This window comes from Polypterus senegalus, chromosome 5 (assembly GCF_016835505.1).
Source record: "Polypterus senegalus isolate Bchr_013 chromosome 5, ASM1683550v1, whole genome shotgun sequence".
In the NCBI taxonomy this organism is placed as follows: domain Eukaryota; kingdom Metazoa; phylum Chordata; class Cladistia; order Polypteriformes; family Polypteridae; genus Polypterus; species Polypterus senegalus.
This window is the reverse complement of record NC_053158.1, coordinates 31,205,475-31,270,359: the sequence shown is the minus strand read 5'-3', so window position 1 is coordinate 31,270,359 and position 64,885 is coordinate 31,205,475. Positions and strand designations below refer to the sequence as shown.

Sequence of the window (64,885 nt, the reverse complement as noted above, 5' to 3'; positions counted from 1 at the left end):
TCTTCACCTCTTCATGAACTATTTTGCCTTGATAGAAAATTGCAGTTTTTCCTAATACACCAGTACATCAATTTATGGTGGTACAAGAAAGAAAATATATAAATAATGTCAGTGAAAGTGTAAAGAGGCCACTCTACTCTTTACAAAGACCTTCTCAACAACAAGCAGTGACAGGGGGACTCTGGGGGGCAACACTTGTCTTACGAGTGCTCAGATGGAAGTAAGCGGTTCAAAGTAACACTAGAACTGTGACTACTGTGAAGAAAAGCAGCAATGGTGTTAAGGCAGCAGAAAACAGAAGATTACAGGCGCTTCTGGTCTTCTTATATTTGAACTGCCAAACAGCGTTGTTTAAAAAAACATTTTTCTCTCACAGCCTCACACTTCCCGCTTTGGCTCTTTTAATTCCCTGGACTGGCTAGTTGCTGGAATTACTTAGCCACTTGTTGGATCTCCAGTTTGTTGCCTTTGTTCTATTCTTGATACAATGGCTACAGATAAACAAGAACCGCATTTTGAGTTGGTTTTTTAATGAGAACTGACACACTGAGCTTTGGTCTCCTGTGCCATGATTTTCATTTCATGAATGGAGAACTGAAGAGGCATGCAGTCCTTTGGTGGTGACTTTCGGGCGTGCATTCGTGATTTTCAAGGGTGATTCTTTTAACTGAGCTTTGCCCAGTAGGGACAATTTTGTTGGTATAAATGTCATAATAAGAACATAGAATAAGAGTAAGGTCCAATGGCCAGGGTGGACAGAAAAAACAAAAAAAATAAAATCTGCAGGGATTCCAGACCATGAGACTGTCCAGTCCCCTAAATGATATATTAACATAAATGAAACAGTCCTCTTTGGATTTCGGGTTCTCACGGAAGGACTTGATGATGATGGTCATGTAGACTTCTGCCTTTTAATCCATCAAATTTGGAGCATCATGATGCTTTGAGTAGGTGGTGGTGGTGCAGGCCGGAAAAAGAAACAGAAGAGAGAGTTGGGGTCAGTACGGATTTTAGAGCCACCATGAATAGTTATTATGATGAATTGAACATACAGAGTATCAGGATTAAGTTAAAGTGAAGTTATAAAAAGGCCATGTTAAAGTAATGTGTTTTCAGCAGTGTTTTAAAGTGCTCTACTGTATCAGCCTGGCGAATTCCTATTGGCAGGCTATTCCAGATTTTAGGTGCATAACAGCAGAAGGCCGCCTCACCACTTCTTTTAAGTTTTGTTCTTGGAATTCTAAGGAGACACTCATTTGAGGATCTGAGCTTACGATTTGGAATATAAGGTGTCAGACATTCCGATATATAAGATGGAGCGAGATTATTTAAGGCTTTATAAACCATAAGCAGTATTTTAAAGTCAATCCTGAATGACACAGGTAACCAGTGTAGTGACATCAAAACTGGAGAAATGTGTTCGGATTTTCTTTTCCTAGTTAAGATTCTAGCAGCTGCATTCTGCACTCGTTGCAAACGATTTATGTCTTTTATGTTTTATGTTGAGCCAGCTGATTAACGCTAATTAACTCAACAGGAGTGGCTTCCCGTCCACGGTGGGACTGTGCCTTGTCCCCACTATTGCCAGGGCTGGTTCAAGCCCTCGATACTGTAACTGATAAGAGCCTTCAGAGAAACAGTACCTTTTAATGAAATGTGACTCCTTCACCTTATTTTTCAGCTTTATGCTAAAATCATTTAAACTTGTTTCATCACTCATCAAGCAACACTCAATTGGATTTTAGGATTTGTTTGCAAATTTTTAGAAATAATAAAAACTCTTGGTTGGATTAAGCTGGCTTCAGAATGGTATTGTAAAATTGTTAATAGTGCTTTTCCAATTTAGGATTTCTTATTTCTTCTTCCTCTACACTTTATAATATGCATTCCCCAATAGGACCTTAGTCATCTACCCTGAAACACAACTGAAATTATAAAGTTCAAACCTTTATTAAAACATCTGGCCTTACATTGTTATTATCAGACCTTCAAATAAAGTCTAATATTAGATGAACAGAGACTAGCAAACAAGTAATATAACATGTTTAAAAGTACAGTAGTTGTATATTAGGGAAAACTACAGGCAATAAACAAAGAAAACTGTGAAAAAAATTACGTACTTAGGAACAACAGCTGAAAGCAGACACTTTAAGCCATTATGGTGCAAATCCTGCCCACCTCTGTTTGGTGGTCCGCTTCAGCTCAATGCTGTCTGTTGCACTGCTCCGCTCATGTCCAGCCATGTGTTCAGAGTTTGTCTAGGCCGGGGTGTCCAACTCCGCTCCTGGTGGGCCGCAGTGGCTGCAGGTTGTCATTCTAACCATTTTCTTAATTAGTGAGACGTTTTTTCTGCTGATTAACTCGTTTTGCCTTTGTTTTAATTGACGTGACTCAGGCCCCTTAGTTGTTTCTTTTTTCTTAATGAGAAGCCAAACAATAATGAGACACAAAACAAGCCGCACCATGACCAGCTGACGTGAAAATAAAAAAAGGTCTCGGTCATGTTGGTCCGCTCGGGTCACCAAAACATCCTGATGGTGGTCTTAGAAAAAACAGAAAATCAAAAGTCTGCTGTGGCAAAACGAGAGCAGCAACAAGTCATGATCTTCAATAAACTGCTTTAATTAACAACAAGAATTGGCTTCTCATTAAGAAACTGGTTGAAGTGAAACTGGTGGGAGTTTGAAGCCACAGTTTTTCTGCTCATCTGTTGGCTCGTTTCACATCTCATTTCTGTTTTGCTGCCATTTAATGAAGAACCGAATCAATTCAGAGGACTGAATCCTTAAAAACAGGGCTATTAAAATGAAGGGAAGAGGAGTTAATTAGCAGTGAAAAATGGACAGTAATTAAAAAAAAGGGTTAGAATGAAAACCTGCAGCTACTGCAGCCCTCCAGGATCAGAGTTGGACACCCCGCATTCCTGCATTTTTTTCCCTTCATCCACCCTGAATGTCCACTTGTTTGGGTGTTTTAGATCACTTTCTCACTTCACTATCCTAGTTGATCTTCACCTTCATCTGGCAGATAACTTAATGGACATTCTCCTAAAAAGCCTCTGATTCTCAGTTCTTTCCATGCTAGTCAGGCCTCCAGATTGCGATGGAGAAATGTACCTCCAAGCTGTGAGGTCACCACATCAAAGCATGATTGCTGTATGTTACTGCAAAATGGCAGGATTGCCATAACGGGTCTTACAGGACAGTAAAGTTCCACTGGATGTCTTGGAACTCTTAAGGATAATTCATTTAGGCAAACATTCCAGTCAATACTTGCCACTCTGCTATATATTCCTTATTTTTCCTGTGGAGACACCAATATTGACATTGAGAGACAGATCTCTGCATGGACACTCTAGCTCCAGCATAATCCATAATATAACTGTATACTAAATGAAACACAGTGCCTCATATTATAAAACGATGGCATGATCCTCACCTGACCTCTCGGATGGCCTGCTTGTATAGCCAGTCCTTGCTCGGCCACTGCACCATGGCTTCTACTCTGTGTTGTGTTAAAATAAAACTGACTGACCACTCTGAAGTCTCATTGCTATTTGAAAATTTATTGTATTCATTGATGTGGCCAAAATGCACTAATCAGATTACAAAAGCCCTTTGGTACTTATAAAAGCCTTCCTCGGCTGAACTTACTGCTGCTCTAAGAATATGCTATATATATATATATTAATAAAACACTATTTATATTAATATTCCATACAAAATACAACCAAACATTGTTATATCAAACATAATATAAGACGGTAACATAATTAAAAGAATAATTTAAAGCTGCCACTCTCCTGCTATTTGTAACTGCCACATGCACAGGATGGACAAGTTACAACTGTAGAGCTAAACAGGCATATTTCAAACAATACACCATCTGATTCGTTTGTTAGAACTATATAAAAGGTTCTTTCTAAAATCAAGAAAAGAAGTTTCAAAGGTCAGTTACTCAAACGCGGGCAAGAGCTCCTGCTTTACTTACCTCAACTCTGAGCAAAAGGCGCGCAAAACTCGCAGCGAACGCAGCGGCTGGGTCAAAGGTCAAAAACAAAAATATAATACAGAATAAAAAAGGTTCTATATGATTTTGTCAAAAGTTAAATTAAATACAACTAACCACAAGATAGGTTTTGGACAAAATTAACAATGTGAAATAAAACCATGGTACGCTTGAAAGGAATCTCAATTGGGCCTCCGAGATCCACGGCTCCGCTGCAGGAAGGTGGGCGGCACTTCGGGCCCGAATTGTTCTCCTTCATACGTGCCAGGTAAGACGAGTCTCCACCTAAGGTGTCTGGGCTGTGGGTAGAAATCGATGCTTCCGTGAGGCGATAAAATTTAAGTTGTACATGAGAAGCTGGAGTGCAATCGAGATACTGTGACACAAAATATACGACAGAAAGCAAGATATAACCAAGTAAAAGGATTGTTGGACGTTTTTTCTCCACCTGAAATCCTCATTCTCATGCAATCGAAAGAACATTGGGAACAGGGCAGGGACCTAACCGTGACGAAACGTCGGCCCATCTCGGGACATATTCACTCATACAGGGATGAGAAACGAGACTGGAATACGTGAGCAAAATGAGGCGGTGGAAAACTCAGAGTCCACTGCCAGGTCTGGACTTAAAAGCGTATGTGTTAAAAGGCTGTCGCACTAACGCCACTAAGCCTCATGCAGGTCGGTCACGCAGAATAATAACTAAGTAACATGATACCTTATGACTTCCAACATGATCAAACACATAAGTGACTTTTACTACCACGTACTGTTACAACATATAAATAAACAGGAGCGTCAGAAACCGAAGAGCGAAGATGACGCCGGGCGACTGGGGGCGGGAGGGAGGCTGTTGTGCTCTTCGAGACCTCAACAACGAATAAGAAACATCCGTTCACCGAACGTCACATCCACAACTCGCTTCTACTGCATCCTTGAATGGTAAAGATGCGGGATTATGTTTTCTTAAATTAAAGATCGGCGTATTTAAGCAAAAGGTGCAAAAGACCACGCGTAGGCAGAAAGAACAAAACGCCCGTAGCACGCGATGCGCCGATCCTGCAGAAGTTACTGAAGAAAGTTTCCCCTGTAAAGTCACCACAGTAAGATGCAAGTGAATGTTAGGGGAGATTAAGGCAACTATCTATCAATCCATCCATTATCCAGCCCGCAATATCCTAACTACAGGGTCACGGGGGTCCGCTGGAGCAATCCAAGCCAACACAGGGCGCCAACCCACCGCAGCTATCTATCTGTCTATCGTGGCTTTTCATATCCGTGTATATATCACAAAGCGCATTTTCATAGTATCTACTGTATATATCTCTTATACAGTGCCCTGCATGTCTATCGCGCGGCTCGAAAGGAACGTTCAAGACTTTAAAGTTATTCATTCCAGGCAGCCTAAAGACCTATTAGTAAGTCGAGCCGATGGAATTCTCTTTTGGTTCGACTGGTTAAGGTGTTTTCCTTAAGTACTCCACACGGAGAATTGACCTGAGATCATTTCCAGGGAACCCAGCGTGGACGACCTGAGAAAACAGCAAGTTCTGAGAGAATAGAGTCCGGCTACACATCTGTCTCTCTTGGACAACTCAATCTTATATAGTACCTACAGTGCATCCAGAAAGTATTCACAGCACATCACTTTTTCCACATTTTGTTATGTTACAGCCTTATTTCAAAATGGATTAAATTCATTTTTTTCCTACACACAACACCCCATAATGACAACGTGAAAAAAGTTTATTTGAGATTTTTGCAAATTTATTAAAAATAAAAAATTGAAAAATCACATGTACATAAGTATTCACAGCCTTTGCCATGAAACTCAAAATTGAGCTCAAGTGTATCCTGTTTACCCTGATCATCCTTGAGATGTTTCTGCAGCTTCATTGGAGTCCACCTGTGGTAAATTCAGCTGATTGGACATGATTTGGAAAGGCACACACCTGTCTATATAAGGTCCCACAGTTGACAGTTCATGTTAGAGCACAAACCAAGCATGAAGTCAAAGGAATTGTCTGTAGACCTCAGGGACAGGATTGTCTCCAGGCACAAATCTTGGGAAGGTTACAGAAAAATTTCTGCTGCTTTGAAGGTCCCAATGAGCACAGTGGCCTCCATCATCCGTAAGTGGAAGAAGTTCAAAACCACCAGGACTCTTCCTAGAGCTGGCCGGCCATCTAAACTGAGTAATCAGGGGAGAAGGGCCTTAGTCAGGGAGGTGACCAAGAACCCGATGGTCACTCTATCAGAGCTCCAGAGGTCCTCTGTGGAGAGGAGAACCTTCCAGAAGGAAAACCATCTCTGCAGCAATCCACCAATCAGGCCTGTATGGTAGAGTGGCCAGGCGGAAGCCACTCCTTAGTAAAAGGCACATGGCAGCCCACCTGGAGTTTGCCAAAAGGCACCTGAAGGACTCTCAGACCATGAGAAACAAAATTCTCTGGTCTGATGAGACAAAGATTGAACTCTTTGGTGTGAATGCCAGGTGTCACATTTGGAGGAAACCAGGCACCGCTCATCACCAGGCCAATACCATCCCTACAGTGAAGCATGGTGGTGGCAGCATCATGCTGTGGGGATGTTTTTCAGCAGCAGGAACTGGGAGACTAGTCAGGATAAAGGGAAAGATGACTGCAGCAATGTACAGAGACATCCTGGATGAAAACCTGCTCCAGAGCACTCTTGACCTCAGACTGGGGCGAAGGTTCATCTTTCAGCAGGACAACGACCCTAAGCACACAGCCAAGATATCAAAGCAGTGGCTTCAGGACAACTCTGTGAATGTCCTTGAGTGGCCCAGCCAGAGCCCAGACTTGAATCCAATTGAACATCTCTGGAGAGATCTTAAAATGGCTGTGCACCGACGCTTCCCATCCAACCTGATGGAGCTTGAGAGGTGCTGCAAAGAGGAATGGGTGAAACTGGCCAAGGATAGGTGTGCCAAGCTTGTGGCATCATATTCAAAAAGACTTGAGGCTGGAATTGCTGCCAAAGGTGCAGAGACAAAGTATTGAGCAAAGGCTGTGAATACTTATGTACATGTGATTTCTTAGTTTTTTAATTTTTAATAAATTTGCAAAAACCTCAAGTAAACTTTTGCACGTTGTCATTATGGGGTGTTGTGTGTAGAATTCTGAGGAAAAAATGAATTTAATCAATTTTGGAATAAGGCTGTAACATAACAAAATGTGGAAAAGTGATGCGCTGTGAATACTTTCCGGATGCACTGTATATTTATTTAAATGTAAAGTTAATACAGTACAAAAACAATGTTTACACCTTCGGCTGTCTACTACAAAAGATAGAATTTTCAAAACTTTAAAGCAACTTGCAACAGAAGACAAACTAGAAACACAAAATCTACTTTGCTGATGAAAATAAACCACTTTGTGTCCACAATACTCCACAATAAGAAAAGTCAAATACAGGTTAATAAAGTGAATCCTGTTATGAATTACCTAAGACGGGAAGTCTAAAAATATAAAAAGGCTCCCACACTCAAAATCCATAAAAAGGACTGATAAAGGAGAATGTGACAGGATGCATCGACCAGAGGATCTTTAATTGTCTGTGCTTTGTTGGGTGTTCACATATAATGCACAAAGCACCTGTTGCAGTAGACATGTCTGTCTGTCTGTCTGCGTGAAACAACTCAGCCCCCCTCAGAACAATTTTATTAAAATATAGCACGCTTATTCTTCAAGGAAATTTATTGAGACAGTTGAATTTGCAGAGGTATCCTGAATTTTTGACATATCCTGAAGAGATTGCGCAGAACACAGTAAATATTATTTCAAAATATCCCATTGAAAAGCATTGGCAAATTTGCAAACTAATCAAACTTATAATGGAGAAACCTTCTCTGCCACTTCAGCTGTGAATTAGTTCACTTGTTTTACCCACAGTTTTACCTTGAGAGCGGTGACAGCAGCTTGTATATTTTCCTCTTTTTCACCTTAGATAGATATAACTGATGGCAAACAAATCCCCACAAATTAGTAAAAATACAGTAGACTGCATGCCCAGGGTAGAAAGTTGTGTTCACTGGCTGCTTATGCATGTGCCAGACTGCAGTCTTCATATCAGCAAGTCCCGTTTGGCACACAAAGAAACCACTGAATGCTTCTTTCTCCAGCTGATGATTTTAATTAGTAACAGTTAAGTTAAAAGATCTTACTAACCATAAAAGTACAAAATGCAAACAAAGGGTTATCTACAGTATAAATGAATGAAATACCCTGTAGTGTGTATGCCGTTGTGCAAACAGCAAGTAAACACAGAGTCAGTACTGTATGCTGTACAGTAAAACAAGCTCACAGCTCCATTATCTGCACATTATAATGATTCATTATTTCACTGTCACTATAATTTACTGGCCTAACCAGACATCCAGGTGACAGGGACAGTCTCAATTGCAGACTATGTGCCCTGATAAATAATGAAGAATATCAAATTTTAACAGACTGTTCATCTAATAAAACAATATATTTAGTCACAATCTGTTTAGAACGGTGCATACAAAACATCAAAGGGGATCCCCATACTCAAGATCAATATTATATATATATACTCACCTAAAGGATTATTAGGAACACCTGTTCAATTTCTCGTTAATGCAATTATCTAATCAACCGATCACATGGCAGTTGCTTCAATGCATTTAGGGGTGTGGTCCTGGTCAAGACAATCTCCTGAACTCCAAACTGAATGTCAGAATGGGAAAGAAAGGTGAGTTAAGCAATTTTGAGCGTGGCATGGTTGTTGGTGCCAGACGGGCCGGTCTGAGTATTTCACAATCTGCTCAGTTACTGGGATTTTCACGCACAACCATTTCTAGGGTTTACAAAGAATGGTGTGAAAAGGGAAAAACATCCAGTATGTGGCAGTCCTGTGGGCGAAAATGCCTTGTTGATGCTGGAGGTCAGAGGAGAATGGGCCGACTGATTCAAGCTGATAGAAGAGCAACTTTGACTGAAATAACCACTCGTTACAACCGAGGTATGCAGCAAAGCATTTGTGAAGCCACAACACGCACAACCTTGAGGCGGATGGGCTACAACAGCAGAAGACCCCACCGGGTACCACTCATTTCCACTACAAATAGGAAAAGAGGCTACAATTTGCACGAGCTCACCAAAATTGGACAGTTGAAGACTGGAAAAATGTTGCCTGGTCTGATGAGTCTCGATTTCTGTTGAGACATTCAAATTGTAGAGTCAGAATTTGGCGTAAACAGAATGAGAACATGGATCCATCATGCCTTGTTACCACTGTGCAGGCTGGTGGTGGTGGTGTAATGGTGTGGGGATGTTTTCTTGGCACACTTTAGGCCCCTTAGTGTCAATTGGGCATTGTTTAAATGCCACGGGCTACCTGAGCATTGTTTCTGACCATGTCTATCCCTTCATGCCCACCATGTACCCATCCTCTGATGGCTACTTCCAGCAGGATAATGCACCATGTCACAAAGCTCGAATCATTTCAAATTGGTTTCTTGAACGTGACAATGAGTTCACTGTACTAAAATGGCCCCCACAGTCACCAGATCTCAACCCAATAGAGCATCTTTGGGATGTGGTGGAACGGGAGCTTCGTGCCCTGGATGTGCATCCCACAAATCTCCATCAACTGCAAGATGCTATCCTATCAATATGGGCCAACATTTCTAAAGAATGCTTTCAGCACCTTGTTGAATCAATGCCACGTAGAATTAAGGCAGTTCTGAAGGCGAAAGGGGGTCAAACACCGTATTAGTATGGAGTTCCTAATAATCCTTTAGGTGAGTGTATAGTATAGTAGTGCAGTCCAAATTCCGACTTGGAAAGCTTGATTAAGAAGTTGTGTTAAATTTCAATAGCATTGCTAATACTGTATAACCAAGAAGCAGACAAAAACAAACAGTACTGCCATTTATTTGTTTCCACCTCAAGCACTGTGTGGAATCAGACTGTATGTGTTCATTTCTGATTTGCATGTCCCCTAAACCCTCACAGCTGATGATGAGATAAGGCAGGCATGGAAAAAAAAAGAGGATGAGCTTTATGTGTGGGCAAGTGTCTCACTTTGGGACTTTGAAAATCTGGTCACCCTATAATTTACCATCAGAGTGCCACATTGACCTGATATCCATGATGGTCACTTGTTGTAATAAAGTTAGCTTTTCAAGCCCCATTTCTTGAAAATGACTAGCCCAGGTACATCACTGAAGATGTGTCCAGAAGTACCAGTAGATGTACAGTTAGGTCTCTAAATATTTGGACAGAGACAACTTTTTTCTCATTTTGGTTCAGATGCAGTTGAAGTGCAGACTTTCAGCTTTAATTCAGTGGGGTGAATAAAACGATTGCATAAAAATGTGAGGCAACTAAAGCATTTTTTTAACACAATCCCTTCATTTCAGGGCCTCAAAAGTAATTGGACAATTGACTCAAAGGCTATTTCATGGGCAGGTGTGTTCAAGTCCGTCGTTATGTCTTATCAATTAAGCAGATAAAAGGCCTGGAGTTGATTTGAGGTGTGGTGCTTGCATGTGGAAGATTTTTCTGTGAACAGACAACATGCAGTCAAAGGAGCTCTCCATGCAGGTGAAAGAAGCCATCCTTAAGCTACAAAAACAGAAAAAACCCATCCGAGAAATTGCTACAATATTACGAGTGGCAAAATCTACAGTTTGGTACATCCTGAGAAGAAAGCAAGCACTGGTGAACTCAGCAACGCAAAAGACCTGGGCGTCCACGGAAGACAACAGTGGTGGATGATCGCAGAATCATTTCCATGGTGAAGAGAAACCCCTTCACAACAGCCAACCAAGTGAACAACACTCTCCAGGGGGTAGGCGTATCGATATCCAAGTCTACCATAAAGAGAAGACTGCATGAAAGTAAATACAGAGGGTGCACTGCAAGGTGCAAGCCACTCATAAGCCTCAAGAATAGAAAGGCTAGATTGGACTTTGCTAAAGAACATCTAAAAAGCCAGCACAGTTCTGGAAAACATTCTTTGGACAGATGAAACCAAGATGAACCTCTACCAGAATGATGGCAAGAAAAAGTATGGAGAAGGCGTGGAACAGCTCATTATCCAAAGCATACACATCATCTGTAAAACACGGTGGAGTCAGGCAGTGTGATGGCTTGGGTGCATGGCTGCCAGTGGCACTGGGACACTAGTGTTTATTGATGATGTGACACAGGACAGAAGCAGCCGAATGAATTCTGAGGTGTTCAGAGACATACTGTCTGCTCAAATCCAGCTAAATGCAGTCAAATTGATTGGGTGGCGTTTCATGATACAGATGGACAATGACCCAAAACATACAGCCAAAGCAACCCAGGAGTTTATTAAAGCAAAGAAGTGGAAAATTCTTGAATGGCCAAGTCAGTCACCTGATCTTAACCCAATTGAGCAGGCATTTCACTTGTTGAAGACTAAACTTCAGACAGAAAGGCCCACAAACAAACAGCAACTGAAAGCCGCTGCAGTAAAGGCCTGGCAGAGCATTAAAAAGGAGGAAACCCAGCATCTGGTGATGTCCATGAGTTCAAGACTTCAGGCTGTCATTGCCAGCAAAGGGTTTTCAACCAAGTATTAGAAATGAACATTTTATTTCCAGTTATTTAATTTATCCAATTACTTTTGAGCCCTTGAAATAAAGGTATTGTGTTAAAAAATGCTTTAGTTGCCTCACATTTTTATGCAATCTTTTTGTTCACCCCACTGAATTAAAGCTGAAAGTCTGCACTTCAACTGCATCTGAGTTGTTACATTTAAAATTCATTGTGGTAATGTACAGAACCAAAATTAGAAAAAAGTTGTCTCTGTCCAAATTTTTAGGGACCTAACTGTATTTGCATAGTTAATTAAAATCAAAGGATAAACTAAAGATACTAAACAAGAAATTCTTCAAAAAACAAATTTATTATAGAAACCAAATTAAAGAACTTTGCATTACAGAAAAAAGGACACAAAGTAAAGCTGTTTAAACAACTTGTGGATTCCTGTGACTATTCAGATAAATGGAAAGAAAAATACAAGATTAGAAAGGCTATAGTAAAATATGAAAAATGAAAGAAGACATTTAAATATCATAGAGTATAGGAAAAGCTGAAGAAAAACACTTTTGAATGAGCAGTCATTTGCAGAGTAATGGAGTACCCCTGCATGTTGAATTTTCATGAGCCTTAAATCATTTTTCATGACTCTTATTCAATAATGTTTGCTGTTACGCTGAGGATGTAGAGTAGCACTCATTCGTGACTCGCAGCTGGTCTTTCTGGGCCAATCTGAGGCTTTATTAACTACCCCCGTTTTCACTTAATGGGGTTTATTGAAATTTTTTTTGGTTTGTTTTCAATATAATTTGTTTTAAGTTGTTTTGATAGACTTCTGTGTCATTTTATTGAATATACATGAAGTGTGTGTGTGTCACACATACTCACACTTACTGTGTGTACCATCTGTCATTTGTTTTTCTTTCTGTTAATTATTTTTTTTGCTAAATATTTTTTTTCTTTTGTATCCATTTTTTTAAACTATACAGTACTTGTTAGTTATATGGAAATTAGACATTGGCATATGCATTTTGTAGTTTTGCTGTAGGACTGTGCCAAAAAAGATTAGAATTACCTATACAAAGTTTATTGTATATAGAAAATTGGATTAAATTAATGCTCTAAGGAAGAATGAATGAGCAATAACATTTCCATCTGGAGTCTTCTTTACAAAAAAAAGCTTAAAATAAAATTGAATTTTGAAGTATTGCTCAGTTTTATATAAATTGAATTTCACAATCAAAATGCCATCCCTAGAGCCGTCATTAGACTGTATAAGCCCCGTGTCATTGATGTGTGGCAGAACTCAATTGTTTTTTTGTTTTTTTTGCGTACACCAATTTAAAATATGGAATATCTTAACTGGTAGTTTCTCCATGCACATTACACAGAATAGCTGCAGCTGACAGAGAAAACATACATTGAAAAATATTAGTAGTAATAGTAGTAGTAGTAGTATGCACTGTATTCCCTGGGAGATTCTGATTAGTGGGTAGCATTGGTTTCTGGCTGGGGACAGTTGGGTAGGCGTCCCTCTTAGAGGACAATGATAGTAGAAATAAATATCAAAATAATGTTAAGAGTGTGTTTTTACAACAAAAAGGACTACATCAAAATGTTATACTTTAATTAAAATAAAACAATACTCACAAAACAGGCATATGTACAAATTTTAAAATTAATCTCATTGACAATCTCATGCCTGAAAAAAGAGCACCCACATTTTTAATTATAATCAAAACAGGCATATCTAAAATAAAAGATATACATAACAAATTGTTATTTGAATCACACTACATAAAGGTACACTCACAAAAAAGACATACATTGTAAACGATAAGGCATGACACAGATAAACGTTTGGGACACCAGCCGATGATCCTTATGTATTGGCAGAAAAACGATTGAAAGAAACATTGGAACGTCAGTCCAGACAAAAGTCCATAAATGAGACTGCTACTCTATGCTCGCCGTGGCCTTTACTAAGGTTCCAGTCAAGATGGGGCGGGGCTTTAAGGGTCATTGGGTCTCAGGTGTGAATGACGGCGCCACCCTCGACTTGAGGTGGAATTGCAATTGGTACACAAGGCCTGAAAATGCCCCCTACTAAGGGTTCAAGGGTTGGGATACCTCCAATTAAACCCCATTTAATTCTAAAATGAAAACAAAACAAACTGCTGCTGCCGTGGTATAAGGAGTCTGGAAGGTGTCCCCTAAGCACACATGTGTGACAGTACATATTTTTAAAACAGAATCATTTCAATCGCATTCATTGGGATCCTGCAGGGGGTGGAAAAAAGTGTCACTACTTGTACATTACGCATTTCTGATCTGAGCATTTTATCCTTCTTGGGGTGGAAAAATTTTTTTCCATGGCTTCATTGCATGGCAAGTGCATTTATTGATACTCTGAGACAAGCTACAAGATGTTCCATTTTCTGCTGGTCAGTTCTAGTGAATAGCAATACATGACTGATTACAAGATTTTTTAAACTGATTTCAAGATATACTATACTAGCAAAATACCGTAGTGTGTTAAAGAAGTAATGAGAAAGAAAAGGAAACATTTTGAAAATAACGTAACATGATTGTCAATATACAGTATTTGTTTTGTGAGTGTTACTGAGTGTTGCTGTCATCAAGGATTTGATTATCATTATTTCTTTCAATCAGGTTCGTATGTGTATGATGTGTTGTGTTCAAGTTACATTCCGTGTTTGTCAATCGTTGTAAAGATGACAGGTTTCATTCATCGATTTGTTTCTTACTGCATCAATAAACAGCTCGTCTTCCTCTTTATCTGAGACCTGACACACTGCATGCACGGGTTTTTTTTTACACTGTCTTCGTTTAGCGGGACATTGACTTTTTCCACCGTGTGCTTTGTTTCTGCAGTAGCTGCACTTATGAATATGCTTGTATGCGTCACTCGCTTCATATTCTTTTGCTGCCTTCTTTTTCGAATTGTGTAATGTGTTTTTTGTTCAGCACTCTTTGGTGCTCTTGCTTGTTCTCTGCATACTGCGTTCACGGTCAGTTCATGTGAGCTGCTCGGAGTACATGCATCGAAGGTTCTCAGCTGTGCTTGTGCTATCTCGTGCGATGTCCACGGCTGTATTTAATGTTAGCTAAGACCCGGCACTTAAACATTTCTCTCGCAGTTTTGCTGAGTTTGTGCCAAACACCACCCTGACCATCTCATCTTCCTCAGCATAAGCACAGTCCTTCACCTGTGAATATTTAGCGCCAAAGTGTTTCTATTGGATTGCCGCTGACGGACGGCCTTATATGGGCAGGCACTCAATTACGTGGGAGGCGTGACGATGAGGGACGCAACTCCACCTCACACGGCGACTGAGCTGCTGGCTATGGCCAGTATATATGTACATAAGTAGGTTCAAGTTATGACCGTTACGTGTAGAATTTCAAAATGAAACCTGCTTAACTTTTGTAAGCAAGCTGTTAGGAATGAGCCGGCCAAATTTCAGCCTTATACCTACACAGGAAGTTAGAGAATTAGTGATGAGTGAGTTAGTCAGTGAGTGAGTCAGTGAGGGCTTTGCCTTTTATTAGTATAGATTTAGCGCAGCACAAGTGGCAAAATGTTAGGTTTGTTTTTGCAGACAATTAACATGAAGAAGCAACACAGGAAAGTAAACAAACAAACAAACAAACATCATGGACACCTCGGCCATATTGTGTCCCCTTCAAAAATTCACAATAATTCAAAATTGGATGCTGCAATGCATTTCAGTAAGTCCGCCTTACCTACAGAGTTAGTGTTTAAAAAACAGAATGTTAGGCACTCGTTTATTCTCCTTTCGTATTATGCAAAAAGTGTTAATGTAATAAATTGATGGCTGCTTTCTGCCAGTTTCAAAGATAAACTGAATCGCGTCTTGCAGACAGTGCAGAGTCAAAGCTGCATTCCCACCTGAAAACCAACAAGCCTTCTGGCTGCTTCCTGTGAAAGTAAATGAGAGTAAAATGTTTTTGCGAGTATAAGATAAGATAAATGACTGATTCTAACATAAGGTTGTTTATTAAAGAAATTCTCCATACAAAAAAAGATGATTTTTTATGTTACTTACCCCTTTCATTTTGTAGTAATGGCTGAAAAAATTGATTTAATTTTCTCATTCAGCATAGAAATGTCTGATAGAATGGGTGTGTATGGAGACCAGCACTGACAACAATTGTAACAAAACAAGCAGTTAGAAAGAGTTGTGTATTTGTTGGCCAAAGGAAAAATAAGAAGCAAGACAAAAAGTAACAAGGCACGTATGAATGTCTTTCCAGATGATTGGTTTGACTGATTCAAAGATGGCGGCATTGACCCCTTATGAGGAAACCAGACCGGAAGGGGTGGGGCCAGAAAATGACAACCTGGAAGTGGCATCAGGCAGACTGGTGGTCATCCAATCTGTAGGAAGAAAAGGAGGAGAAGCATTAGGTGACAGCGCCAGCCCATGGTTCAGGGTGGAATTACAACTAGATGAGCCCTCAAGTTGCCTCCCAAGCGCATGTGTATGACACAATAAACATTATTAAAAATGGAAAAAAATCTTGCATTACTTGTGTCATTTAATACTCGCCATCCAGATGTTTGTCCACAACATCCCCAATCATATGTAATTTTACTAAACGTTGCTAATTAAAAAATACTTTCATAAACAAACATAGAATGCGCTCAGATGGTGATGATGTTGTGAGAATATGAATAGAGAGTTGATGGCTGGATTATAGGGCACTAGGAGTAATCTGAGATTTTTTCATAGACATTTTAATTTTCTTTGCTGTTGCAACTATTCAAAATGAATTTAGTAATTTCTTTCCTCTTGTATGGGAAGGATGACAGTCATATCTACAAATATATGGTCAGGATTGGTTTCTGCTCAAAAAATAAAACCACAGTTTCTCATGAATGTAGAAAAAATGAAATGAAGCCTGGTCTGCAGCCCATCCACTTTCTCATGTGAAATAGTAGCAGGCCTCCATCAGTCAAGGCTGACCATGGGTTGATACGTCTTCGTTCATTCATGCTGATAACATTATTATTATTTGTCTTGGCTGTCTACACCTGGCTGTAGATGACATGAGCATATTAATAAAGATGTGCAGAGCAACCTGACAACCCCAGATCTGGGTAGAAATAACAATACGCAGTAACAGAATAGAAATAAGTAAATACTAACATTGGGTTATGGCTCGTAAGTTAATGCCATATCAGTTTTCCCCTGAATTACCCCAGACTGGCTAGGCACAGCTCATGGCATGTAGCTGTTGATGTTTGTGTATTTATGTAAACGTTGTAGATGCCACAAGGGCTGGACGGGCATCCCAGCCAGAAGAGGGGGTGGTTCCTTACCCGGACGGGAGCCCGCTAATAACAGGCAGATAGGCAGGTGCCTCTTCTAATCTTATATCACAGCTCCAGCTAATTCAAAACTTGACTGCAAGAGTCCTTACTCGAACCAGCAGCAGTAAGCACATCACACCCATCCTGCTCCGTTTTCACTGGCTCCCTGTGTCTTACAGAATCGAATAAAAAATCCTACTAATAACCTACAAAGCCTTAAATAACCTTGCACCAAACTACATCAGTGACCTTCTCCATCACTATGTGCCTGCTTACCCACTAAGGTCCTCTGATTCTGACAATCTTGTTGTGCCTCACACTAATCTACACTCCATGGGTGACAGGGCCTTCAGCTGTATAGCGCCCAGACTCTGGAATGACCTACCAAAATTAATCAGGTCAGCTGACTCCATGAATTCTTTTAAAAAACAACTTAAAACTCATCCGTTCAGGAAGGCTTTTAGCTCTACTTGACTTAATTACCCTTCTCTCAGTTTACATCTCTGTCAAGATGCTCATATAACCTGTATGTGTGTGTGCTAGACCATCAATTATGTTGTCTGTTAGACTCTCTCTGTATTCACTGTCTTAATCTTCCATCCTCTTCCGCTTATCCGAGGTTGGGTCGAGGGGGTAGCAGCTTAAGCAGAGAGGCCCAGACTTCCCTCTCCCCGGCCACTTCTTCCAGCTCTTCCAGGAGAATCCCAAGGCGTTCCCAGGCCAGCGTGTCCTGGGTCTTCCCCGGGGCCTCCTCCCGGTTGGACGTGCCCGGAACACCTCACCAGGGAGGCGTCCAGGAGGCATCCTGATCAGATGCCCGAGCCACCTCATCTGACTCCTCTCGATGCGGAGGAGCAGCGGCTCTACTCTGAGCCCCTCCCAGATGACTGAGCTTCTCACCCTATCCTTAAGGGAAAGCCCAGACACCCTGCGGAGGAAACTCATTTCAGCCGCTTGTATTCGCGATCTCGTTCTTTCGGTCACTACCCATAGCTCATGACCATAGGTGAGGGTAGGAACGTAGATCGACTGGTAAATTGAGAGCTTTGCCTTACGGCTCAGCACCTTTTTCACCACGACAGACCGATGCCGAGCCCGCATCACTGCGGATGCCGCACCGATCCGCCTGTCGATCTCACGCTCAATTCTTCCCTCACTCGTAAACAAGACCCCGAGATACTTGAACTCCTCCACTTGGGGCAGGATCTCTTCCCCAACCCTGAGAGGGCACTCCACCCTTTTCCGGCTCAGGACCATGCTCTCGGATTTGGAGGTGCTGATTCTCATCCCAGCCGCTTCACACTCAGCTGCGAACCGCTCCAGAGAGAGCTGAAGATCACGGCCTGATGAAGCAAACAGGACAACATCATCTGCAAAAGCAGTGACCCAATCCTGAGTCCACCAAACCGGACCCCTTCAACACCCTGGCTGCGCCTAGAAATTCTGTCCATAAAAGTTATGAACAGAATTGGTGACAAAGGGCAGCCCTGGCGGAGTCCAACTCTCACTGGAAATGGGCTCGACTTACTGCCGGCAATGCGGACCAAGCTCTGACACCGGTTGTACAGAGACCGAACAGCTCTTATCAGGGGTCCGGTACCCCATACTCCCGAGCACCCCCACAGGATTCCCCGAGGGACACGGTCGAATGCCTTATTCAAGTCCACAAAACACATGTAGACCGGTCGGGCAAACTCCCATGCATTCTCCAGGATTCAGCTAAGGGTGTAGAGCTGGTCCACTGTTTCGCGACCAGTTATGAATGAACCATTCCTCTCAATCACGCCCTTCCAGGTCTCACTGTCATTGCCCACGTGGGCATTGAAGTCTCCCAGCAAAACGAGGGAATCCCCAGAAGGTATGCCCTCTAGTAAACCCTCCAGAGACTCCAAAAAGGGTGGATACTCCAAACTGCTGTCCGGCGCATACACACAAACAACAGTCAGGACCCTTCCCCACCCGAAGGCGGAGGGAGGCCACCCTCTCGTCCACCGGGGTAAACCCCAATGCACAGGCTCCGAGTCGGGGGGCAATAAGTATGCCCACACCTGCTTAATCTTCTTAATTTATTTATTTGGTTTGTACAATGCTATATACTGTATACCCTGCCGTTCTCTCTTAAACTCTGTGAAGTGCCTTGAGCATGGGAAAGGTGCTATATAAATAAAATGTATCATTATTATTATTATCCCGGCTGGAGAGGACAAAGGGATCAGTCCCTGAAGGAAGGACCAAAAGGGATGGATGGACAGCCCACTGAAGAGAGAAGATGTCACTGTTTTTTTTGTTTTTTTTTTATTATTCCCCCAGCATGCTAGATGACAGCAGTCCTGGATATCGGTTTCCCATTGGGAAGCCAGCAGGGCATGCTAGGAGATGTAGTCTGGCAGAGCAGCCATGCTGTGGTCACTGGGTGCCACAAGAGGGCATTGCAGAGAGACAAGCTCCCTGTTATAATGGACTTTTACATGACCCGGAAGTGCTTCCATTGGGCAATCACCATGGCACCGGAAGTACTCCAGGGTCCATCATAAAAATGGCCGCACTCCCTTTTCCAGGCGAGTCGGAGCTGGGATGGCATGAAGCAACACTCAGTTGGAGGAGGACAATGCAGTAGAGGTGGTGAGAGAAAAGTATTGTGGAGAGAGAAAACTTGTGTCTTTGTGCTTTTTCAAACTTTGTGGAAGAATAGGTTTATTAAACCTTCCATTATTTGAACTGGGGTCTCACTGTGTGTTCGTGTTTGGGGGTTTGGGGCTCGCTGATATCCCTGGTTCCATCACAACAGTATTGGTAAACAGCCTAAAAGCTGAAATCAGACAGCGGTTTTGTTACTTGTCAGTTACTTGTCGGCAAGTTAAATACAATAACATGTTACCTGACGGGTCCCAAGCACTTATTTCAATCCTTCTTACAAGAACTCACAAGCTTTCTACGCTCGTATTTTATCTGACCTTAAAACCTGTCCAATATAATCATCAGTCTGTAGGCATGCCATCCTATTAACCCTCAGAGTGCTTTTCCTCTGGAGAACTCTTAGTCATCCTAGCCATGTTAACTTCTTTATCTTTTCCATATAAAATCTACATTTGTAGGGTCTGTAGTGGCTGCAGGTTTATGCTTTAACCAATTGTTTAATTACAACTTTTTTATTTACTACTAAAGCAATATGCATTTTTTTTGGCTTAGTTTTAATGAACTGATTTGTTATGATTCAGAACCCATAATTGCCTAATTTAATTTTAAACAGCTGCATTAAGTTTTTACTGGATGTTTAACCAGCCCACAGTGAGCAAGGCCCTTAACCTGCAATTGCTCCGTCCTGGGCATGACGTTAATCTTCATCCAGCCCTGCATGTTGGCCCTCAAACCTGCAGTATAAAACCTGGGGGTTGGTGACAGAATTGGCACTCCTGCCACCATAAAAAAACCTCATACTGTTCCACTCCATCTGAACCAGTGTGGTGCTGAGGTGTCACCCGCTGCATGGCTGCACTCGGGTCCTAATCTGGGATCCTGAGTTGGTTTGTCATGTGGTGGGTGCAGCAATGTGCTGAATCAGTGTGTGCTGCTGGTTCACCAACAAAAGCACGATAGACATATGAGCGCCGACAAAATCGCCACGACAAAATCGCGAGAGAGGCCAAGAGAGTGGGGCGCGTACGTGCGCATTATGTACACATTATGTGCTAGGTTATAACTGTATTCAAAGATGCTAATTGCACTGAGTTTTGTTCCTCCGGAAAATTTTGGGTCCGCTTTCGATGAACTGAGCGAGAGTAGACCCGACAATCTCCAGAATGTTTATGATTACTGGGAGGACAATTACGTTGGTCGATTGAGACGCAATCGACGAGCCAACCCGTTGTTTCCTATCACCATGTGGAACATGCGAGAATGTGTTGCTGATGGCAGGCCGCGAAACAAATAACTCAGTCGAAGGTTGGCATAACGCGTCGTATACAAAGCGGAATTACCAGCAGTCAGGCAGCCAGCAAGTCTAAATACGCTCAACTATCAAGACGTCTTGCTGCAATTCTTCCTACATATGCAGGGCGCGATCTTAAGGACTATCTGCCGTGCTGTGTCTCATAATATTGACTTCTAAAATAAACATTATTATATATGCTTTAAACTAGTAATTCATATTTAATGAAACTTTCGCGATTTTGACGCCGCATTTTAATGGGCGCTATTTTGTCGACACTCATGTCGGGTCACTGCTGGCTGCTAACTTCCTCCTCCTCCTCCATCAGTTAATAATGAAGTGCAAATGACAAAGAAGCCAGCAGCTGTCTAGATAACATGCTTCTATGTAAACTTGTGTACATACATCATGAAGTACCTGAGACAGAAGGGAAGGACCAAAAGGTGCAAATCTGATCTGGACCACAAAACATATGGATAATGAAAAGTCTACATTGTGATAAAGATGGTCTTGGTAGAATGAAAGTGCTAACAAGCCATTTAATAAATGCTAAGTTTCAGTATCTACTAGGCCGGCTACTCATTACAAAACTGGATGGAATGAAAACCTGCACCCATTTTGGACCTCCAGGACCAGAGTTGAGTACCCAGAGTTCTATTCACTTACTGTAAACATTGCATGTTATCTAAAGAATCCTGTATTACCACATTAACAGATTGCAGAAATTAAATATTACAAGTCTTATTTACCAAACTGTAAAAAAGCACAATCTTTCCATTCAGCCATCACTCAACATCCCAAACACATTGCACCTTTAAAGAGACAGACGTCCATATACAGTTAGGTCCATAAAAACACCGTTTTTCCAATTTTGGTTCTGTACATACCACAATGAATTTGAAATGAAACAACTCAGATGCAGTTGAAGTGCAGACTTTCAGCTTTAATTCAGTGGGGTGAATAAAACGATTGCATAAAAATGTGAGGCAACTAAATCATTTTTTGAACACAATCCCTTCATTTCAGGGCCTCAACAGTAATTGGACAATTGACTCAAAGGCTATTTCGTGGGCAGGTGAGTTCAAGTCCGTCGCTATGTCTTATCAGTTAAGCAGATAAAAGACCTGGGGTGCTGGTGTGGTGCTTGCATGTGGAAGATTTTTCTGTGAACAGACAACATGCGGTCAAAGGAGCTCTCCATGCAGGTGAAAGAAGCCATCCTTAAGCTGCGAAAACAGAAAAAACCCATCCGAGAAATTGCTACAATATTACGAGTGGCAAAATCTACAGTTTGGTACATCCTGAGAAAGAAAGTAAGCACTGGTGAACTCAGCAACGCAAAAAGACCTGGCCGTCCACGGAAGACAACAGTGGTGGATGATCGCAGAATCATTTCCATGGTGAAGAGAAACCCCTTCACAACAGCCAACCAAGTGAACAACACTCTCCAGGGCTTGGTAGGCGTATCGATATCCAAGTCTACCATAAAGAGAAGACTGCATGAAAGTAAATACAGAGGGTGCACTGCAAGGTGCAAGCCACTCATAAGCCTCAAGAATAGAAAGGCTAGATTGGACTTTGCTAAAGAACATCTAAAAAGCCAGCACAGTTCTGGAAAAACATTCTTTGGACAGATGAAACCAAGATCAACCTCTACCAGAATGATGGCAAGAAAAAAGTATGGAGAAGGCGTGGAACAGCTCATTATCCAAAGCATACCACATCATCTGTAAAACACGGTGGAGGCAGTGATGGCTTGGCGTGCATGGCTGCCAGTGGCACTGGGACACTAGTGTTTATTGATGATGTGACACAGGACAGAAGCAGCCAAATGAATTCTGAGGTGTTCAGAGACATACTGTCTGCTCAAATCCAGCTAAATGCAGTCAAATTGATTGGGCGGCGTTTCATGATACAGATGGACAATGACCCAAAACATACAGCCAAAGCAACCCAGGAGTTTATTAAAGCAAAGAAGTGGAAAATTCTTGAATGGCCAAGTCAGTCACCTGATCTTAACCCAATTGAGCAGGCATTTCACTTGTTGAAGACTAAACTTCAGACAGAAAGGCCCACAAACAAACAGCAACTAAAAGTAAAGCCCGTGCAGTAAAGGCCTGGCAGAGCATTAAAAAGGAGGAAACCCAGCATCTGGTGATGTCCAGGAGTTCAAGACTTCAGGCTGGCATTGCCAGCAAAGGGTTTTCAACCAAGTATTAGAAATGAACATTTTATTTCCAGTTATTTAATTTGTCCAATTACTGTTGAGCCCTGAAATGAAGGGATTGTGTTAAAAAATGCTTTAGTTGCCTCACATTTTTATGCAATCGTTTTGTTCAACCCACTGAATTAAAGCTGAAAGTCTGCACTTCAACTGCATCTGAGTTGTTTCATTTCAAATTCATTGTGGTAATGTACAGAACCAAAATTAGAAAAAAGTTGTCTCTGTCCAAATATTTAGGGACCTAACTGTAAGTCCCCATTGAAATCCTGTCCCAGGTATTAAGAAGGTAATCATGACTGTGACGGTGTCTCTCAGCACACTTTTCAGACTCCGGGTCCGCTATAAACCCATGTCACAGTACATAAATAAGATATAATTACTAGAACCATACATTTTGCCAAAACATCCAATGCCTAATGACAGCCATTTTGGCCGCAGGTATCACTTCTCAAACTGGCTGCCATTCACAGTAATTAACAATAGTCGGTGATGTCATATTAATACTATCAGAAGAAAAGAAATGAACCGGACATTTCCACATCTGTCTTTTTTTGATCATGTTGGGATGGTCCATTATGCAGTGCCTGTTTGCTGTAATACTTTTATGGGACCAAAATTCACTCAATTTGTATACTAACACACTATAATTAATCTCCCAAACTTTTATTTTTTACAAACTAATCTCAATGATCTGAGTTTGATCTCGACATTTGCTTGTGTTATATGCTCATGTCTTACATGATTTGTGTTAATGTGTGCCCCAGCCAACAGTTAATACATGAGAGGTAATGTGTGACAGATTACCGCGTATTTAATGTGTGTTTTTACTTCTGTTTCAGGTGGCTCTTTGGTAAAGCAGTGTGCCAGTTTTATGCTTTCTGTGGGTGGCTATTTGGAATCTGCAGTTTATCCTCATTAACATTACTTAGCGTGGTGTGCTATCCCTTATACGCTAAGTGCTTGGGGCTTCCAAAAACCCTTGAAACAACGATAGCTCCTTTAACACTTATATATGGGATGTAGCACACAATGAGAAAATAAATAAATTCAAGCCCCTTAACTTGCACCATCCTGTGGAAGTGAAACAAAAAAAAAAAACAATAATTGTGTAATCTATATATCTCTATATATAATCTTCATTTGGATCTTGATCTTTGTTTGTCCGCGAATGAATTAGAAGAAGCACTAGATGGCAGTAGAGAGACAGCTAAAACATAGGCATTGCATTAAGAATCTCCTCCAGGCTTACACTACTGAAGACTGTAGTACTCCAGTCACACCTCAAAACACAGACATTCAAACTAAACAAATTGCTGTCCTCTAAATTAACTAAAGAGATCTTCATTTAGATCTTGATCTTTGCTTGTCCACGAATTCCACGCATGCGTAGACCACCTTCCAGATTAGTACGTTGTTGTTACTCATGGATGTCAACAATGTGCCGGAATAATGAAAGGGGTGGTGGACAGTGTTACACTGGTTAGCTCCTGAGGCCTGGTTAGAGAATGCGATAAAAGGTATGTGCCTATGTAACATATGAATGAAAGAAATACAGTGGGTACAATGAATGACAATGTAATAGCATGTTCCGGAAATTATTATTGTTACGTTGTAGCCGGCGAGTGCTGCGTGTCTCACATTTGTACCGTGGCTTTCTCACATGTCAGTGAAGTGATCCCTATTTGTGCTTTAAAGAGCCTGGATACCTATGTGTCCCCCTTTTATAACCACTGCTCCGTGTATATTGCCTTACTCTTTGGATTGCCACAAAGCAACCTGTGAGATTGGAGAAAGGTTGAGAAGACATCGTGAGAGAAAACGACAGCGTCGTGAAAATGAGACGGACTGTGAACGGACAGAAGCAGAAATGCTCCCACACCACCACATAATTACGATTCGGACAGTGATTCCGAGTAGGCCATTCCTATCGAATCAATGTCCATGGGTTTTTTTTTGTAATTTTGTTTCCCTTATAAAAAATTATAATGCTGTGCACCGAAGGGCCCAGTTCATGACTGGCAGCCGCGTTTAAACAGGGAGCCCTTTACAGACAACTTTAACACACACAACGTAGTTGGGCGCACATGGCTAGTATATATATAAAAGTCAATGTATGTGTGTATGTATGTATGTTCCAGCATCACGTCCGAATGGCTGGAGCGATTTTCATGAAACTGGTACACATGTTTCTCACTGGCTGACTAAAAATACCGTAGGGTGAAATCAACCCTAACCCACCCCCTTCTGGGTAAGGTGGGGTGATCTTATGGTCTTGTATGCATGTTATCATCCAGTTGACACTCAGAACGACCACCAGAGGGCGAACTGGAGGTGACTGCTGCCATTCTTTATGTTTGAGCGCCATGGCGCCCCTGTTGCTTTTGAAATTAAATAGAGTTGGTTGGTTCCGAGCGTCAACTAGATGATAACATGCATACAAGACCACAAGACAAGCACATTACGGAGTCTTCATTGTTTATTAATTTATTTTTATTTTTAAAGTTGTGTTTTTTTTTTTATTATATTTTTCTCAAATAATTAGAAAAAAAAAATACTTTATTTTCCTCCCAGGCAACGCTGGGTATTTCAGCTAGTTTCACAATAATTATTTTGTTATTTTATAAAACTTTGCTCCTTCTTTCCACTAGTTATGTAGAGTGTGCCCTTCAATTAAATATTAGAATAAGTAGATTTGGAAAATCAATCAATAAATGAAAAAAAGTCTGTAATAGACTGGCACCATAGTCGGTTTCCTTTTTGTGCCTCCCACTACTTGGCAGGCTTAGCCCCCGGTGACCCCAAATTGTCTTAAGCAGGTGTGAGAGTGATATTTTACTGTACATATAAAAAGACATGATGATTTAACTGAATTCTCTGCTTATTCGTCAGTTTTCTAATTAAAGTAATATGTATATTAATAAATACATGTAAAGGAAATATATACGCCCTTTCAGGTTTTATTCTACTAAACTTTACTGATATTATTTTAGTTTTTTATTTTGAACCATGAACGACAAATTGCCACAATCGCCATACTTTCTCCTTTGACCAAGACATACACGCTGAGGTCCTGTTCATAAAGGTGCAGTACGTAGTAACAGATGTTCAGTTTCCTCCTGTAGTCCTTGGACCACCAATGGTTAACATTTGTATCTTTTGTTGTAAAACGCCAGTATGCTTCTGTGCAAATAGCCGAGAATCTTACAAACTAAATGCTTATAATACTTTAATTCCAAGTGATTCTGGACTCAGTGCACTTCTGTTTTTCTTTCCCTTCTCTCTGTTTCCTTTATCTTTAGGGAACTGAGTTAATTATGATCATGGACGCTTACTTATTGTTTGTACTTGGGTGTATCCAATGATATTTGCTTGTTCTCCTTTGGTTCAATGGGGTAAATATGGACCTGAACCATATGGAACCGCGTGTTGTATTGACTGGCAGTCTTACAACACAGGATTGGCGGGCATGTCTTACACCATGGTGCTCTTGGTCCCTTGTGGGATAATCATAATGTCCTACACACAAATCTTAATAACTGTGAAAGAATCAAGGAAGGCAGTGGAAAAGCATTTGAATTCCTAATCAAGGATGAGCAACATCCAGATTGTCATTGTTAAGGTCAGTGCAATCTTTATAATAACATATACACTCACCTAAAGGATTATTAGGACCACCATACTAATACGGTGTTTGACCCCCTTTCGCCTTCAGAACTGCCTTAATTCTACGTGGCATTGATTCAACAAGGTGCTGAAAACATTCTTTAGAAATGTTGGCCCATATTGATAGGATAGCATCTTGCAGTTGATGGAGATTTGTGGGATGAACATCCAGGGCACGAAGCTCCCGTTCCACCACATCCCAAAGATGCTCTACTGGGTTGAGATCTGGTGACTGTGGGGGCCATTTTAGTACAGTGAACTCATTGTCATGTTCAAGAAACCAATTTGAAATGATTCGAGCTTTGTGACATGGTGCATTATCCTGCTGGAAGTAGCCATCAGAGGATGGACACATCGTGGTCATGAAGGGATGGACATAGTCAGAAACAATGCTCAGGTAGCCCATGGCATTTAAACGATGCCCAATTGGCACTAAGGGGCCTAAAGTGTGCCAAGAAAACATCCCCCACACCATGACACCACCACCACCAGCCTGCACAGTGGTAACAAGGCATGATGGATCCATGTTCTCATTCTGTTTACGCCAAATTCTGACTCTACAATTTGAATGTCTCAACAGAAATCGAGACTCATCAGACCAGGCAACATTTTTCCAGTCTTCAACTGTCCAATTTTGGTGAGCTCGTGCAAATTGTAGCCTCTTTTTCCTATTTGTAGTGGAGATGAGTGGTACCCAGTGGGGTCTTCTGCTGTTGTAGCCCATCCGCCTCAAGGTTGTGTGTGTTGTGGCTTCACAAATGCTTTGCTGCATACCTCGGTTGTAAGGAGTGGTTATTTCAGTCAAAGTTGCTCTTCTATCAGCTTGAATCAGGCGGCCCGTTCTCCTCTGACCTCTAACATCAACAAGGCATTTTCACCCACAGGACTGCCGCATACTGGATGTTTTTCCCTTTTCACACCATTCTTTGTAAACCCTAGAAATGGTTGTGCGTGAAAATCCCAGTAACTGAGCAGATTGTGAAATACTCAGACCGGCCCGTCTGGCACCAACAACCATGCCACGCTCAAAATTGCTTAAATCACCTTTTTTTCCCATTCTGACATTCAGTTTGGAGTTCAGGAGATTGCCTTGCCCAGGACCACACCCCTAAATGCATTGAAGCAACTGCCATGTGATCGGTTGATTAGTTATTGCATTCATGAGAAATTGAACAGGTGTTCCTAATAATCCTTTAGGTGAGTGTATTTGCTGTTACATGATCATATACCACTATGTGTTGTGAAATAACATATTTTACACAGCTCCTCACTGTACATATTTCTTCTTTTGTTAATCTTATTTAAATGATGTATCACGGTCCACTATTTACTCCCCGAAAAGCCTAAATTTGTCAAAGCATGGATTGAGCCAAGTGTCACAATGGCTCATGCAGTAGTTGTATCATCTCCAGCGTGTCACACAACTGTTGTACATTTTCAAGAACTCTGATTGGCTTGTTTCAACTTATCTCTTAGATATTTGATTGGACTGAAGTCTTATAACGGAGGAGACTGTGGTGAATTCACTTCTGTGAAACTTCTTCATGATATTCTTAGTCTTGTATTACGGATTGTTATCTTGCATAAAGAAGACTCTTTACCGAAGTGTACGCTGCTTCCATAACAGAATGTACTTGATCAACACAGAGGTTCAAATATCTGTGACATTCCAACAATCTGCCCCATAATATGAGGAGAATAATACGTGTCATGGAAACCCAGTACACAGCTGACTGCAATCACACCGTTTTGTTTTTCATAGGCTGAACTGGAATAGTGTTTGAATCACTGGCCGCCATACTACATCCATTAACGTCTGCCTTCTGGTACACCTCTTTTGACATCAGCATTGTACTTAGTAGATTTTGTTTTCCAGTTTAATGGATAATTGACAGGCTGTGACCCATTTTTATTTTGTACAGATTGTGGCGTATTTGCCTCCTTCCTCAGTGGTCTTTTCCAAAATATTAGATTGTCCAAAACACATGCAACACCGTCATATATGAACACCGTCTTTAGCTGGGATACTGTTCCTGATTCTAGATTTATCTAGTGTGCTTTGTTACCTTATAGCTAATATATCTTATTAAGTTATGACTTGAGGTCATCCTGTCAAATGGGGGGAGACGAGATGTTTCCTCCATGGAATTTTACACCTACTTTAAACATACATATATACATTCTCAAACCCTCTATATCTGATTTAAGGTGAAAAACAGTAAAGAACCCTGGACAAGGCAGCCACTCCATCTCAGGACACACACACTTTCACACTGGCGCCAATAAACCAAATCTCCATGTCTCCATCCCCTCCGTCCCTGGGATCCTCTATAAAAAATAAATAAATCACCGTCATCGTGACGGTGTGAATCTTAGCGGCACCGGACCACTACAGACTCACCACAAGTTGGACCCTTCAGATAAGGAGCATTTAGATTACAGTCAACTGAAACTTCTTTAGTACAGAGAGGTGGTCTCCATTGAACTGATTCAGTGATCTCTGTAACCAGCGGGCAACACCAAAGATGATTTGAGTGTGTCATACTGTATTAAGAGTGTGAACAGTTGAGTATTCAATTATTTTGGGTTTTATATTTCTAATTAATTTAGACCACGTTGCAGAGATCTGTCTTCACTTTGACACTACAGAGCCTTTTTCTACCGATCAGCGTCAAAAAGCCAAGTTCCTTCTTCTGAGATTGATTGAAGTAAAATGTGTGCTGCCAGAGGCCGAGAGACTGAACGGCTCAGCTCACCAACAGCACCTCTGGCGTCTCAGGAAGCAAAGTGCTTTTACTATGAATCTGGACATTAGGGCTAAAAGTCTTGTGTTGAGTTGTATTGGTGTGGAAATCTTTGTGTTAGCAACAAAAGCAGGATGAAACAATGAATGAAACTGGAAAAGACAACAAGGTCAGAACAATCTCGTCGGATAGAGCCTGTTCAATAAGTAATTGTCCTTTTAGAAATTCATATTTCCTGTCTTTGTCATCAGGTCACAGGTACAAGTGTCAGAGGCGCTCCTTCATCCTAACATCCATGGGGGCTCAGCAGCTTCTCATTCTTGACCTGGATGGCCTCTGAATGCTGGTTTCATTTTATACAGTACATACGATGTATGATTTAATGTTACATTCTAATGTGTCGTTGACTACTATATATTATTTATTTGTACAGTTATATTGTCATGGCTGGGTGCTTATTTGCTGTTTTATTGTGATGTCCTGGTCTTCCTGTAAAAATTCTCCTCACAAACAAAACTTCCCTCTTGGTACAATAAATTTGAATTGAGCCTCTCCTTTAATCTTTAAACGTTTCACAAAGGAAACCACTCGCATTAAGTGTTATGTTAAAAAAAAAAAGCCAAGTGTTTCCCAGTCATCATTTATTTAATATATGCGTTTATTCACAGCAGCTTACAAAAAGATCACTATGAATAAAACGCACTTCAGTACTGACCAGAAAATGATGAAGTCAATGAAACCTGAAAGTATTTCCTTTTTGGAAAGAGGACAGCCAAGTCAGGATGTATTCAATAAGATAAACACGCGACGGAATTTACTATTTAAAGACATGACCAAAAAGAAGAAACAGGAGGATAAAACCAAAAAGTTTGTATAAAAGTACTAGGAAATGTAAACCCAGCTTTAAAATAAGAAGCAGCCAAGGCGATCCCCCGACATATCACTGCTGAGCAGCCTGTGCACAAACTTACACCGATGGCGGCCCCCCAGCAGCCCAGTGCAGCGGGCCCACGAGGCGACAGAGAGAGAATACACATTGGAAACGGGCTCACTGCTGGGGTTAAGGATGTAAAACGTAGTTAAGGACATCCTTAGTTCGGACCACCCATTCAGCAGTAGTTAGTGCTGATAGTCAAGCTGGTGGATGATCCAACTTCAGCCGTAAAATATCTAAAATTCTTAGTAGCCGGCGTGGTAGAAGGGAAACTAAGGATTGACAGGAATTGTTTGAAGGTATAAAGGCAGATGTACAGCAGCCCAAATCATGTTCACTTTTCACTGCTGTTGATGTGAATAACATCCATAATCACAGTGCCTGGAGGCAGCATTTGAACATAAGACCATTTGACAAGAGCAGGACATTCAGTCCAACAGTCTTATTCACTTCATTGTTGTAAGATGACATCAAGTCAAGTTTTGAAGGTCTGACTGCGTACCACAGTACTTGGTAGTTTATTAGTTTAATTTTACTTTCACAGTGTCCCAGTTAAACACAGTTTACAGCCCTCCATGCAGTGCATGTCCAGCTGTATACATGGGACAAACATCTAAAAGACTCGCAGCATGTATACAGGAACACTGCAGTGCCATCAGACGGAAAGACCTGCAGTCACAGATTTACATACATTTAAGTTCCACTGGACACACGTTTAACTGGGACACCGTGAAAGTAAAATTCAGGGTCAAGACTAAGAGTGCCGGAGAGCTGACTGAATCGTGGCTCTCTAATGAAAACACCATTAACAGACACATGGACTTGAACCCAGCATATGCAGGCTTAAAAAGAAGAACATCTAAATAAATAAAAAAAAATCTTTTTGACCAACACCTTCTGAACCCCACCTTACTAATCCACCCATCATCACTCACTTGCTAGATATTCCCTTTGATTCCTGCAAGTCTATCATTTTCCGCTGATGATGACACCTGGTAGCGGCTGAAAGCTTAGGAATAAAAAACTCTTTTAAGAGACGCGACTCATCTTCTCCCTTTGTGAATCTCTAGCTACAAATAAGCAAACAGACCTTCACTTCCATATATATGTGTGTGAGTCCGTTTAGAGCAGGGGTGCCCGATGCGTTGATCGCGATCGACCGGTAGATCGCCAAGGTAGTGCAGGTAGATCGCGTTGCTGTCAAAAAAAAATTTTTTTTAATGTTAGTCTATCATATATCCTCGCCTTGGCATTTGCCACTTGATTGACATCCAGGGCGGCCAGTCTGAGATCTCTCTCTTCTTCTAACACGCTGGTCACCCCACACGAACGATCAAACATGCGAGCTACTGCGAAACTCCAGCTGTGATCTAGTTAGCCTTCCAATTTATATCGACTAAAGAAGGGACTGTAAAAAAAATGTGTTGGTTATGGGCTGGATGTGGAATTGGAAGAGGATTTTTTTCTCACAATGTCACAATCGAAGTGCGTTTGTCTGATCTGTCAATCTATCATTGCCATTCCAAAGAAAGAAAATGTGGAAAGGCCCTTTCGAACTGCTCATAAAAACTACAAAACTGACGTCCTTCCGAAAAGCGATCCGAGAAAGAGAAAGGAGAGGGAACTAAAATCGCAGCGGAGACGCAATGGAAGGCGTGTGCGCAACTTGACAACATACGCTACACAGAGCTGACTGAAAATTGTCTGTCAGACTTTATCTAATGAAAAAAAGTAACGATTCGAGTGTTGCCCAATGTAGTGGAGTAAGAGTAGCGTTTCTTCTTCACAAATGTACTCAAGAAAAAGTAAAAAGTATGGTGCAGTAAAACTACTCTTAGAAGTACAAGTTTTTTAAAAAGTTACTCAAGTAAATGTAACTAATTACTACCCACCTCTGATACTCACATTTTATGTATATATATATATATATATATATATATATATACTCAACAAAAAGAAATGTCCTCTGACTTTCAACTGTTTTACTTTCAGTAAACTTAATGTGTAAATATTTGTATGAACAGTAAAAGAGTCAAAACCATAAGACATAAACTAAAAATGTTTCACAATGTGTCCCTGAATGAAGGGAGGCTCAAAATCAAAAGTACCAGTCAGTATGTGGTGTGGCCACCAGCTGCTTGAAGTACTGCAGTGCATCTCCTCCTCATGGACTGGACCAGATTTGTCAGTTCTTGCTGTGAGATGTTACCCCTCTCTTCTACCAAGGCACCTGCAAGTTCCTGGACATTTCTGGGAGGAATGGCCCTAGCCCTCACCCTGCGATCCAACAGGTCCCAGACGTGCTCAATGGGAATGAGATCCGGGCTCTTCCACTGCGAGGATGATCAGCTGTCCTTCCTGTCTCCCTGTAGCTCTGTCTTAGGCGTCTCACAGTGCGGACATGGCAATTTATTGCCTTAGCCACATCAGCAGCCCTCATGCCTCCCTGCAGCATGCCTAATGCACGTTCACGCAGATGAGCAGGAACCCTGGGCATCTTTCTTTGGGTGTTTTTCACAGTCGGTAGACAAGTCTCTTTAGTGTCCTGCGTTTTTAGAACTGTGACCTTAAATGCCTACTTTCTGTAAGCTGTTAAGGTCTTAACGACCATTCCACAGGTGCATGTTAATTAATTGATTATGGTTAATTGAACATGCATGGAAAACATTGTTTAAACCCTTTACAATGAAGATCTGTAAAGTTATTTGGATTTTTAAAACATTATTGTTGAAATACACAGTCCTGAAAAAGGGACGTTTCTTTTTTTGCTGAGTATATGTTTTATATATATATATATATATATATATATATATATATATATATATATAAAACATAGCTATAGCATTTTTAATGTAGGTAGATCATTTTGACCTGGTCATTTTAAAAGTAGCTCGCAAACCGAAAAAGTGTGGGCACCCCTGGTTTAGAGCATATTGTCTTAGTATTTCAGTTATCGAATTTGCTTGATGAGGGGAAAAAATTAATTGAAATGATTTTAGCTCATAATAAATGTGCCACAGGTGCAGGGGTCGGAGTATTTTGTGTACAAAGGAGGTTCATTAAATATGTGGACATCGAAGAGGATGTTTTAGTGCTTCTTTTGCCTTGCAGCAGTATGGTGACAGGGCGGTAGCGCTGCAGCCTCTCAGTAAGGAGACTGGAGTTCATGTCCCGGTCCTCCATGTGTGGAGTTTGCATGTTTCTCTCGGTCTTCACATGGGGGGCTCCAGTTTTCTCCCACGGTCCAAAGACACAAAGCTTAGGTGAAATGGCGGTGCAGAGTTAGCCTGTGTGCGATGGACTGCCATCCTGTCCAGGGACTGATCCTGCTTCGTGTCCTGTGCTTGCTGGGATAGGCTTTAGCCCCCCATGACACTGCTCTGCATTAAGTGGGCTTAGGCAGTGGTATGCTATAGTACATTTTTTTGCGGACTATTCCTGACACTTAAGAACGATCCCAAAGCGGAGTGGTTGTACTGTGAGAAGGCAGAATACGTGTGAAGAAACAAAAAGGATGCTGAGGCCTCGGATTCTCTGCTTCCGTCACTTAAAACCAAACTAATTCTACTGGGGCCTTCATCCCTAAGAAATACAGAAACCCCCTGAGGCCAAAGCAGAAGAGAAGGCCTTCAGAACAGCATTCAGGCGAGACCAACCCCACCTGAGGCCAAAAATTACCATCCATGTTCTGTGGAATTGCATTTTGTAGACTTTTGCTAAATATCTACAGTAATTACAAAGTGGGATCTTTCAGTTTGATTGTTACTTTATTTAGCGTTAAACAATGAACACTGCGGTGGGTCCAGCAGACCCCCATGACCCTGTGTTAGAATATAGCGGGTTGGACACTGACTGACAATCAATAATAAATGTGGGTCGCGTCCGTCGAGGCTGGGGGGAGAAAATCCACTTGGAGGCCGACACTGTTCTCCGACTTGTTTCCCAATCGGCCCCCCACCCAGCCGAGCTAGCTGTGATGATTTAGGAAACCTGCCTTGTTGCAATTACAGGTGGTGAGGGACTGAAGACGTACAATGCAATGAGGAAGATTTGTTAAGTCTGCTCATCCTCAGCTCTCTCGAGTAAGTCAAGTATCTCAGTGATTTATGGCAAGCGGAGCTGTGCGCCAACATTTTGTTCGTCTTAAGTGCTTAGCCTCACTGTCACTTCTCTCAAGATGAACACACAAAGGAGAAAATCGGGCAGAGATTTACAAATAAAAATATCAACATCAGCGCTCACTTAACACAAACATTTACATTTCATTTACAAATTTGGTTGACTCCTTTATCCAAGGCGACATATGACATTTATGATACAGTTGGTAACACTGCTTTTGGTTTTCCAATTGCAGCACAGGCACGTCAAGTGACTTGCTAGGGTCACCGGGGGGATTTGAACCCACAGCCTCAGGGTCTGAAGTCCAAAGGCGTAACCACCTGCCAGAAGCAGCCATGGAAGTAGACCTGCCGCCTGTGCTCACAAAGCGCAGCGGACTGAAGATGGAGGGCCATTCGCCAGGTGAACATGTCAAGTCTTTCTGAACGCTGAATTATGAATTACTTCCACTGCTTGGAAAAGGCTGACACTTTCGAAAGGACATTTCATTCAAATACTGCAGACATGTTTACTTTGGAGAAACAAGTTCAGAAGTCATTGGGCCATAAACACCAATACAGGAACGTAAAATGACAATAAACTGGAAGCAATTCAATTATTTATACACACACAGGCGACATTTACAGACCCTTAAAACTTCCGTTTGAAGACAATGAAATGTTTGGAGTCACCACCAGTAAAACTGAACAATTGTATTCCATAAAGTTAAAAAAATCCTTTGTACTGATTCTGTTTAAAATCAACAGGCTTCTGTTTTTCCAAGACTGTAAGACATTTGACTGTAATAGCTTGATAAGTTCATGAGTTGCGTGTGCCAAACACACACTGCATTGTGGTCAAGGAAGGCACTGATAACAAATTCAGAATTTAGACCCACTTACAATTCTTACAAGGTAAATAAATCTACTGCCCTGTTAGGTTTTGGAGCCATCAATCCTTAAAAGGTATTATTATTATTAAAGTGCTTAGGCCTAAAACTCACATAGCACCAAGGCCTAATATTTTCAAAAACAAAAGGATGAAAGAAGAAAAAGAAGTAAGGCAAACCAAGGAAATGTCAAAACTAAACCAAGAAACAAACTGAAAAATTCAAAGCTACAAATGTGAATATAAAAGTCATAAAGTCCAACATGACTTTCAAATACCACCCATTAAACCGAAGTCAAACACACAAGCAAGAAAGCTAACGGCTCCCCAGGCTTAGGAACTCGGGCATTCAAACACCACAGAGAGCAGGAGGCCCCGCACCCTCGGGATCAACACACAGAGAACATGAAACGGTATAATTAATAGTAAGAAAAGGTGAAGAGAGAAGGAGGAGCAGAAAAAGACAGACAGACAGACAGATAGATAAATAATTATCCCCTGGAGGAAATTTGGCTTTTTACAGAAGTTCAATAAATAAATACATACATTAGTAAATGAGGGTAAAGTTCAGACTTGGTTATCACAGTCCCAGTGAGGAATTATGCAGACGTATTGCTGCTGCTATAAAGAAGCCCTTCGATGTTTCCTGCCATACTTCTGCTGAATGATTGGTTGTCTGAAAGTCCTCAGTTTTGGTGCGTCAGAGAGGGGATGTGCAGCGTTGTTCGTAATGGCACTTGGTTTTGTTTTCAATTCTCTCCTTTGCTCGACCTCTAGAGGTCCAGAGTGTGTCCCATTCTGCCCTTTCTTATATAGTTCCTCTGTGTTTCAAGACCAGTCTGACCTGTCATTAATGCAGACCCTCGAGTACTTGTAGGAATGGACCCCCTCTATATCCACTCCTTGAATATTTGTTTCTTTGATGACAATGGTTTGGAAACACTAAACAGACCTCACAGTCTTGGCACAAGCAAGGGTCAAATAACTGGAGAAACATTTGTCAGAAATAGCAAACCAAAGATGACAGTTTTCAATACTGGTGGTAACCCCTCATTCTTACACCACAAGCTTTTTTTAGTTCTGTTTGAAGAGAGTTCTGTAATTTGAGGTAAACACCTCGGGGCTCGTAACCTCCTTGGCGTTAACCCTCGAGAGTGACTTGAGCTTGGAATTGTATGTCAATGTGGTTAGGCTCGAGTCGGACTCGGAGTGACGTTCAGTGACCCTCTTTAGTGTCAAATTGTGGTGCCATCTAGTGGATAAAATAAGATCATGCTGCAACTAAATCATGAATATTTCTGCAACTTTAAGGTAACTTATCAGTCTTCATGTGAGAGGCAGAAGCTACAAGCAAAACTCAATGGAGTGCACATGAGAAGCTGTAAAGTCAGGTTTAGAACACGCTGATACTTTACAGAATAACCAAGGACTACAGAACTGTGCAGCCAAACTGCTGTGATATGGCTGGTGACGTCCGACAGCTCACTGTGGTGCAAGTGTGTTCTGGCCAAGAGATAAAATGAGTGCAACCAAGTACAAGGACACAGATGACGTTAGCCCCACTAAGCGCTGTTCACAATGCAGCAACTGTCAGTGACCGCGTCAGGGGAAATGTGACTACGACTGACGCTGTGCTGTGGTGGCCTACAATAACAGAAGGGGCGCGACGATTGTCCAGATCAGCCATTGATATTCTACCATCTCGTGAGCAAGCAACAGAAAAAATATTAACAAGAAAAGTGCATAAAAAAACCGGCTTGTATCGTCCCGAGTGCAATGTTGGGCGTCACACGCAGAACACTGACTGAATCAGCAGCAAAACAGCAGTGGACACCGTATGGGCCCTTCCTAGTCTATTTATGTTGACGTGTTGGCATTTACATGATTTATAATGATTTGTGTATGTAAAAAGCCATACAAAAGTAGCAGCATTTATGGTGCCAACTCAGCAAGCAGTTACCACAACGATGGAATCCAACCACACACAAGAACAAATTCTCAACTCGTGATGGCTGAGAAATCGATTAAACGGGTACAGTGGGCGACTGATGGGACGGCCAGCAATGACAAAAGGGTCAACACTTAAAGAACACAGAAATATTTGCTTCCTTACCTTCACTCATTATACCAACACGCCCAGGCAATGCCAAGTGCTTCGGCTGGAGGAAGAAAAACCGGTCGTGCTTTGGACATCTCCAATTTCATCTCTAACAGGATGCTTGTAGCAGTTCTAATTTAATTCCAACCCACTTCTTCACAAAACTAAGAATATGCCAGCATATTAATGTCAAATTAAGACTTTTCACGCACACACAGCCGGACAGAGATGGCACAGTGGCGTGATGGGACACACAATGAAATCCCAGCGTGAATTCATATCTGCTTACCACGTACCTTCTACGTCTAAATGGGCGTCTTCTGGGGACTGGAGCTTCCTCTCCTGTCTAAACACAAAATGGCAGACTGATAAGCGGCCATCCCACTCAGTCAGCCCTTGCCCTCTGTGCGCTGCTGTCAGGATCTGAATGAGGAAACGGCAGCTGAACAGAAGCAAATCACTGATATCACAGCCCTAAACAAAGACTCATTTCATTAGCAACATACTTTTCAGGACATTTTATTGCAATTATATACACAGCAACACTTTTCATTTATAAAGTTGACTATAAAAAATATCATCAAAGACGTCTACAAAAAAGTTAGCATCACCAAGAGATGATCCTTCACAAATACAAATGTGGCTTTTTGGCACAAAGGGTCTCTGTTTTCCGCATCAAAGGATGCCTCGCTGCTCACTTCCTTTATCTACAGTACAGCGGCTCCTTCACAGTTCCATTTTCTTTGTCTTCTTCTGCTTCTTTGCTCTTTCCTGTCGCACGGTGTCACACTCCAAAGATGCAATTTCAGACAGCCGCTGGATAAAGGATGCCGACGCTCCAGACAGCGGATCTGCATAGACGTGAGCTGGAAGATGACAGAGGATCGGATTAACTTAATAATCACAGAGGAATGCAGCGTTTTATAAACCACAGTATTAGGTTCAATAATTAGGTTTTTCACACTGAATGTTTTAACCAAAACCGAATATTAGATAAAATGCACCTTAATGAACAAATAACACTCGTCTAACCCCATTTCATTGTCACTAAACACCAATCGGTGCCCTGTGAAAATGTAATTGCCCCCTAGTATAATTGCCCAAATTAAAGTGGCACGTGAACCTGTGCAAAGAAGAGCAACCAGGTGCATTATGGGACTTAAGGACATGTCCTGCTGCCACAGACCCAGAGAACTGAGCAGAGGAGACTGCATGAGGATGTAATGCAGGTATATAAACTCCTCAAAGGCACTGATAAAGCAGATCCAGACAAATTCTTTCCACTTAAGAGTGAATCACACACTCGAGGAGATCATTGGGAATTCTGAGGAAGTGCATTGAAAACTGAGGCCAGGAGGCACTTCTTTACAAAAAGAGTTGTGAGCCCCTGGAACAAACTACTGAGACATGGAATTGAAGCAGAAACCTTGAAAAGGTACCTGGAGGAGATACTGGGACATCTTTGCTATGAACTAAACAAACGTGCTCCGTGGACTGAATGGCCTCCTCTCGTTTCTCAGATTTCGTACGTTCTTACCCACAGGGATATTTAGAGTCAGCTGAGTTGACCCAGCCAGGCCTGATTAAAGCCTGTCCTGCAAAACATGAACCCATCAGACCCAAGTGGCCAACACAAAGACTCCACTAACACATCTGTCACCATAGCTGGATCGATCCTAAAAGCGAACAAAAAGGTGTCAGCACCCACCAGTACGCTAAGAAGAGGTGCCGGTACTCTATGTTCAGGCCACGTTAAACACTGGAACACATGCATAGATATCCATGTATCCATTACCCAACCCGCTATATCATAACTACAGGGTCACGGGGGTCTGCTGCTAGCAACGTTCTCAACATGCTGTGCTAAAGGAGGACACCATCGGCCGGCCCAACAGCCAATCAGATGCCTGCCTCACTCTGTTGGTCTCCACTGAGAGTTTCACTTGCCGTTTCACCTCTCAGCTACCCGCCCACTCCAAGACGTGAACCCGTGACCTTTGGACTGCACAGGAGCCTTCTTTACCACTGCCTCCTACTGCTAAACTGGATGAGTTCCGACTTACTGACTCACAGGCCCGGGGTTCAAGGCCTGCTGCTCCATGTGAAGATAAGAAATGGAAAGAAACAGGACCCTCCCAAAAAGAAAAGAGAAAAAAAAAGTCTAAATTAGAGCCAGCCCCCCTAATTTGGGTGAGAAATGTAATGATTAAGTACATATGTACATAATAAACGGGAATAGTTGTGTCAAATATTTGAAATATTAAAATGTGTGCTTTAAATGTTTAAAGTCAAAATATTCTCAATTGTAATACAAAAAAATAAAAATAACACCATATTGGTAATAACTGACCTTGAAATTGTCTAAAACAATATGTTTTTCTTTCTGGGAGTGACTCGTAAAGGACAAGGACCACTGGTAAAGAATTAAATAATATCAATAATATATTTTGATATTATTAAATATAAAAAATATTATCACATTCATGGCCAGCATCCTCGAAATGGAATAAAATTACACTCCATGTGCCGGTATTAACAACCCCCCCTATTTTTTTTTTTTGGAAGTTTTGTGAAAAGGAGTCACTTTGGCCCCTCATATCCCATTACAGGGTGAACCCCCAGGGTCAGTTGATGTTGTATGGACAACTTCAAGGCCTTTTTCCAAAGACACCTACAGTGGAACCTCGGTTTGCGAGCATAATTCGTTCCGGAAACATGTTCGCAATCCAAAGCACTCGTATATCAAAGCGAATCTCCCCATAAAAAATAATGCAAACTCAGATGATTCGTTCCACAACCAAAAACTATTCATATAAAAATGATTAATACAAAATATAAAGTAAAAATACATAAAACAAATTAACCAGCACTTTACCTTTGAAAAGAATCATGGTTGGTGTGAGTGAGTTTCTAAACTCTTTTGGGATTCCACCCAACAGGACGACAGGCAGAAAAGCGTCCCAAAGCAACCGCAGGCTCCAAGCACTGTAGCAGTTCGCTGTTAAAGCGAATCTGAAAAGATCGTGGATATGCTATAAGCGTCTGCCGTTGATGGGTAATACAGGAACATCATAAATGCGCAGGGCACAGTATGACTTGGCCCCGACCCTGCCAGACTGCTGTGTCTGTGTATAGTTAGTGGCAGATCCCGCTACAATAAATAACCGTGCTCTTCCTGTTTCAAGCTGAATAAAGCTGGTGTCGCTAAAGTACTGAGACTCAGCTTCGTGTTTTGGGGTGCAAGACAGGGACTCACATGTTACAACACACACACGTGGTCACCATGCTATAGTAAACAGTATACACTCGTACGGATGTTGACTATGAGTGAGGCATGCCGACTCAGACAGAGAATGGGAGACGATTACCCACAATCCTGCAGCGAGAGAGAGAAGAACCATCAGCTCAGTTGTGATCACGTGGTGCTTGGCAGACAAAGCGTATACGCACTACTCGTATTGCAAGACATCGCTCGTTTATCAAGTCAAAATTTATTAAAAATTTTAATTCGTCTTGCAAAACACTCGCAAGCCAAGTTACTCATAATCCAAGGTTCCACTGTATTGGTTTACGCATTAAAATAATTAGGGTGTAATTTCCTGCACAAAATATGTTCCAAAAACAGGGGGGAAACGTCAACAAGCTCAGCATCACGAATAACTAGAAATCAAGATGAGTCAAACGGTGCATCATATGTGCGGGATTTCTCGTAAAGGTCAGTAAGGAGGCACAAGAAATAATAATAAAAAAATAAAACAGAAGTGATTTCAAAGTGAGAAATTCCTGAGAACACAACCGGACTTATCAAATACTTACTCTCTTCTCTCTGCTTCAAGTAATGGAGTAATTCAGACACACCTAACTGTGGGAAATTTACCAGCTTCTCGATTGGTGACTGTTTATTCCACAGTACAATTAAAGTTTTTAAGGAATTGTGCCAGGTGTTAGAATTACAGGAGCCCCGGATATCTCTGATATTACAGAAATGCTGAGTAAGTAATCATATTTGCTAAACGCCTACTGTGTCAGACTCACGGCAATAGAGGCATAAAAGAAACACTTCCGTTTTCTAGCTGAAGTAAAAGAAATGAAATGAAAAAGCTTCTCTGGCCTTGTCACACTATGGCAGGCTCAAAGATAAAAAGAAAAACCGCAATCACAGACCGGGTTTTGTAGTCACAAAGAGGGAGATACGGAAACAGCATGAGAATCGGTAACAGGCCCTTACACAAGGCCAGATGCGAGAGCCTGCCTATCTGACTAGCTCCTGTGTTGCAAAAAAGAGAAATCTTATGTGTATGTTCTACTGGCATTTTTAAGTCATTATTTATTCATTAATAACTATAATACACTGCAATAAACAAAGCAATCTGATCTTTTACTTGCTCTCTATTCCTGTTTACTGTCATCCTGTCACAAATGTGACCGGCCATGAAAATGCGGCATAAATCCAATACATTGTTGACCTCGAAATCAGCTCTTTATACTTACGTTTTTGAGCACCAGCTACAGAGAATAAGCTACACGTTCTGTTATTCATTTTCCATCTACAAATGAAAAAGAATAAAAATCAGTTATGGGACATGTGGGAGTGTTCAGAATCACACCTCATTATTACAGAAAAACATGACAAATGTGATTCTCTTGCTTCCTCAGGATAGTAGTCTGAAGGTGTTAATTTTAGATAAATTGATAAATGTATGCTGTATGCTGGATCATAATACTAAAAAACATCCCTACTTTTGTTCTCAGCACATTACAAAAATTGAGACGTTTAAAGGCCATTCAGCCCAACAAAGCTCGCCAGTCTTATTCAGTTAAATGCCCCAAAATAACATCACGTAGAGTTCTGAAGGTCCATAAAATGCTACTGTCTACCACATTACTTAGTAACTTGGATTAAATTAAAATAAATACATTTTACTAATTCTAAGTGGAAATTTGGACATTGATTTTTAGACATTTACCGTATGTACTCGCGTTTAAGTTCTCTTGCGGAAAAATCGGGACTTGATTTTACTGTATAATTTCTGGTATTTTATAATGTTGATTGTATAAGTAGAATGCGGAAAACTCACACTATTGGTCCAAGAGATTATGTTATGCTAACGCCCACCTGAAAGAGTAACTACGGGGCACAGCCTTTTTTTTTCTATGTGGGAGCGTGTGCTCCTAACCTCTCTTGCTCGCACTCTCCCTATTTTGCCTAGGTGACCACACAGTAATACCCGAACTATCCTGAAGTGACGTTTGCACTGATTTGTGTTTTTTGTATCTCACACCCTCATACACCTTTATTGTGAGAGCATTCCTTATCTACGATGGAGATCAGAAGAAAATATGAAGCTGGTTTTAAATTAAAAGTCGACGCTGACGTAACAAAAGAAATTGGTAACTGCGCTACTGCAACAAAATTCGCTGTGTCTGAGAAACTGATGCGAGATTGGAGGAAGCAGGAATATGAAAAAAAAAAATATAAATAAAAATGAAGTGTCACATTTTTGAATGGGCGTATAAGTCAAGGCCTAATTTTATGATCGATTTTTCGAGTTTCAAGACCTGACTTATACACGAGTATATACGTTATACATCGATGAACTTCTTTGACCAAAAAAACAGTACTGAAATTCTCTGCTGTTTTCCACTGCTTTTAACTGGCATCACTGCAGCTGCCAAAGCCCTGTGGAAACATCTGCATCATAATTTTCTCCTGTAATATATTTTAAGGCATTGTAATATATTTGAAATACATAAACATCCCTTCATCTGTTAATCAGGGTCCCACAACAGGACTGGACTCAACACAGAAAGCAACACTGTGGGGGAAAGCCAATCCAGTTAAAGGTTCACTCACTCATGTGGGATAAATCTAAAGTCACCAGTTCTCCCAACATTCACAACTTTGGGAGGAAAAAATGAATAACAAGAAAAAGACGAGATAAGGAGAAGGTTCAAAGTGCATTCAGACAGTGATGAGCTTAGGACATGAATTTGCAGACATGAAGCAGTGTGAAAGTGGTGCCAACCACTGTTCTGCCCCGAATACACAAACATTTTTGACATAACTTTTGTAAAAGAACACTTACCTGCTCTTAAGCTTTGCTTCTGCCATGTCGAACCTGTCATCAAACACAGAGCTGCAGGGTGGCAGTAGAATGTCCGGCATGGAAGCCAAATCACATCCATTATATGAACTGCAACATAAAATATCAAACAGTAAGCTTCCTGCACATAATATTCTGACCATTCAAAACAGCAATTTGTTTTTTTATTATTACTTATGTCATATAAGCAGCCGCTGTGTGTTTCTAGAGTGACAGAACAAATAAAAAGGTTGGAATGTGCTCTTTTATCTCAAAAAAAAGAACTGAAAAATGAAAACTAATTTGATCTTTTCTGTGATCAATTTCTATTATTTTTTAGAGGCAATAGGCTTTAATACCAGGTGACAGGACACTCTCTAGCGCCATCACATCTCACAACACGGAGGCTTTGCTTTTAAAGATTTACCTGCAGCTGGGCCTCAAAGCATATAAGGAATAACATCCTGGTGCTCATGGGTACGTCAACGCTGGTACATACGGTTGGATCAAAAATAAAAAAATAACACAACCAAAAATGATAGGAAAACGCACCGGATCCAGGACATTGACCAAGTATATTATGTTTGTATACGCTTTATGCACCTTAAATGACATTTAATAAACGTAAATCTTAAAAAACATAGACATCGTATTACATAAATGCTGCACCTGACTCTTCAACACTCTGGGTCAACTAAATAACTTTAGAAAAATAAATCAGAAAATTAAAGAGAAAATCTAAGTTGGTACAGTGGGACTCTCTGTGGCTGTGGGTCTAAATGTGCCCTCTGGTAGGCTGGCACCCCATCTAATGCCGCTCTTCCCCTGATGACAGTGGCTGCCAGGACAGGCGCTGGCTCTCTGCTACCCTCAGCTGAATAAACAGTGTCACAAGTGGCCAGATGCGATCACCATGACAGCGTTCTCTTCCTCACAACAGGGTCGGTCCACCCCACCAGTGCTCACATGTTAGTAAATGGCAGCAGTGCAGAGAGCGCCATGTCAACTGCTGCATCAGGTGAAAAGCCATCTTCAGAGAATTAGCTGCAAAGGAAGATGTTCAGTCCAACGTACTGCAATAAGAGAGTTTGGGAAATAAATGAATGAATGAATGAAAAACATCTTGGAGAACGGATAGATTAAAGTAAAGAAGCTGGAATTTTGTGGGGAAAAAAAAAATCAGACGTGAGCATCAGTAGGCATGAGCATCAGTAAGTTACCCAAACTATTCGATAACATTTCAGTAATTACTTACCACTCTAATGCTGATCTTTCGGATCATAAAATGGGTCATTAAGAAACTGTGACACACACCCTCCATCGAGATATCCATGTTTTTGGTATCAGGGGACCCTAAAACGTCAAGATCGATAGAAAACTGGAGATCGAAATTTTTGACGAATCTACACCTTGTGTTCCTCCCCCATACATGATAGGTCATCATGGGTGTCGGGTGCAAAACAAAAATCCAGAAGTAATACAAAAAAAATTAATTTGATTCACCTGAGCAACATTATGTCAGCGTAATCCAACAAGCTAGATACCACACAGCATGGGTGAAGTGTGGACTGTTAAAGATCTGCTCCTCCCAGACTTAAAGATCTTAATGAATGGAGAATAAAGAGGAGAACATCAAGAAAAGTCCTGGCAGACTGCTGACGGTACAGGGCTTTCTTATTTTCTCAGCAGAAATACGACTGTCATATGTGCCGAGACGTAAAACATGCATAGAAAGGGAATTTTTGAAGGCAATTAACTCTTTCAGGACTGATGTCGACTTTTGTCAAAAGGAGGGGTTGACGATGGTAATCAACTGTAAACTGTGACAAAACCGACCGTTATGTTTTAGTTGGACCCTCGTTGCTAGAAGGAAAGTTAGCTTCATTGGTTTGATTGATTTCCTGCGGTCGTGTGAGTAGTAAGGCGCAAACAACGGCAAAAATGGCACTGACATAATGGTGAGAGATCAAAGTGAATGTGTAAAGCAAAATACTCTGTGGACGAAGTTTTGCCTATTCTCTCTGAACTGGACTATGACTTTTTGGACTCCGATTTTGATACAAGTGATTGAAAACGAGCGTGAGGTTTCAGCTTCAGCAGACTGGTCCCCAGCTAATTGTGGTGCTGAACAGATTCATGCAGCTGACATGCCTACGGCAATGTTCGCCAAGAGGACTGCCACTTCACAATGATAAGAGGTAGAAACCAGATTGAAATGCACAGCGACCAGTGAAGTCAGCCTGGCAGCAAGCCTGCCGCACATTCTTGGCAAACCGGCAGCCGCAGTATGCAGCAACAAACATTTTATGTTGATTTCTGTGTGAAACCATTGCTTTTCAGAAACTGTTTTTGGAAAACATATTCAGCCCTCAAAGAGTTAAACAAAGTAAAAATGGAGAAAAATAACTTGTGTTTATAATAAAGCAAGGAAAAAAACTTCTTCAACTAGGAGTACATTTTGTAAGACAATACAAACAGGGGTCTTTCCTGAGACAGCATAGCTGCAACATGAACTCGGGACTTTGGGATTAATCAGCGGTCTTTGCTAAAGGAGAAAGTCGATTCAACCATCTGCCGACAATGGCGCCGACTGGTGAAGGAGACTCACAGCAGACATCTCTCCACTCACAATTCGAACACCTCATTCCTGTCAGTGCTGCTTTAACTGCAGTAAACGTATCAGAGGCTAGCGACATGTTATTTGTTGATTAGCACATGCAAGTCAAAATGACACCACACTCGGTACACGTCACAATAATTATCCTATAAAGCATTTCCAATTTTCAGTGTGCTCCAGCAGGGCTGGGATTGCTGCGTCTCTGACCAAATTCTTCATCCTGCACTAGGAACCGGAATGGGGGACACAGCAAGTTAACACCACACAGGACAGGCCGATTACCACATTCTGGCAAATGAATGGTCAGCCACCGTTACCAGAGTGCACTGCATGCTGTCCAGTGAGAGGATGGAGAGGCTTTAGAGCACTTTTTGCCAGTGCCTGGGGCCTGTCCCGTCCTTCCCTTTGCCTTAAATATATTTATGGTCATTTACTTATATTACTACTAATAGGTGCTTTAAGAACCTGAATAAATAAATCTAAACAAACAACAAGCACATACAGTACTGGGATTGTACGCACTGCATGCTTTTGTGTTACTGCATTGTCGACTCTTCCCAACTGTAACTTTGTACTTCAACTACTGCTTACTAATCTTGTTTGCATTTGTCCAAGCTTGTTACTAGGAAGTGAGCTGTTTAAAAATAAACTGAAGTATACAATTAAATATTAACAAATGAACATGTCTCTCTGTGGTCCACTATAGTATGTCAAAGGCGGGGCCGTTGGGTTTCACTAACATGCTGGAATGCCTGTCGTATTATTTATCTTGAGTTTCAGAAAGCATTTGATAATGTTGGGCATCAAATTAAAAAAAGTGGGAGTTCAGGGTGTGATGTGTAAATAAGTGAAGAAATGGCTCAGACACAGGAAGCAGAGGGTGATGGGGAAGGGAACCTCACCAGAATTGGCTGACGTAAGAGTCGTGTTACACTGCGGTCAGAGCTGGGGCTGCTGCTGCTTTTAATAAATATAAGTGACTTGGATAGGAATTTAAGTTAAAAAGATGGTTAAGTTTGCTAATGATACCAAGAAAGGTGGTTTGGCAGATAATTTGGAATCCGTTAAACCTTTACAGAAGGACTTGGACAGCACATAAGCTTGGGCAGATTTGTGGCAGATAAAATGTAATGTCAGTAAATGTAAAGTATTACACATAGGAAGTAAAAATGTTAGGTTTGAATACACAATGGGCGGTCAGAAAATCGAAAGTACACCTTATGAGAAGGATTTAGGAGTCATAGTGGACTCTAAGCTATCGACTTCCCGACAGTGTTCAGAAGCCATTAAGAAGGCTAACAGAATGTCAGGTTATATAGCGCCTTGATGTGTGCAGTACAAGTCACAGGAGGTTATGCTCAACCTTTATAATGCACTAATGAGGCCTCATCTTGAGTACTGTGTGCAGTTTTGGTCTCCAGGCTACAAAAAGGACACAGCAGCACTAGAAAAGGTCCAGAGAAGAGCGACTAGGCTGATTCCAGGGCTACAGGGGTTGAATTATGAGGAAAGATTAAAAGAGCTGAGCCTTTACAGTTTAAGCAAAAGAAGATTAAGAGGTGACATGATTGAAGTATTTAAAAGTATGATGGGTATTAATTAGTCCAGTGGATCGAGACTGTGATTTTAAAATGAGTTCATCAAGAACACAGGAACACAGTTGGAAACTTGTGAAGGGTAAATTTCGCACAAACATTAGCAAGTTTTTCTTTACACAAAGAATGATAGGCACTTGGAATAAGCAACCAAGTAGTGTGGTAGACAGCAAGATGTTAGGGACTTTCAAGACTCAACTTGATGTTATTTTTGAGAATTTAAATGGACAGGACTGTCGAGCTTTGTTGTGCTGAATGGCCTGTTCTCGTCCAGACTGTTCTAATGTTCAACCGAATTTCCTAAAGAACCATAAAGTATAAGGAACACTCAAGCTGGTGACACATTAGCACACAAGGAGAATGCAGCTTACATAAGCAAAGCACTTCCTCCAGGTTTCAGTTTATAGAGGATTATGCTCTGATTAAACTTCTTATTTTATTTTAAACAGGTTTTACTTTATTTGGAAAGATTGTTCATTTAATTCCACAAACATACCTAAAGGAAAACGGTTTAGAAGCTTCATCCATTAGCTGCCTGTGCAGGCTTAATCTGGGAATGTCCTTCGGCTTATATGGCTGATGCTCAAAAGCTGGAATCACCATTCCAACATTTCTTGATAAGGATCTTTCTTCAGAGTGCACACCTGAAACTGTAAGTAACTTTAAGATGATTATGGCAAGAATACAGTGCGATTACAATATTCTACATCAGTGTATACAGTTTGATAGCACACTAGCAAATTGCTGTTTATTAAAGATCATTTAGCTAGCGCACATGTTTATAAAGTCCACTTGTCATTACACTATTTAATACATTAATATTCATGTCTTCTAGGAGATGAATAAGTATTAGATGGCATGCGCTGAAGAGGTGTGAAGTGCTTGTCGTTATTTGCAACACACAAAATAACAAAAAAAGGGTGCAGACCTCAAAATGTCCTGAGCCTGACCACTACACATCTGGTGTAGAATCCAAAAAGCTGACTTCAGCCAAGGCAGCCTGACCCCAAAACTCAAGTGGCAGGCTTCAAAAGGGGCTCAGCCTTTCAAAGTTTCAAAAATATACTTTAAATATCCTAAATCTACAAAACATGCCCTTTAAGGGGTAGTAAACATTACAAATATGCTGCTTGAAGGCCAGGGCCAATGAATAATATCCACAAGTAAAGCGTTATGGACAAGGCAAGGAAAAAGGCAACAAGGGTAAAAATGAAAAGGCGAGCACGTCCACAATTTAAAGCAGGAATCAGAAACCAGAAAATCAAACACAACGCTCACAGAAATGATCTCTCCAGCAACTCCCAGTCCACCACTCAGGGACACAGTGTGGGGCATCATGATGACCCCATCATCACCCACAGAAAACAAAGCCATATACACAATCTATTAACAGTGAGACACTTATTAACATAAAGCAAAGTAAACAAAACCCAAACAAAAACAAAAAAGCAAGAAAAACAATAATTCAAAAACCACAGAAACAACAATAAAAAGGAAAATAATCTAGTGAATCAGCCCTGGCAGACACTTAACAGTGCCTAAGGGTGTACCAAGGAAAGCTTCAGATGGTGTACAGGACAATGGAAGCAAGCCAACAATCAGAGGCCTTATTTTAAAGAAAATGCTGTTTAAAGATACAGAAGATAAAATTATTAATCTTGGTGTTTGTACTTAATAACTAAAATAAACTGGGAGCCCCTGTGACCCTGCACTGAAACAGACAGAATGTGAAGGCCCATAAGCCTTTTAAAAGTGACACTGACGTTGGCCCATGGAATATTTGGTGTCGTCCGTTGCGAGGAGTGGACGTCGGAGATGTTGCTTTGATGCAGCTGTGTTATTTAGGTGTTTTTTTTTTTTAATCAATCTGAGATCTCCTGCATTTAATTAACCTCAGATGAATCAATTACAAGCATATTACAAACATCAGCAGGAGACCAAGAGGTCAGAAAGAGAAGGGAAATGTAATTGAAGTTTCATCAAAGTCTAAGGGTCTACTCACACTAGCAATTTGTTTGCAAGTAACCCCCCAAGTTCTAGTTTAACTAGTGTGACTGCTCTGAGCCAGGGCAACCGTACCATGCCCTGGCCCGCTTTGAAGAGTTGGCTCCAGGCACGGTTCAGTAGGATTTGGGGAAAGTGTGATTGCTAAATGTGACCAAGCACAGAACACAGACATGGCGTCAACGATGAGACAAGTCAGTTAACAAACATGGTGGCAAAGGGATCCCTCTGGTCTACTGCGGAAGTGCAGTGTTTATTTGACATCAGGACTAATTAGAGTATCGAGGAGCAACTGGATATAACACAAAAACTCAAGATAAATTTCCTAAGATACGGGACTATCTTCATGCTCATGGATACCAAAGATCAATTGAACAGTATCATGACAAACTGAAAAAAAAAAAAAGCAGGTTCAATACCGAACGATAAGAGATACGCTATGCAACTCTGACAGCTCAGTAGTATGATGCCATTGACAAAATAATCGACCTTAAACCAAGCAGGGAACCTAACGGTTTGGAGTCGTATGCGGAAACACCATTGGCAGCACTTGATAGCATAATCTGTAAGAGGGTAGAGTGTTATCCTGCCCTACACGACTCCAAAAAAAAAAACACAAAATAAGGAAAATCATTTTGACATGCATGCTGTCACTCCGCTTTCGGATTTTGTTTTGGCTTTACTCAAAGTCGCATGGTGATTTTATAAGGGTGCCAAGCCCAGAACGTTAAAGTGAAGTGTGAGTGCAGGCCAGCGGGGCAGTAGAGAGTGGGGACAATCATGCTCGGGCACAGTACGGAACAAACGCGTCTAATGCAAGTACACCCTAAGCTGTTCTCAAATTTACGATATGGCTGGCAAAAACTGAGCTGGAAGGAATGGATCAGACAGGACCTCACGATGCAGCATTTGCTCCAGCCAACAGCGAATGTGGGAGCAAAACCATGAGATGGGCAATGAGAACTCACTGCTCTTGGCTGGCATACCTGTGGCATCTTTATCCCTGCAGTCAACTACTACCAGGAGCCCCCGTGAGTCAAGAGCGTCAACTTTAACGGGAGAAGATGGAAACGAGTTGTGTGAGTTGAAGGTATTGACTACCACACTCGAGGTAAAAGTAAATGATGTAAAAAATGATAATTTGGACCACCCACATCTAAATACAAGAAGAGCCAATCAAACAACATGATAACGGCTGCATTTCAATTAACAGACATTTCTACACAAATTAATCTTTATGAAGTCCGACGTGTGGCTTCGTTTGAAGTGTCTTCTCTCTCGTATCATACCTCGGTTTTCACACTGATGCTCAAGTTCTCGTTTCCTCCAGATATGTTCAAACATGGAATGCCTTTCAGGAAAGCAATTGGAATTTGTCTGGTCGAAGCCAGGTCTTCTACCTTTCTTTTCATCCTTTGCTGCTAAAGAAGTGAATGTTGATCTGTTAAGAGGAACAAGATGATCAATTGGTATAAAACAACTGTAACAAGAAACGGCTTACAAGAAACCATCTGACTAGTGTGGTGTGTCTCACAAAAACTGCTCCTCATCTAAGACTACCAAAATGACCAAAGAAAATTTAAAATGACAAATTCTGCTGTTTATATGCATTTTGATCTCCACTCCTTAGTCAAGGATGGCTTATTAGCTTCTAAGGCGACTTGTTCCTGCTTTGCATCGGTTAAACATCCTGCCTCTTAGAAGCCTGGCTCCTCATATGGTGTGCTTCAGCTTTACTATCTTTTGTACTACATGTCTCTCAGGGCCCCTTACTCCTTTCTTATGAAACAATAAAGAATGGGGTGGAGAATGGCGAGTGATGCAAAATCCAGCCAAGTTTGAAAAAATGTCTTTACAGGTAAGGAACGTCACCTTCTTTATGAAGGTCATACAGACTTCCACCAGAAGGGACTCACAGACACCAGTGTCTACTTGAGCCAGGACAGGCCTGCCAGGTATTTTATTTTTCTTCTTCTTCAAAGGTCCCAGGACCACCTGTGATATATTGTATCCCACTTGAGCCCACTCAAAGTGCAGAAGGTTGGTCATCAAGCCAACAGTAACGTTGTGATCACCTCTCAAATTTTGCCAATTTTGGCTTGCAAGACCAAACCACTGTAGTCAAAGCTTCATTGCCTTGGATTCCATTTTTAAACAATGGCCTTGACTCTTGGGATTTTTTTTTTTTTTGCAAAATGCAGTTGAAACACAGCCATGATTCAGGCATGTATTATAGTTTTAGCTGATGACAGTACACAGCATACATTCAGAACTTTGATCCATCATGAAGTATGGTAAAATGTGAAAATCAAATGGCCAAAAGAAACTTGTGTCAGGCAGAGCATACAACGGCGTAAAGAGTAAGGCAGAAACCAGGAGTATAAATTACCACCAAAAACAGCAACGACTGCCAACAGAATATCATCCATATGTTCTAAAGGGGGAAGCACACCAGCACACAGAAAAACAGAAGAAATCTGACAAATGGGAGGAGAGTTTGGTAGTTTGGTCCAGATACCCACAACTCTTTGCGTAAAGAAGTGCTTCCTGGCCTCAGTCCTAAATGCACTTCCCCTTAACTTCCACTGGTGTCCTCGAGTAAGTGATTCACCCTTAAGTTCAAAGAACAGATGTCTGATGTAATAAATAAAATGTATTATTATTATTAATCATCTTGAGCATTGGAAAGGCACTATATAAATAAAATGTATTATTATTTTATTATTATGGCGTCAGCATCACCTCCTGAACAGTTCTGAGGTTAGTGGACATGCAGCTTTAAACTGTATTATGGCAACAGTCAGGACCAAGGAAAAGCATTCACAATGGCTGATTGGGAAGAAACATTTTGAGTTTCCGTGGAGGTCGGAACAGACGGTTTATAGTATTGGCAGAGTACAGTAGATACACATGCACACAGACACACTCCAAAATCTTGTGACCAGCCTTCCATGACGAGTGCTCCATCTTAATGGAATGGGGTGTCCAGTAAGCTCATACAGGTGTGATGGTCAGGGGGTCCACAAACCTTTGGCCATATAGTGTATGATAGAATAGAGGCATTTTTGCAGTAGCTTAACTGAAGTGAAACTTAATTTAATAATATTACACTATAAATAACATTACAACAAGGATCATAACTACAATTATGAAGTATGACGACAATATAGTCTTCAATACTTCTTAAATTACTTTATTGGCTTCCAGTTCAGTCAAAAGCTAATTTTAAAATCATCTGTCCACGAAGAAAGTCTAAATGGCTTCCAGTCCTTACCCAACAGAACTGGAATGCATGGCAAGCATTGCAATCTAAAGACACTGGCCTCCGTTACATTTCTGTTGAAAATAAAACTAACGTATTAGAAGAAGCAGTGTTCCATTTGATCTGAGAAGTCAGAATTTCCCAGTTCCAAAAAGGAAGTTTCAACTGGAACATTACCCAAAAATGATATTTCCTACTAAGAAAGTCAGGAGAGCCTCACTGACCCATCCATCCATCCATTCTCTTCCGCTTATCCGAGGTCGGGTCGCGGGGGCAGCAGCTTAAGCAGAGAGGCCCAGACTTCCCTCTCCCGGCCACTTCTTCCAGCTCTTCGGGAGAATCCCAAAGGCGTTCCCAGGCCAGCCGGGAGACATAGTCCCTCCAGTGTGTCCTAGGTCTTCCCCGGGGCCTCCTCCCGGTTGGACGTGCCCGGAACACCTCACCAGGGAGGCGTCCAGGAGGCATCCTGATCAGATGCCCGAGCCACCTCATCTGACTCCTCTCGATGCGGAGGAGTAGCGGCTCTACTCTGAGCCCCTCCCGGATGACTGAGCTTCTCACCCTATCTTTAAGGGAAAGCCCAGACACCCTGCGGAGGAAACTCATTTCAGCCGCTTGTATTCGCGATCTCGTTCTTTCGGTCACTACCCATAGCTCATGACCATAGGTGAGGGTAGGAAGGTAGATCGACTGGTAAATTGAGAGCTTTGCCTTACGGCTCAGCTCCTTTTCACCACGACAGACCGATGCAGAGCCGCATCACTGCGGATGCCGCACCGATCCGCCTGTCGATCTCACGCTCCATTCTTCCCTCATTCGTGAACAAGACCCCGAGATACTTGAACTCCTCCACTTGGGGCAGGATCTCTCCCCCAACCCTGAGAGGGCACTCCACCCTTTTCGGCTGAGGACCATGCTCGGATTTGGAGGTGCTGATTCTCATCCCAGCCGCTTCACACTCAGCTGCGAACCGATCCAGAGAGCTGAAGATCACGGCCTGATGAAGCAAACAGGACAACATCATCTGCAAAAGCAGTGACCCAATCCTGAGTCCACCAAACGGACCCCTTCAACACCCTGGCTGCGCCTAGAAATTCTGTCCATAAAAGTTATGAACAGAATGGTGACAAAGGGCAGCCCTGGCGGAGTCCAACTCTCACTGGAAGCGGGCTCGACTTACTGCGGCAATGCGGACCAAGCTCTGACACGGTTGTACAGAGACCGAACAGCTCTTATCAGGGGTCCGGTACCCCATACTCCCGGAGCACCCCCACAGGATTCCCGAGGGACACGGTCAATGCCTTTTCCAAGTCCACAAAACACATGTAGACCGGTCGGGCAAACTCCCATGCACCCTCAGGACTCTGCTAAGGGTGAAGAGCTGGTCCACTGTTCGCGACCAGGGCGAAAACCACACTGTTCCTCCTGAATCCGAGGTTCACTATCCGGCGGACCCTCCTCTCCAGAACCCCGAATAGACTTTTCCAGGGAGGCTGAGGAGTGTGATCCCTCTATAGTTGGAACACACCCTCCGGTCCCCCTTTTTAAAGAGGGGGACCACCACCCCGGTCTGCCAATCCAGAGGCACTGTCCCGATGTCCATGCGATGTTGCAGAGGCGTGTCAACCAAGACAGTCCTACAACATCCAGAGCCTTAAGGAACTCGGTATCTCATCCACCCCGGGGCCCTGCCACCAAGGAGTTTTTGACCACCTCGGTGACTTCAGTCCCAGAGATGGGAGAGCCCACCTCAGAGTCCCCAGGCTCTGCTTCCTCGTGGAAGGCATGTTAGTGGGATTGAGGAGGTCTTGAAGTACTCCTCCCACCGACCCACAGCGTCCGAGTGAGGTCAGCAGCGCACCATCCCCACTATATACGGTGTTGACACTGCACTGCTTCCCCTCCTGAGGCGCCGGACGGTGGACCAGAATCTCCTCGAAGCCGTCCAAAGTCGTTCTCCATGGCCTCTCAAACTCCTCCCATGCCCGAGTTTTGCCTCAGCAACAACGAAGCAGCGTTCGCTTGGCCTGCGGTACCTATCAGCTGCCTCCAGAGACCCACAGGACAAAAAGTCCTATAGGACTCCTTCTTCAGCTTGACAGCATCCCTCACGCGGTGTCCACCAACGGGTTGGGGATTGCCGCCACGACAGGCACCGACCCCCTTGCGGCCACAGCTCCGGTCAGCCGCCTCAACAATAGAGGCACGGAACATGGCCCATTCGGACTCAATGTCCCCCACCTCCCTCGGGGCGTGGTTGAAGTTCTGCGGAGGTGGGAGTTGAAGCTACTTCTGACAGGGACTCTGCCAGCCGTTCCCAGCAGACCCTCACAACACGTTTGGGCCTACCAGGTCTGACCGGCATCTTCCCCACCATCGAAGCCAACTCACCACCAGGTGGTGATCAGTTGACAGCTCCGCCCCTCTCTTCACCCGAGTGTCCAAGACATATGGCGCAAGTCCGGCGACCACCACAAAGTCGATCATCGACCTGAGGCCTAGGGTGTCCTGGTGCCAAGTGCACATATGAACACCCTTATGCTTGAACATGGTGTTCGTTATGGACAATCCGTGACGAGCACAGAAGTCCAATAACAAAACACCGCTCGGGTTCAGATCGGGGGGGCCATTCCTCCCAATCACGCCCTTCCAGGTCTCACTGTCATTGCCCGTGAGCATTGAAGTCTCCCAGCAAAGCGAGGGAATCCCTAGAAGGTATGCCCTCTAGCAACCCCTCCAGAGACTCCAAAAAGGGTGGATACTCCAAACTGCTGTTGGCATACGCACAAACAACAGTCAGGACCCTTCCCCCCACCCGAAGGCGGAGGGAGGCCACCCTCTCGTCCCACGGGGTAAACCCCAATGCACAGGCTCCAGTGGGGGCAATAAGTATGCCCACACCTGCTCGGCGCCTCTCACCGGGGGCAACTCCAGAGTGGTAGAGAGTCCAGCCCCTCTCAAGGAGATTGGTTCCAGAGTCCAAGCTGTGCGTCGAGGTGAGTCCGACTATATCTAGCCGGAACCTCTCGACCTCGCGCACTAGCTCAGGCTCCTTCCCCTTCAGAGAGGTGACATTCCACGTCCCAAGAGCCAGTTTCTGTAGCCGAGGATCAGACCGCCAAGGTCCCGCCTTCGGCCACCACCCAACTCACATCGCACCCAACCTCCTTGGCCCCTCCCATAGGTGGTGAGCCCATGGGGAGGAGGACCCACGTTACCTCTTCGGGCTGTGCCCGGCCGAGCCCCATGGGCGCAGGCCCGGCCACCAGGCGCTCGCCATCGAGCCCCACCTCCAGGGCCTCACTGACCCTGACCTCAAAATTCAAGATGGCTGCTCGCTGCATCAACAGTTAGTGAAAGCCATAGTATTGTATTCTTTATTAGCACTTCTGACTATATGTGACTCGTTACATCAGTCGCAAACACAGGACTGTCCAACATCTATCCGTGCACATGTTGCTACGGTGTTTGGAGGAGCAAAATACCACGTAATGTGTGGTTATCAGCTTTTTCAGCAGCTGTCTGTATTCCAAAACAGCAAGAACTTCATGGAGACATCCATATTGATTTTCCGAATGTTTTACTACATCCAACTTCTGAGGTAAATGGAATGCAGCAAGAGCCTTCAGCTATAGGGCAGCAAGCTCTGGAATTATCTGCCTGCCCGTATTCGAGAAGCTCCATCGGTCCTGTCGATGATCAGTCAAGATCTACTGAAAAACGAGGACAGCAAGTCATGACGAGGCACTCCAATGTGGAAGGATAAAAGACACTCCAACAAGGACAAACTCTGTGGGGAGCAGTGATCATTAGAGGGGAGAAACCCAGGAAAAAACATTCTTTAAAATCAAAGCAGCAACAAATGGTAGAGAAGCACCTGGAGGAAGTGGCAGCCAAAGGGTTCATTATACAGAATTGCACTGATGCCAGTCTTACTTGGGAGTACTAAAGAAAATTTCTGTTTTTCCCTATTGTGTAGCGATAAATTTAGAGTACATAAAATAACAAAATCAAAATTCAAAATGGCACTATTGTTTGTATTTCTTTTAAATTGGGATGACACACCATCATCAACTTGAACATCAGACAGACACTTACCCCTCAATGAAGCAGTTGACTTGAGAACATGTGTTGTCCTTTTGTTGTGATCCTGAAAAACAAAAATGAAACACCTGTACTGTCAAAGGGGATTTCAGTAACAGCTTCCGACTTCAGACTTATTTATTAACTATATCTGGTCAACAGATGATATGAAAATGAAAATGTTTTCCTGTTATGCAGGATACAGAGAAACATTTATTTCTAGCAGAGTTACAACTTCAACAGCCTTCTAAAATGATTATCTGTAGCTTTCAGTTTATTCACAATGCTGCTTCAAGGATCCCTGTTAGATCTAAGAAGTACAGCCCCATAACCCCTGTCCTTGAGTCTCAACAATGGCTTCCAGCTCATCTTAGGGCAGATTTACAGTTGCTCCGTCAGGTATAAAAAAACAGATCTGAACTGGGGCCAAATTCTCAATTCTCCCAAATTGGAGACCCTACTGTAATAAAGACCACCACCCCACCCACCCCTAAATCACACATCTCAAAGCCCTTTAAGAGACCCACTTCCTTGTTCACTCCTGGACACTCTCATCCATTTATCAACTCACTCTTATCACACAGAAATCAAGACTATGCAAGACGAGAAATGGAGGGATTTCAGCAGAGAATTAACACAGAAGGGTATGGTCATCATGGATGACCTTACTAGTCTTGTCATGTCACAGTCAATCCTCAGCCGTCACAGGGGTAACAATATTAGAAAACAGCGCGAAAGGCCAAGACGGGAATGTTAATACTTTGAGCCTAAAGGAAATGGGTGGGGAGGTTTCTGTGAACACCAAAAACTCTAAGCTTTTGCTAAAGATTGCTCCAAATACACTTTTCTGTGTAGAATTTCTGATAACATGCACTTTTTAAAGGACAATAGCCATGAAATAGCCTATAAAATACTCTACACAAAATACAATTAGTATCATGGAAAACTTTTTATTCTCGCTAAACATTCCCTAGAGTTCTGGGACCTTTAGTGCTAACATCTCAATAAAAACAAACTTTTGTTATTGCTGTCTGAAGACACCAAGACTGACGGGGTCTCAACATCACCTCTGTCCTTCACAGCTGCCACTGGAAATCATGAAGCCTGACAGGAACACCTGCTTCGTGCACCCCTTGTGATCCTCAGGGGTCTAGGAGGAGAGAAGCATAGCAGAGGCGGGTTGGAGTTTAATGTTGAGGCTGCCATTGATGACAGGATTGGCATCCTTGATGGCTCTAGCCAGAGGGTCGCAGCTGACATTCCGGCATGGACTTTATTTTCTCACTAAGGTGTGTTATTGACTTTGCAAGCTCGGGCTTTGAGACTGAAGGCCTTGTGCTAACTGCAAAACAAAACCTACTTTTTAAGCAAAACAATGAAATATGCAAGGGATGTATGAGGAGCTCTTTGCTTTACAACGGTACGGTGAACAATACCAGTGAAGCGGCCTGTAGGATACTAGCCGCACAGCAAAAGTGTAGGCATCACCCACCTTCTTTTTCTCTACTTGGCATAGCTGTGAAGCCCAGAAATGTGTGCAGCTGCCAATGTGGAAGTAAAAGTGAAGTTACTCATAAAATCGTGCAAATGCATGAAGTCCCGGAAGGTAAACATGCAAATTTTGACGACTGACTGTACTAGGTTTATTCACAGGCATTTTCGATTCAGCAAAGAAAAACACAGGCTGCATACAATCAATGCTAATGAAGGCCAAGTTTTGTCATTAAACTCATTCACATTCTTTAACGCTGATTTGTAACGAGACATTTTTGTTTGTCAGGCTTACGATATTTGCTGTTGCATCAGTGTATGGATGAGACATTAGCTGGATAACACCACACACCAAAGGCTAATAAAGTTATCCAATTAATTCAAACTTCCGATGTCATAAACTCTCACTCCATTTTTACATCTGTTTCAACATTAAAGTGACTTCTGTGAGACAAATGTATCAACCGAAGACTAATTCATTATTTCAGAATTCCAATAAAAAAAGGCCTCGGTTGTGTTGTTTTCAAGGTGCTGTCCTTACGGGATCAGACTTTGGTTCTGCATAATCTGTGGACTAAATTGAAATGAGCCACAGAGATGGACTGGCCCTACTTGTAGCAATTCCTCCTAATCAGCGATGGCATCCCACCCTCTCCTGTACAATTCAAATGCATTCATCACAGCACACCACCGCGTAGATGAGGGCGCTCGCCACAACCGTCTGATAGAACATCTGCAGCATCTTATTGCAGATATTGAAGGACGCCAGCCTTCTAAGGCCGGAGTTATACTTCACGCGACGTGACTAGTGTAGTTTATACTTGCGCGCGTATTTACGTAAATCTGGAGGAATCCACCAGGTGGCAGTGCGAGATATTATCGCGGTGAGAACATGTTGGCTTCTCTGTGTTGTGAATTGCCTAAAACACCTATTAAATTCCGATAACACCTTACCGCAATATCTCTGAAAAGGATGTTTATTGATTAAATCCATAAATCCAGGGATGTATGTGTCCATTCCAGGAAGCATTGGGCACGAGTGAGAAACAGTTCCTTGACGAGGTCTCAGCTCATCGCAAGGTGAATCACTAGCGTCATTTTAGCGGCACCAAATCCCCAAATCTGCATATCTTTGGAAGGAAACCAGAGCACAGTGTGGAATACAAGCAGGAAATACCAGCAACATAACTCCCTGCGAGACAGCAGTGCTATCGCTCCACCACTGTGACACCCCCATGTGTGTAATTATTCCCCCATGTGTGTATTTAACAACAGTATTCATTATTTAAACGAAATTATATGTAAAATGTAACATAGACATTTTAATGCATTTCATCATGAAAGTGATATCAAGTACAAATCTAAAAGATTCTAAATGTGCAGAGAGCTGGAATATCTTACATTTAATTTGTTCTGTTTGGCGATCTATTGCTGCTTTCCGCTGCTGAAGCAAAATGCCGACATACAGATGCATTCGTGGTGCTTTTATATTCAAGTGCCGATCGTAATGACACGATACATTTTAAAAGTCTCACATACCATCTTTTGTGCCATCTATTTTTTATTGTTTTACTTTACCTGCTGTCAGGTCCAAGAAGCTCGTAGCAATTAAAAACTGGGATGACGTTTACGACCGTCTGCTTTAATGATAAAGTAAACTACGAGGTTAAAGTGGACATTTCGAGATTAAAGACGAAATTTCCAATTTAATCACAAAATACACGTTTTACAACGCTATACATTATGTTGCTGTTGTTAAGTTGCAAAAATTAAAAGATAAAAAAGACATATATAAATGAAACAATACATTTTAAAAGTCTCACATACCATCTTTTGTGCCGTCTCTTTTTTTATTTTTTTTTTGCAACTTCACATCAGCTACATAATGTATAGCACTGTATTTGAGCCATTCATCAAACAGCAAAGTGCGCACATCGATCCCCGAAGGATCTCCATAGAGGCTTGCTGTCACATGTAGATAGTAAACAGAGACTCTGACATCACGTTCTGACTTTTAGCACACTGTGCCCCCCGACTTTTTGCTGGTACTGCAACTTGCGCACGCGTCGCGTTAATTTCCGAGGACCTGCTCAGAGGACGCGTGAAATGAATGCTGGGAGCGTGTGGCAGCCATGATGCGGACGCGTACGCGTTCTGAGCGTGAAGTATAAATGAGCCCTAAGGAAGTATAGTCGGCTCTGTCCTCTCTTGGACAGAGCATCAGTATTGGCAGTCCAGTCCAGTTTATCATCCAGCTGCACTCCCAGTATGCTGCTGCTGGAGTATGTGAATTACCCCTTGGGATTAATAAAGTATCTATCATTCTAATGGATATACTAAAGAATAGAGTTGATCAGCAAATTTCACCAAAGCATTAATTCGCACCATTTGCCCTTGTTCATTGTATTATTTACTGATAATTCAGACGGTTTAGGAGAATTTTTTCCCCAGCGCCCCATAATGCTCTGCAAGGCCAGCACAACATCCCCGGGAGCTGTAACAGCCAACACTGGATGGGACCAACCACCGGGTATACAATGCCGATCATTAGCATTACAGACGCTGTGGGACTTAGTTAGCAGTGGAACAGATAAGCAAATAATGCAGGTTCTCAAAATTGTATTTTTATGAAACATATACAGCATAAATAACGAGTTATCTCTACTAGTCGCCAGAAGTGCAGGTCGGTCTTCGAGTTCCACGTCATTATAAGAGGAGGCACGTGCCCTATGCATGTGTGATTGGCCATGTGGAGATAAAAAACAAACCTTGAAGGATCCTGACACGCACCCAAGGAAGACTCAAATAATAATAACACAACATTTATTACTATTTACATGACATTTTTATCTTTTAGATTTAGAGAGCCTTCAGTGGAACTTCAAAAAAACAGAACGAGCCAGCAGCTTCAAGCATGACACGCCACTTTGAATTTTCTACCTTTAAAAGACCAATGTATTTTCTCGGACCTTTGACTACGATTTCATTATTTTCACTTTGTTTTGATGAAATATAGGAGTGTGTGTTTCTGACTGTGTTCTTTGTTCTGTGATCTCACAAAGGCACGGTGGCGCAGTGGTTGGCACTGCTGCCACACGGCTCAGGTCACTTTTTTTTTTTAGTCAAGTATAGTTGGCAGACATTTCCTTAGCCCTCAGGGACAAGATGATTGCACCATTATAATCCAGTCAAATCTAGTTCAGCTTGTCTTTTTCCATTTGCTTCAATGCAATTCGCCGAGTTTGGCAGTACTCACAAACACTTAAGTGATTTCTCTTAACTTGAGACGAAGCGACTACTAAAGAACATTACAAAACCAAACAAGTCAAACAAATGGAGTGTTTGCCGATTCCATTCTGTGGTTTAACAGACGCTGACGGAGAGGCAAGAAGCGATTTAAGGTGGGACAGATCTACGACTTTTTTCGTAGGCTCTGGTAATTCAAGTCTTAAGCACCTGCCTCAGGGTCACAGAGCGATTCACTGGAGGAGACCAAACCACCGGCCTTGTGCTCCCACATCGCCAGGCCTAATCTCTAGAATTGGATCTCTACAGGCATTCCTGCTAGATAAGCAACTGTCACTTCAATCAAAGACCCAGTAAGCGTAGTCAGAACGGGATTAACTTCTCCGGGTTTGGCTTTGTCCAGACTGGCTAACCTATGAGATGACCATGCTGAGGCCTGGTGTCCCAGTGGCCAAACTGCCAGCACAAAAACCAGCAGGCTACTCATTCAAATTCCAAAGGTTACTTAAACCTACAGATTTAAAAACAAGACCACCACTGATGGCCCCTGAGGGATTGCGTGTGTGTGTGTCTGAAGTTTGCACTTTCTCAGCATGTCTGCCAGAGATTTGTTCCCTTGTTCCAAACAAGTGCACGTTATGTGAATCAGGACATAAATAAGAAAGTGTGATCTGTGGTTCTATCAGGACCCCCTCGAAGGGTTTGTCCTTGACTGCTGTGCGGACAGGCGCCCATGGCCATTAAACTGCTTGTCGAGCAGACTGTGCGTGTGTGTGTGTGACATGGCGCATGGAGGGGCGGTGGGAATTCCGGCTATTCGGAGATTATCTCAGTAAGCATTGGGCGCAAGGCAGCAACAAACCCTGGAGAGGGTGCCAGTCCATCAGACGGCATTAGCGTCCCCAGGTCTCCTAATGTGCACATCTGCAGACAGTGGGAGGAAACCCAGGCAGACACGGGGAGAACATGCAAGCTCCAAGGATTTGGGGTCTCCATACTGCAAGGCAGCAGCGCAAACCACTGTGCCGCCCCTCTTCCCTTTTGTACCCGCAGTAAAAACCCGCTGCGTCTAAAACACCCTCAACAGTCTCGTCTCTATACCACCACATCTCAAGAGCTTGGTCACCCATCCTTAATGGCCACCCTTCACATCCTTGTTGCAATTGGCCATACAAGTGTTTGTAATCATCTCACTGTCACCGCCACTGGGATGTCCTGGTTTGGCCCTTTGTTTTTTGGTGCCTGCACTGCAGCCCGAGTCTCGGCCGATCTCCTTCTTACATCTATGCCACGCTTACCAGTTTCTTTTTATCATTGCACCCAAGTAAACAAAACACTGAAATTTTTACCGGCGCCATAATTCTCGTGACGTCAGCCACTAAACCCCATTTAGCACTAGCTTGAGGTCCCCCATCTGTCAATGAGACATCCTTTCTTAAGCTCCTCTGTCGTCAGATGTATTAGAAACGTAAGGGTGACTCCCTCTCCCAAAAACTCCTCACCCCATACCCGACTTCAAACCAGTACACAACCCAATCACCGCCTGGGGTCTTTAGTCAAACTGAGAACCCACTTTAACATTACGTGCAGGAAGACCAACCTCAGTGGCACAGCACCTTATAGCCAACAAAGCAGAACGGAGTACCGACTCCTCGCTCATTTCCTTCGCTGTTATTCTTATATACATTATTAACCCCTTAAAGTCCGACACACACCTCATCGTGGTGAGGGGCTGGCCATCCAGATGCAGGGGATTGCCCGGTGGGTTATACCATTTGCGGTGAAGGGCCTTGTCCACTCCAAAGACCCACCAACACATACGTTTACATTTGTTTGCTTAGTAGACACTTTCATCGAAGGTGACTTACAAAACAGGAGGACATAATCGTGAAAACAACCATCAGGGGGGCTGCTTGGGAACGAAGTGTGGCAGGTCAAGATTACTGCGAGGTGGAGACGTGGGACTCTGCCGTCTTCATCACCCAAAGCAGACATAACAGGTAAAAAAGCCCTTATAATCCACTCCAACGGCCACGTCCTCCGGTAGACCTAACAAACACTGACCCCTCCGCCACCTGGCCACCTCCAAGCTGGACTTACGCTCGTGCAGGCGCAGCACCGGCAGGTTCTTCCTCCTGGCGTTTATGCCGCTTGGCTTGCCCGCGCCCGCCGGCTTTTCTTCGTACATTTTCACGTTGAAGCGATGAATTTGGTGTCCGACGCCTCCCATGCTCTCCAGCATCCCCCAGCTGCACGGAGGCGCGTCAGCTACCCGTGTAAAAGTTAGTAGTTTGGGGGTCGCCATTGAAGACTTGAACTGTCGCTCCGTGCAATCTCTTGTAATGAGTAGCCGAAGTCCACACGGTGCGGCGGGCTCATTCTCCTTTCGAGCGTTTCCTGTTATCGCAACGTCATATTTACAACGGCACGGCACTCACGCTGCTGTGTGCACTGGCCGCTGAAAGGCAGGTTGCCATAAACACTGCGGTTTGCTTTTGTCCCCAGTGTTTACACAGGACATTTTGTGACCCCCACCGTGCGACGCAAAAATATTGCGCCTCTCAGACAGCGCATGTGTTGCTCAGCAACGTGACGCCGTGGGAGCGTACGTCATGACGTCGCGAAGATGCATTGGCGGAGGTAATCGCGCGAGAAGAATGCGGAAGTGACCGCTTAGTCGCGGATCTCCACAGTGACAGTTTAGCAAGAGATAAATGAAACGATCGATCGCATAGGCAGGAATCCCACCCTGCAAAGACTCATTTTAGGGAGGCATCCCACCGCCCTGTAAGAACACAATTACTTTAATCTCATGTTTATCTATTACAAGTTCTGTGACATTGTGACAGTGCTCTGGCATTGCCCAGTTCGTTTAGAGTATGCAGCAATATGAAAAACTCCTTCAGCGCCACGAATATGTTGCGCACACAGTGAAAATGGAATCTTACGATACAATAATCATAATTGTAATAGTTAATAGTTTCTGTATAGACATTAATAG

The 64,885-nt window shown here is 42.4% G+C and overlaps 1 protein-coding gene across 1 annotated transcript; it reads right to left on the bottom strand.

Annotated features, from left to right (window-relative positions):
• Window positions 1–38,006: 38,006 nt before the first annotated feature.
• si:ch211-171b20.3 lies at window positions 38,007–64,455 on the bottom strand. The gene is made up of 7 exons (XM_039754438.1): window positions 63,985–64,455; window positions 57,163–57,214; window positions 51,092–51,243; window positions 48,295–48,448; window positions 43,590–43,697; window positions 41,995–42,050; window positions 38,007–38,369 (listed from the first exon to the last, which is right to left on the bottom strand). Exons 1-7 carry the CDS (start codon window positions 64,187–64,189, stop codon window positions 38,230–38,232), a joined length of 867 nt encoding a protein of 288 aa, XP_039610372.1. The 5' UTR covers window positions 64,190–64,455; the 3' UTR covers window positions 38,007–38,229.
• Between the last annotated feature and the right edge of the window lie 430 nt (window positions 64,456–64,885).

Excerpts from the sequence above, each read along its gene's own strand:
- si:ch211-171b20.3 (XM_039754438.1), bottom strand. The coding sequence starts at position 64,189 with ATGGCGACCCCCAAACTACTAACTTTTACACGGGTAGCTGACGCGCCT. Across the intron at positions 43,698-48,294 it reads TCTAAACCGTTTTCCTTTAG|TTCATATAATGGATGTGATT; the intron begins GTATGTTTGTGG and ends TTTATGTTGCAG. Across the intron at positions 38,370-41,994 it reads TGTAGCTGGTGCTCAAAAAC|CTCACGTCTATGCAGATCCG; the intron begins GTAAGTATAAAG and ends GTCATCTTCCAG.